This window comes from Limulus polyphemus, unplaced genomic scaffold, assembly GCF_000517525.1.
Source record: "Limulus polyphemus unplaced genomic scaffold, Limulus_polyphemus-2.1.2 Scaffold842, whole genome shotgun sequence".
Classification (NCBI taxonomy): domain Eukaryota; kingdom Metazoa; phylum Arthropoda; class Merostomata; order Xiphosura; family Limulidae; genus Limulus; species Limulus polyphemus.
The window spans coordinates 82788-137013 of NW_013666452.1; the positions used below are offsets into that span (position 1 = coordinate 82788).

Here is a 54226-nt window from a genome sequence, read left to right on the forward strand (position 1 = left end):
CGAGCATGTTTGGTGGGATGCGGATTCGAACATGGAAGTAACTAACAGGTTAACACAAATTTGGAGTTTCACCTACTCACTAAAACAGCAAGTCTGTTCAATCACAACTTAAATTCGTACAGTTTCACCATTCTTCTAATGAGTGCGAAATTAAAAACTTGCAATCTGTAATATATGTATGAATATAACATTTTTATGTAATTGTCTGAACACATTTAGGTGGTATCTTGTTACTGACCATGAGTGCACCCACATCTGCTCCTTTTTGCTTCTAAGCATTATATTTCTCAAAGGTTTGGATATGCTGTGTAAAATTCACGCTATCCTTCCGTTTCATGTAATCTGTTTCATAAACTTTTTGGAGCTTTTTTTTTTCTTTTACTGTGTGCGTGTAAAAACCAACATATAGATGATAGATGAATCGTTTACAATGGCTGCTTTAGTAAGTCTAACATATCACTGTCATATGCCTTTCTGAACATAAAATTGCCGGCAATGTACAAAAAACGTTCTTCAAACCACTACGGATAAGTCAACGCTTGCAGTTTCATCAAGACGGATATTTTGGATTTCTAAACCCTAGCTCTTTAATTTATTTCATGCTCATTTGAAAGATTTTCTTAAGTGCAGAGATTATTCTACTATCTCACTCAATCCATTTGGCAGAAAACTCGAACTATACTTTCGCTAAACAGCCTACATCAGAGATCAAGATGCAGCATATCCAACCGTAATTTAGAATTGCTGATCTAAGGGAGGGCAACCAGTAAACAACAAGCACCTAAGTAACCATTCTTAACCGAATAGCGCACTGTCAACTGTTGATGTATTATAAAAATTAGTCAGCCTTGATGTTATCAACGAGTATTTCTTTGGTGCCCCTTCTTCTTGCTGTCTTAATGGCTTTCTAAATTGATAGGTAACGATATCCAACAAGATTTTAAAGTTATGCGAGAGCCCCATTCTTTATGAATATGGCCTGTTAGTAGTTCACTGGCGATAGTGACTTTTTCGCTTAGGAAGAAAGTTGCGCTAATGTACTGCCCAAAGATTTAAAGGCTAATCCAATGAACTGACCAAATAGCCTTCGAAATTGGAATTTATTCTGTATAGGTTCTGAAATCCTCACATAAGGTATCGCTCAGGTTCAAACTCCTAAGTGCATAATTTATATTTCACAAGCCAATATTAGTTTGACTTTATTCTCTTTTGGTGGATAATCGAGCGCCTCGATTTGGATGTTTCTCAGTGGGTCAGCAGTAAGGTTACACTTATAACGACAAAATCTAGGGCTCTATTCCCGTGGTGAGCAGAACACAGACGGCCTATTGTGTAGCTTTGTATTTAAACAAACAAAACAAATCAATACTATATACCTAATCATAAAAACGATATATGAAAATTCTCAGCAGCATTCGTCTCTAACACACGACATACAATTTTAGTAAGATGGAAACTCTAGTTTGACCAGAGAATTATGAGGCCGGTTAGCATTTTTAATTTGCTGCGAAATGATTAAACAAACTTGGTAAATATCTTTCTTTGTTAAAGTTTGGATTTCTGAAGTTTATTGCAGCATTGTAGAAGTTCTGAATTCGTAACCGTTCTGGCAACAGCCTCCATGATCACGACGTACTAAGTTTGGAGAGTGAGGTTTTAATAATAAATGTACTTGTTAGAGTGCAGTCAATTCGTCCACGTTAGAGATGTTGTCACCAGATTAAGGGCGGTTAATTCCAGTTTCAAACTCGTAGTAAACGTGCTTGGGTATTTTTCGTTACTTTTATTGTAAACCTAAGTTAGTTTTCGTAAGTGACGATTCTCTTAACTTTTTTTACTGTCATAAGCACATAATAAAAGTTTGGAATTCGTACCACCATAAAGGGCATTTCCCTTCAAACGTCACAAAGTTTCAAAGAAGTAATGAAATATTAAAACGTTAATTTTGTTATTGTATATGTGAAAATAAACCTGGCAATTGAGATACAGAACTGATTATTAATAACAAATAAATGTTTGTAAAAGTTCACTTAGATTTTGTTAATACACAACACACTGAGTATCAAAGTCCTAATGCTAAAGGTATCACTGTAGGGTAAATTGATTTCTGGTTATTTTCATTCATGCTGCGCTTTGAAAAGAGTGATCCGCAGTTTTACCCGCGGCAAAACGGTTCACAGAATGGCTGAGTGTTGTTTCAAGTGCAATCTTTTAGCTCGTAGCCACATTTCTTGACCAATTTGAGATCTAATTACAATCGCGGCTATTGAGGGATCCCTCGTTTCTTCACCTGTGTCCTAAGCGCGGAATAGTTGTAGGCATATTGGGCTAGAGATCCAGGACATGTCTACCAAACAATATTCACTTTCTGCTGTGAGTGCCTTAAGTATGAAAGTGAACTTCGTGCTATTCAGTTAACTTGTGAGTAGCCTTCCCTCCGGTCCACAGTTCAATGTTAGGGACGGCTATGGCTGAGTATGGGGATCTTCGATCTTGTCATTTGTTCTACTGTATGCATCTCTATTGAAATAAAATCACGTATACATACCTATGAATACCTTGCTAATCCAGTTTATTACACTTTCAGACCACCTCACCAAGCTTCTTGCCGTACAGGCGTAATAATCGTAATAATACAACTTATTTAAAATGTGTATAATACACATTTTAACCAGTCTTAAGAATATTGAAATATAAGTATCTTCTTACGGGATGAAGAACTGTAAAAATCAGATTACAAGTTTACCTTGTATCCCAACAACAGGCACAGCATTTTATCTTGATCTTTTTATCTTAAGCCTAATTTAATAGCCACTGTTTATTAAAAATCCTGTCAAATGGTAGGAGTGAATAAGTAGAGCTTTCTCTGAGCCAATAACCACTTCCTTCCAAGTAAGATTTGTTAATAGTAATATATGTTAATGAAGTACATCCATCAAACGATAGCTTCTAGTTACCTTTCGTCTTGGCTTTAACTTCTCAATTTTTTTCCTCATGACCACTTAGATAAACATTTAGTCCAATCAATGAAGCTGAGAAATTCTAAAGTCTCACAAGCTCCTTGTTGGGTATTTTACCAATTTGTTTTGTAATAAATTGAAGACTTAAATTTATAATGTAGTTACAGTCAGTAAATGCTGCTCAACCTTTACATTTATCAAATGAAGACTGAATTATGATTTCAGTGATATGCTTGACTGTACTGACTGACTACAAGTAGAAACCATAAATTATAAAGAAACATCTGTTGGTTGATATTTTCATTGTGAACCTGGTTGCTTATATGTAACATGGAATTGGAGCAAAAAATTAGTTTTATTACTTAATATAATCTTGCATAAAATATTCTTATGATTGGACTTTTCAACAAGGGTCTTTTGTTCATAAAAGCATGAGAGTTTTATCTGTATGTCAACATCAATAACATTCTACCACAGCAATCACTAAATAACTATTTAAAGTTATTATGAACAGTTCTGACATTAGTGCCAAATCCAAATAAGTTAAACCAAAATGTCTTGCTCAGGGGTGTGGAGCCATATCTAATGATGACTATAGAATGACCCATAATATGAGTGGAAGTGTACCATAAAGTATTGCTGATGCCAAAGACAATTCTTTCAAATTTACCAAGAGAGCAAAGAAAGATTAGCTGGTTGTGTGATTGTCATTTAACTTTTTCTAGATTATAAAGTTATAGACAGCATAATTACAAAACAAATTTGGCACTTTAATATAAACCTTACAACAATACATCTATTACAGCTAAACAAACATATGTTAATGACAACTGCTAATTGTTTATTCTATTAGTTTTAATTTCTCTTTGATTACTTGTTTTCATAAATTCTTCAAGTGTAATTAAATTTGGTTAGAAAATGTCTTCATTGTTCCATACAAAAGTACAATTAAAAAGTTTGAAAATGAAGTGCTTATTTTCTCTTGTTTCTGTTGTGGGAAATTTCTTGTCATTAATGTGAGTCTCTGAATGTTATTTGCAAAGCACTACAAAGTACCACAAAGAAGACCACAACACTGAAACATGACCAATATCTTCCCAAATTAGTTACAAGAAATCACCTCTTAAGTTTTGGAAAATGATGTACAGTTTAAGTAAGCAGCAGGCACTCATGTCTATCTGAACTCCAAGAAACAGGTTTCATGAACTTTGCTTTCATGCCAAAAGCTTGTATTGTCAGTATTGATCATGGATCAGTGTAGAAAGATGTTACTCTTTGCACAAACACATCAAATGGACACCTCAACAATGGGCAATTGTTTGTTAAGTCCAATTTTATGTGTTTCAATTATGACAGAAATGTTGTGAGGTCAGCAAGACATTGTTATTGGGACTTTGCCATAACAAAACATGATTTTGGGAAGCTATAGTCTGACATTTGTTTGGAAGACCAGAAAAAAAGCTAGCATTTATTGTTGAGAGATATCCTCATCCCCATATTTAACCAGTAAGCAGAAGTGATAGTTTGTAATTTCATTTTAATGAATGATAATGTTCATCTATGTAGAGTTTGTAAATACTTACCTGATGCACTTTTTCCATTCAGTTTATTAAAAATGCTTTAGCAAGTATGATGATAATAATAATAATAAAAAATCTCCTGGAATTACAAGAAGCTGTCTTAATTATTATATTAATAATTAGAAATACAACAAAAATGTAAAATCAACTAATTTATTTTCACAAAAAATATTAGCATACTTCTCAAAGTGTTTTAGATTCTGTTTATACTCAACAACAGAAAAATTAACCTTTAATCAACAAAATGATGATAGCTAGACATAATTATACAGACACAAATGATAATTTCAAGGTAAGATTGTTAAATGTAATAAAATAAAAACACAAAGGCTCAATATTAAATAGTTCTTTAGAGATAACATTCTCTATTTTGAATTCTTTCATCAATATGCATTCAATGTAATCCAATATTGCTCTAAAAAGTCTATGAGAACGCTAACATAAATAATTATTATTGCAACTAAGTTAAATCATCTAGGCCAATTGTAATTCAAGTATGGTTAAAGAACACACTGCAAAAAAATTAACAGTGGCTAAAAAAATTCATTGGAAGTTATCTACACAATTTTTTTTCATAATTTTCCCTAGAAAATTGATAAAAATTATAATAGACCATTTCGAATAAAGATAATGTTAATGTTGAGAATTAAAAATCTTGGCAAATCTTTTTTTTAGTCTTACAGCTTCTAAAACATTGTAATATCTACACTTAGAAAATGATCTCATGAAAATGATTGCTTGATACAATTATTTGGATTGTCATGATGTAACATAGAATACTATATACAAAGTGTCTGAATAATGACTGCAAAATAAATCATCCAAAAAACTAATATTATGCTAGGCAAATTTTAGTAACCAAGTTGTATAAAAATAGTAAATGACAATTACAAGACAAATGTAAAGTTTTACACACTTCTGGAGACCCAAAATTAAGACAGAGCACAAATGTTATAAGCAGGCCTCGACAAATCCTCAACTAAATTTCAGTGTGACACACAGTATTTTCTTCCATTTTATTTGTGTGTAGGGATGTACTAAATAGAGCTCAAATCTGGAACAGGTCTGGAATCTCGGAAGTCCATAACTATTTTCACATTCTTTGAGTCAAAAATTGAACTTTGTTTCTATAATTTTAATGGCAGATTCATAACTTCATGTATTTTCAGGAATGAAACAGTACATTGCACAACACATTACTAATTTCATGTCATTTTGTTTTTCGTCTGTCTCTCAATTCAACCAATGAGTGCATGTGTTTAAACTCTGATGGGACCAGAGGCAGTTAATTCAGGCAATACTATCAAGTGGTTGTTGATATCATGTTATTAGCATGCACTCATAGCTGTGAAAGTAAATATAGCCCCCCATTTCCCAGTACAAACAGTAGTGAAATATATTCCATAACTTTTCTATATTGCAGTGCTTCCCAAACTTTTTGCAGCACACCAAATGTTTTTAAAATAATCAGCACAAATATTGCAAGAAATAACATTTATTTTTCAAACTGAAACATACTTTAATGAGAAATATTTGACCTCACTTTGACTAAACTTTCAATTTGAAATGTGAGCTTGTTTCAATGAACATAAATGTTTAATATTTGAAACCTTAAAAATTTATTAAATAGATAATAACTTAAGTAATTTTTAATTAAATTGCAAAAATTCTCTAGCACATCAGAGACCCTTCCTTGGCACAAATATACTGGATCTGGCTCCTAGATATGAATATATTTGTTGAGGCCTGCATTATAGTAAAGAAATCAACTATTCAGTTAATTGTTTTTCACAAGAAAGTTTGAATATTTCTTAGGAGAAATTCATATTTGATAAATTGTTTTTATTTAACTTATTCCACATTTTTCCAATATTTTAATGGCTATAACTTCAATGGAAGATTGGTGGAAAAATATTATGTTTGATTACTTTTAGAGATATACATATACAATACCCAGGCAAAAGCTTTTCCTAATACATCGAAGGTTTATAACATACAACTGCAGTAAACAGGTTATGTTCTAGGTTAGTTTCATAAAATGCATAAAGCTCAAAAGCTTATTAAATATGCTGCATTCTAACTTAGACTTGCAAAAAAAATTTGTAAGACAATACATGAACTAACTAAAATTAATTTAAAAAAAATGCACTAAACAAGATTTCAAAAGTCAACTTAAATAAAAAAATCCTTCAAAGGTTTAATGTTTACCTAAATATTCAACTACAAAGTTTAACATCAGACGTACGGTGGTGGATACCTGCCAGGGATACCAGGAAAACATATCCAGATTTCCCATCCACTAAGATATAAATTCAGCTTTCATAAAATCTTCAATACAATTTATCCATTCATAAACTCCATACTGAATTTATACAATACCACATACACTATTACTGTTCCCAGGTGCTGCTATTCACTATTCAGAATAATTGGGGACAAATCACACAGGTTTTACCAAACCTTCCACAAAAGCTCTTTGCCTAAAATACCATTCACACCACCCCTCTCCCTGCAATTAAGAAAGTAATATTAATTGGACACCTCCACCACATCAATAAATTGCATAATGAAGAATGCATAACAAGTTAGAGATAAACTGATTCTTCTTCTATACAATAATCCTTACTCCCAGGATTACATCCAATGCAGTTCAGCCTGGAGGTGGTACTTTACATACGTGACAATTACTATAATGCTGATAGCAAGTGTGGTTTATTCTGAGCAAAGAGAAACAAAAGTTTCTGGGTAACCTGGGTAGTGTTGCAGGCCCCACAATCTTTTTTGAGGCTTAAAAGATTTTTAAATCTAAATTCCTGCCACAATTTATTTATTTCTTTTTTCATGAAATATCCACTGGTCTCAAAAACTTTAAATAGCATAATTAATTATTAGTTTGAGTTACTTTATGTCTTCTTTCACTTGACTGATTTTTGATATGACAAACACTGAAAAACGTGTAAAGTTAACAGTTGGACAGTTTGTTAACAGACTCATTTTGGTAAAGCATGTTTCAAAGCTCACTTTCTTTAATTTTTCAACAAAAACTGTAACTGATACTTTAGAAATAGTACTTATCCTCTCAGTTGCTTCTGTTTAATTAAAACAATAACTTCAGTCATCTTTATACCAGTAGAACAATGTTTTGAAAAATCTCTGTATACCTATAAAACAATTCAACATGCAGAAGCTGTCTCTGCATAACAGCGACTGAATAATCTTTATGCATGTTTCACCCATAAAAGTTCTCAATTTTTATATATATATATACATATAACATACACTACTAAAAATAAAGTATCAAAAATATCTGTAAAAATTCCTATCTTGACACTCATTCTGCAAATCAAGGAAACTGAATTTGAAGGATAAGGTTGGCTACAGTAGGGTTACAGTTTCTAGTATGCGAGTTAGAACCAAAAAAACATAACAAAGGGTTTGATCTGTTAACCTAAATAAACCACATTTTACTGCCAAGAGAACTTGTTTTTCAATAGTGTTTAGGGGATTAGCCAGCATGTTACTCTTTTACAAAATAGCAGAAGTGTTTAAGTTCAAGACAGTACTACACTTAGCTACCTTATAGTAAGCTTTGTTGAGCCTTCCTCGGCTATGTCTATTGAAAGATCTCCCTAAAACCACAAAGAAAATGGCTCTTCTGAAGCTGAGGAACCAGATCTTGTATTTGTGCAACTACAGTGTTGTTTATGGGATCTGGGTATTTTAGAAACTTGAGGATTCAGTGAAGCTTGTGGGCAATTCAGATAAAAGATACTGTAACACTGATAGCAACTGATCTGTGGAGAAAAATGCCTCAACAAAACAAATACTGTCACACAATCTTTATACTAATGCTGACTAACTCAGGCATAATGATTTTTAAGGTAACATACATGCTACAAATGAAATTTATTTATTAAATTATCTCTGTACATAATACTTAAGTTACTTCCTATAAAATCTTAAGTATGGAGCCACTCTATGCATTTTGAAAACTAGTAGATCTAAGAAACTAACTAATGACAGAGTTTCATATACAAATTATAGATAAAACCAGCATATTAGAAACATGATTTTATTGGAAAAAATTCTCTACTTAATGTTGTATATAATTTGTTTAAACATAAGAAAGAATAAAAGTAGCAATAAAAATTAGTTCTAAATCAGTGCTATAACTTCATTTTTACATGACCCATTGTTTACTGGCCTTGGCTTTTTGTCTGGTGAATAATGACCTAAAGTCGAATTCTGAAAGAGCTAAAGCAGGAAACAAAAAAATAATCAACATCTATTTAGATATGTCAGCACGAATAACACTTAATTTTTTATAAAATGTTGTTAAACATATTTATACAATTATTTCACAATTCATTGAACATGAACAATTTTACTTGACTTCTGAACTTACCCTAGTCATCACTCATCCATGTCATGACAAAGTAAAAAATTTGTGTAGAAGAAAAGAGTATTATTAGAACTAAAATTATCTCTACTATCCATTTTCTCTTTGTTTCCTATTAGTAATTAAGCATTTTACCTCACTTTCTCCAAAATTCTTTGAAATTTTGTGATGGCTTGTGAATCTCATTCCAATTTTATATTATAAACAACATTATTTGTGCTGTCTTCTAGTTGGAATCTCCAGACAAACCATCTGTTACATTGTATTACCTATAATTGATTTCCAAATTGGACTTATCCAACCAAATACAGTTGTTTTTTTCCATGATCCCTCGGTGTGGTACATTAGATATGAGGGACTTTTTGAATATTACTTTATTTCTAAAATGTTAATTTGAATTGTGATGTTTTTTTATCTATGATATGTAGCTAAAACCCCATATTAAAATTAGAGGTGGAACTGAAAAAGCAGAGAGGTATCTTTCACCAATGGGAAGTAGTAAAGATAATTCCTCTCTAAAAATGGCAATGTCAAACTTTGAGGAATTACCTTGACAGGAACAGCATTGCAAACTTTTTTTCTGCTGAGGCGAAGATACCAGTCACATACTGATCCCAAATTAACACCATTGACCAAAAGACTTGATTTTAAAGGAAACATTCAATCTTTACATTTTCACATCTACCATAGAACACTAAAGTTGGAAGTCAAGGATAATATACAATTTCTAAAGTGCAAGGTACCTAAGAAACATGAGACCAGATTCATAACAAAGGTTAACATGTTAAGGTGCTGCAAGTAGCAATGCAACAAATTTATCAAAATAGAATAATTGCATCAAAAATGTACACTTACATTTGTACCTTGTCCTAAAGATTAGGCATATAATTAAAATGTACCCAATTTTCTAGTCTTAGTTGTAGTATTTTAATATTTTTCAAGTGCCAAGAGGGACCCAGGTATTTAATATGGAGCCATAAAGGACTCGCTAGAATTAATGAAGAAGGCACTGGGAGACAACCAAAGAAAGCACACAGAAACTTTCTTATGAGGATAATTAACCAACAAATTACTAATTTATTTGCATGCCATTCACTACTGTGGACATGTATTCTATCATATTTGTTAACTTTAAGGTTTTGTCCCAACATGCCATGTAAAGAATTAATGAAGAAACATTAGGTGAATCACTCATTTTCTACGTAAAATACAAAAGAGACTACAGCATTAGTGAAATTAACTGCAACATTACTGACAGTGAAGCAATTGAATATTTTTGAGGAATTTTACAATTGCTTCAGGATTTTTGTTAGTTGAAAAGAGTTTTAAGAATAAAGTTATAACAGTTTTTTTCGAGTTTAAGTGAACATATACATGTAGAAAAGACTTAAATGTAAAATTGCGAAATGAGGCCAAGAACTAGAAAATTTAGTTAGCAAGGTCAGTGGTATAGAAAGTTACGTAAAGGTATCACCTAGCAACGAAGTAAGTGCAAGAGCACCCGTGACAGGTGATGGATTACTAACGCTAACTTGTTAGCACTAGGAAAGCTATGAAAAAGTTGTAGTTAACAAGCAAAAGTGGTACTTTGAGGTGATATCGCTTACAAGACAAGGGTGTAGCAGTACAAGTAGATAGGCAACCGGTTAACTCAACATAACAGTAACCAATTACTTGAGAGTTTTTGGTTATGGTTTTGGGTTAGCCCGGAAATTCCCCTAGATCAACCAATAAGGTGGCAGGACTACTTGTGGGTAGTGCTGGATACTATTTGGAAAGTCGAGAGAATATTAAGATATTATGGTTTAAAAACCAGTTCCAGAGTTCTGAAGTTCCACCAGCAGTTCAGAAGTTCGTGACCATGGCTATGAAAGTTTCTAACATCTGCAAGTTTACCAGTCCAGCTCCGTTGTAAGTAAAATGGTTTCTCTCTTAATCAGTTAGTGTAATTGATCTTAAAGGGATGTTTAACTAAGAGAAATGTATCTATATGTTCTAATGGAAAGTCTAGATTAACGGTACTTGAAAGTGTATAACGATTAACGTACTTTTGACTTATATTGTCTGTTATTTAGAAATGAGTAATAAATGTTGTTATAATTGATAAATGTTGGTCTGAAATTCTGTTTCTTTATTCTAACCATAAATTACCTCAAGGTAGCAACTTGCGAGTTCCACTCGTCACGACAAAATCCTCCAATAAATAAATTTGGTGTGACTGGGAGTTTTAATTGAAACTCCAACAAATAAGCCCAAGAAGGCTCTGCCCATTACAACAGTATCTTGTGTAACTTTTACGTGGTTAATAATCCTGCAACTAACAAAGTAAAAAATCTATAAGCACTTTAGTGCATAAATAGTTTAGAAAAATGAGCTTAAAAATCTATTGTGTTCATCAGTAATTTGGAGATAAATATGGTGAAGTTTGTAGAAATGTGACCTTCAGATACCTTGATTTGGATGGTTGGAGAAAACACTCCAAGCCTACCAATGGATTTAACTGATGAAATGATATCAAAAACGTTTGTGTAAATCATTACTTATGTGTCCATGAGCATGAGAATTAAAACATGTGAACCACCTCCTCAGGAGCAGCAGGAAACTCAAAAATGAAATACACATTTGTAAGAATGAAGAAAGATCTTGTGCAAATTATACAGCAATACCCTCACTAGACAAAGAATGAAATCTGCAAGTGAAGAGGTCATTTCTAGTAAATTTATCAAAACAATGAAAAATAAAAAGACTGGCTATCCTTAATATGAAACTTTTTTTCCCCTAAAATGCTTCTTGGTTTAAGTACAATACCCCATGATAAAATAGAGTATTGAATATTGATTACATGTAAATCTGACTCTTGATAAACCAATGCAATCAATAGCAAGGTTTTTTTTTGAAGATGGAAACCTTTAATTTAAAGTTCAAACGAATCATCTTTCGAGTTTATAAGACCAATTAATTATGTAATTAAGATAGGACTATAACAAGGAGAATGCACCATACAAAAAAAACTTAATCTCTAATTTCAGTTGTCTGTAGAGGAAAATTAATATTACAGAATATAAAAGAATGACCTCAACTTTTGACAATTACACTAAGCCAGAAAATACATTAATATGTACTGGTAAAACATTGATTTTTTTTATAACAGGGTAATGAAACCCACTATTTTGCTAAAGAAAAGAATCAAGTGGTCTAGTTCTAGTAACAAATAAGAGTAAAGATTTAAAATCTAGACACTGTGATAGCAAATTAATGCTGTAAGATGACTAAACTATGTTTGGAAACCAGTGGCACTGAGACATTGAACAGATGTAGCAACATACAAGAGTAAAAATATTTGAAAAAAAAAAAATGTAATATGGTGCAAGAAAAAACATAGGTATTGTAATATATTTGATCCAACTAACAAAGGAATATGGCAACTTACACTATCAATGCATAAAATCCCCAGTTTCTGGAAAAGAAGTGAATAACAGTTCAAGTTGAATTTGAGGAGGATAAATATCCCTAAAACAATTAATTAAAGTGCAATATTGTTAAAAATGAACTTTCTTCAGACAACCCAACAGCGGGGCTGGATTAAGAATACAGGGGACACAAGGAAAATTTTGTACATGGGAACCATCAGAACTGAGCTTCATAAGTCAAATACAATTCAATACTAATTATTAAATACACTAACACAACAAAGGGATAGATAACATACTAAATAATAATTCTAATATTTATAATAACTAAAGTGATGGCAACTTATCTTTTTGTTAAATGGTCATGCAACTATTTATTAAAAAGCAATCTGTAAGAACATGTTAACAAAAAATTAATAAAATAGGTTTATATGATATGAATATAATCACTGTTATCATATTGATACAGTTGCAAAATGAGACATCCAGTTTTTGATTAAATCTTATTTTATCCTTCTCCTTGTCTAGGTACCCTTTCATCCAGGTGGGCTGGGGCAATTGCACCCATTGCACACAATACTCATCTTCATCTGGCCTCACCAAGAAAGAGTCATGACTGAAAACCACACAGTGCCATCCAAGGAACATTAGCAAGAACTACAACTTCACACACTGAACTTCATAAACAAGAAGGTCCTGTTGATCAAAAGCCTGTTTGGTGTCAATCATGAACATCACCTTATAATTTTAGAAATAGAAAGAACAGGGCCTAATTCCAAGAAATTACACTAAAAATCTTGTTTGAATAAATTGGACCCATAAAAACTAACTAAAGTATAATAATCAGGTTAGAAATGGAAAATGAACTAAGATTCATTAAGTTCAAGAAAAAGACAGTAATACAGATTGAAATAGGCTTAAAATAAAATTGTTATAGCACCAAGTCAGAGGATGATTGTATGAAGTGTTAATAGAGAACTGTGACCATACAAGATTAGGTTGACAGAATATAGTAAAATGTGGTAGGTAGTGACAGGTTCAGAGATTCTTAAAACAGAAGGTAGAAGTAGCATGATATATAGTATAATAATTTTCACAGGAATATGATTTTTAAGCCTACAAAATTGTATGCATTGCTGGAAAGTATAGCATTTAAAAAAAGCAACAACAATGTAAAATTACATGGAAAGACCTATGTCTATTATAAGCCATTATCTTAATTGCAAACTATAGCTAAGAAAAGTGTAACATCAAAATTAATAACTGTAGAACTGGCTTCACAAGCAATAAGGATAACAGTCACTGATTCTTCTCAAGTCAGATACATATTATAAAGCAAGATAAGTCAATGTAAAACATTTTGATGATCAGCTACAAAAACACAGTTCAAATATAAAATATTTGTTTTTTGTACTCATTGTAATGTTATGCCACATTATTAAAATCTTACCATTGCATGCTAGTGGTTTAATTTCAGAATTCCTAGTTGCAAAATATCTGAGAAATTCCCAATTCCATAGCTTATACACCCACTTTATGCTTCTTATCAAATTTATGTTCTAACTAAAGACAGTAGGTAAGAAGTCATGGGACAGACACCTTATGACATGCAAGTGTCATACAACACTAGATTGTATTGTTTATTACAATTTTCAATTTATTTTTGTCAATAATGAAATTACATGTTACAAATTCTGTAGTAAATACAAGTTCACTTGAACACAACTTTTTTTTGCATCAGATAAAATGCTTAAGTATGGTCCAAAATAATATTTAAACCCATTAATAGTCATCATACAGAAATAGAAACAGGTTCTTACCTCAAGAAGTCTGGAGATTTAGATATGACATGTTCAAATTCTGCATAAGCCAGAAAATGGTCTTCATCCAGGTCTGCTTCTGCCATTACCTGCAAATGTAGTAATAGAGCTGTTCTTTTAAAAAATCAACGTCACCTCATTTACCCAAACTATAAGCAAAATAATCTTATAATTACCATGTCTTAATCCCTTAGCAAACAGTAACAAAGAGGTTGACAGAGAAAAAAGCAAAAAGTTATCAAATATGTGAACACTTTTTAATGTAAGAACAAGTACTTAACTTTATTTTTCTACCAACAACCTATTGAGCATTACACACTCAAGTAACTGTCTTTGTAATATTCCTTTCAACATTGTCTTTACTTACTAATTTTGTTTGTGAAGGCATTCTTATATTTATATACTGTGTTACTTAGTCATAAGCGTACATATTTATTTTGTATTTGACACTGTACCTAATGCAGTTATTTTCTACTCAATGAATATTAATGAGTATTGAGTTTGTGTATATATTAAATTAAAGAAAATGTATTGTATTCTATAAATATATATATATATATATATATATATATATAAGAGTTTGATTCATCTCCCTTTGAAAGGGTGGGTGTTTGTAAGCCTTAGAATGTGAAGGAGTGACTGATTTGTTGGACATAGAAGAAACGAAGGAGTTTGTGTGTGCGATGTGATTAGCCATGCATGGTGTCTTTTTTTTGTGCAGACCCAACATGATACAGCTGATAGGGCTGCTATTGTAAACTGTGAACTAAACGAGTTATTGATAAACTGTAATGTAAGTTTAACTACCAGTTCCTAATTTATTTGGGAATGTCTCACTTTTCAACATAACCTGTAGATTTAGAGAAGTAAAACAAGAAATGGGATGTCATATTAATGAATTACTTGGTAAACCACCATAATTATTTTTATTTTGACAATAATCACATCTACAAACATTTAAAATGTATAATATAGCATCAATACGTAATAAATTTATTTCAAAATACAAATAAAAGTCTTCAAAAGTGACAACCACTACTTCTTTTTCCATGATTACTTTATGATCCAAGAAAAATAGAATATATTTATGGTAAAATTTTAGAGCACTAACAATCATTTGCCATTGCAAAAGTTACTTAAAGTACAACTGGATTAATCCTAAGAAATATCTTCAACAATTTTTGGCTATTTAGTCAATATTTTTTTTTGTTAATTGAACTATCCAGAAGTAAGTTTTGTGAAACTCAATTGTACTAAGAAATATTCCTAAAAACTATTAAACTGAAATACAGTATTTTTTAATACCCCACAAATGTTTCTAATTTTTAGTCTCCGTTTACTACTTCTAAAGAAATAATTCTAGTTTGATAAGGCAACCTACAATACCTGAAGTTCAAATTATACAAGAATAATATATATATATTGAATCAACTCCTCCTTTATATACTTTTTGGGTCCAGCGTCTTACAATGAAGATGATCCATTCTGTGTGTGTTAGTATTCATCACCCAAAACAGACTGGCTCAATTACTGGAAGTTTTTTTTGTATGCTGTGTACAAGGCTAATTTGTTTTAGGATTTTTACACCAAAAGGTGGAATGAAAAAAAAAAAAAAGAGACCCTGATATAAGGTACATTTTCACTTTTTTATAGAAAATGTCTACCTATAGTAACAGATGTAGTAATACAGAAATAACTTCACTGAAAACAAACATAGATAGTACCTTTAACACTATGTGCACAGATTTCAACTTCAACAGTTCTACTGAATACAATTTGCAATTATCACTTAAAACACAGGTTCCCAAACTGTGGTCTTTGAATATCTAGGGGCCCACATGGCAGTTCCTAGGGTCTACAAAGTTAACATGTTCTTAAACCAAAAATGTATTTCCTTACCACCACTCATACTTATAGCTATTACTCGACTGCCAGGGTTTCTTCCTTGCATGTCTAAGCATTGGTCTGATTTTTTCTCACTTGCTCCAGTTTTTTTATACCCTATTTAATTGCCCTTGGCGATATTTATCTCATGACACTCTCCACCTACATCAATGCACCCTCTATCCTAGTACTGTATATAAGCCCCTCATTCAGATAATGTTATCACTTTTTTGAGACTCACTCAATCCCAGTCTCCAACACCAGCTCTTAGTAGGGAGGAAGGACAGGAGAGTGTGAAATGAGGTAAGTATTATTGGAAATACATTTTCGATTTAAGAAAATCTTAACTTCCAAAACATACCTCTATTCACATTTATAGCTAGAATCCCACATTAATATGGTGGAGGGGCCAGTGAGGGCACTATTCGTACGGAAAGCATCTGCATAGATCATGGGTGTGTCAATAGCAGATTGGAACCCTAGTGGGGGAACCACACTACATCCAGAACAAGTATGCTCTTCACCTGAAGCTTAATTCCTGTATTGTGGGTGGAATTTTACATGATTTGTCATCACAATAGGCCATACCCCAACTATATAACCAAGGTTCCACTACTCAGGGTTGGAATTAGAGATCTTGGTCACTATATCCCATGTTGGTTTGCTAGGGCAGTTGGACCTCAAACTACATGAGTGGATTCCAACCTATAGCCATAGAGTGATGCATTTCGAGCCACTGGAATCATGACGAGAAAGTAAGCAATGCCGAAGTGGACAAACTTCCTCCTCAACCTTAAGAAGGCAACAACCCAGGCTCAGAATGACAGGATCATGTATGCCTTACTCAACCTGAGGAAACAGAACTCATCCAGTCTGGAATTATGAACATTCATCCTCCCTCCCCAACCATGTGGGCAAGGTAAATTCCACTTGCTCTCGGAATTATGGGGAGGATGTGGAACCGTGCTCAACCAAGGACCCAGGATGGGACCACTCTGCCTTTGGAATTATGCAGAGATAGTGGACTCTCTTCTATGTACAATGTACTGAACCAATACTTATAAAAAAAAAGGGCTACGCTCAATCCAACCGGATGGCCAAACATCAAATCTGAACTGGTATTGCGAGTAGAAAAAACACCCAGGAACTTGGGTAAGAGGGCCCCCAACTTCACCCTCTTCTCCTAGAGTGGAGGAATTCACTCTAACACTCTGGAGGAAAAGCCTCTGTCCACCACCCCAATGATTGGAAACCGGGTGTGGTAAGGACTCCCTAGCTCCACTAGTTGAATCTGGGAGGTAATGTGCATTGGGGAGCTCTCAGGAACAGTGCAATAGGTGAACCAAGTTCTGTAAATGTTTAAAAGCAAACTGACACCAATTTATTCAATCTAATGATGGGCAGGATCCCCTTATGCTTTACTCATGAGTGGTGGTCCAGCATAGTCCAATTATACCACCTGGTTAGCCTCTAGGTGGTCTTATGGAACATCTAATTTCTAAAGAGCCTGTTGCAACCTGTTTAAAATATATTGAATTAGTGGTTGCTAGTACAGAATTGCTTTGATAAAATCACACCTGCTTTGACAACACTTGCCACAGAGTGTGATCCTGTGAAGAAAAGATGAGGTAGAGGATCCTCAAAGGGAGCAATGAAAAATTATACCCCTCTGTATAATCTAGCAGAAGTGGTAGGATAGCTACAGGGGGTAGGCAAAAACCCCCATATGAAGATACTGCCAGATCAGGCAAATAACACGAAATAAAAGTATAGGGGGAGGTCCAAATACCAGTCCACACGATGTCCTCCAGTGGGCAAGTCAACCTGGCTGCTAAGGATATAGAAATGTGACAAATCTGTCTTGGGTAAGAAGAACCGGTCTGAAAATGTAGATAGAAAGAGAAAGCGGTCTGTGGGTAAACAGAGCAAACCACTCCCACCGGCAATGTCTGTAGGTCAGCAGCAATGAAAAATTAACTTTCAGGTAAAGGGGATACACAACATATCAGAATCAGGTCACAAACAGCTGTTGAGAAAGGGCATGTAGGTAGGCAACTGGAATGGTCGTTTGGGACAAAGGACCCATAGTGACTTGAGGAATATGGAGAGTGCTATGGACTCAAAGAATATTTATTTGTGAGTATCAACTGGTAATTAATAAGCCCACCTTATACAGGGAAATTGTGGAAAATGCAAAATCCCTTGACAAAAAGCCAGGTCAAAAATACGAGTGGGTTCAACCTCCTCTTAATACACCATTGCCGATATGCATGTCATTTCTGTTGATAAATGTTCATCTCGGGACTAAGCAAAGACTGAGACAGACACATGGCAACCTTAGAAATCAAACCCCAATGCAGTGCGAAAGACTGCAAAACTTTATGCCTGAAGCTCGAGCTTCTGGATAGCTAGGTGTACCACGTCAGATCATGGCTGCCTGCATAGAGATGGCCTAAGGAGAAGTGGTAGAGGTGGACACACATGAAGGTACTGCTAAAGCAACAACCAGGGTGTAGCTGCCAATCTGGTGCTATCAACAGGACCTGACAATGGGTTGGAACAAATCATAGTTAGTACCCTGGGTAACATATGAATTGGAGGGAAGGCCTAGAGTTGTAATCTCATCCTGTTCCGACGGAATGCATCCAGAAGATGAGGTACTGGAGGCCAAATTACCAGTAGTTGGATGTTCCAATGAGAGGCCAACCCACCAATCAGAGTCAATCCAACAGAACCTTGCAGTGCAGCATCTATTGAGAATCTGTTTGGGTTGAGACAATTCACATGCTCCTGCAGGAATCACCTATGAAACATGGAAAGCTAGTAGGGTGATATGATAGGAGTGGTCCCAAGAAAGGAGGTCCGAGATTCAAAAACAAGGAGCCCTGGACCAAGTGCCTCCTTGATGAGAAACACAAAACACCACCATGAAATTGTGAAGACTGACAATTTTCCCCTTAATAAACCCAGACCATGCCTTTTGAATAGTCAGAAGGATTAAAACAGTGTGTGTAGACCATGGAATTTCTGACTGTTGGCATATGCACCCCATACCTGAAGCAAGGCATTCATGAAGGAATGGAACTTTGGATGAGGTGAGAGTAAAGGAACCCCTATCTTAGTAGTGTCCCGACTAAACAACCCCTCGAGATCGAAGAATGATCCAGACTAAGGAAACTGGGAAATCCAGTGTACATGCTAACAATGGTTCCAGCTCGTTATCAGTGAAGTTGGTGATCCTGAGAGTCTTTCAACAAAGTGAAGTGAAAGGAAAACAAAATGTTGGATTTAAAGTTGTAAGACCATAGACTTACCCTGTCCCATTAGGGGACATTAATCTATTTAGGTTAACTACAAACTCTGCCTTAGAACCCCAAAATTTGAGGAGCAGATATATTATTTGAGAGTTGGAAAATGCTTCTACCTGGTGGTGGTAGGCTAAATCACAAAGTTCCATCAACTGTGTCAGATAAGGTACAACTGTCCCTCCATGTAACTGAAAAGTAAAACCTACCTGCATAAACCACAATGTGTGTGTGGATGCAGAGAAAATTAAAAATTCACTCCCAGGCCTTTCAGTTATCAAGTAAGGTTCAGGCTCAAAAGCAACTGGGGGAAAGACCCAAAACATCACACTCTCAATGAACCAACTGAAGAAAACAAATTAAAGGCAGCTTATCCCAAAGTGGCCTCTCTTTTGTTTTCATATGTCATTTAAAGACTGTGTTAAATCCTGTTTATTGGAACAACATTTGGTCAACCATTCCCAGTTTGCCACTGAAGAAGAAAGGTCCACCTTTCCAAAGCACTTGGGTTATAGGGTTTTTATTCATTTTATTTGGTCATGTAAGTATGTTTTGTTAAAGTAAAGCAATGTTGGGGTTATCTGTTATATCTGCTATGGGGAAATTGAACCCCAGATTCCAGCGTTTCAAGACCGTAAACTCACCACTGTCCCACAGGGGGAATGAAAAGCCAACAGACTAAAAGAAACCGCAGGAAAAGGCGAATGTAAATTCTCTCCAGACTATTGAGGATCACCCTTAATTGTAGCCTCAGAGATCCCTGGAGGAACACCACAGAGTCATCTCACTATGAATAAGATCATTCACATTCTCAACTGAGAGTGACTCTTCCATATGAGGCATGATAGTGAGTAAGAGAGGTACAAGTCTTACTACCATGCAGATAAAGACCAACAGCAAAAAGTTTTAGAATGTTAAAATTGTGATAACTGAAACATTTAAAGGGATTTGAAATGTATGGGTAATAAGTGAATCTTCCCAAGAGCATTTGAAATCAGAATCAGACAATGTCCTGAAGCTTAAATATATCATCCTTTAGTTTCCCTGACTGTAAGTTTTTTTTTTTTTTTTTTAACAGACCTAGGATAGCCAACAAGTTCCTCTAAGCACTTCTAGGTAAATCTAGGGGATATTTTACCCAGAGATTTGTAAGCCTGATTTAGGGCCTTTTCAAGGTCCTGTTTGAGAGCTTGAATTTAAATGAGCTATAAGAATAAAATAATATTTAGCTCTCAGTAACCCAACCCACCCATCATGATCTCCTTTACAGATCTCATCTTCCTTGTCATTATAAACTGCTGAAAATCCAGCAAATATTGGTAGAATATAAGAATATCACTTGTAGGAAAACAGAAGTAGGCTGATAAAAGTCTACTTTTAACATACATGTTATACAGCTTATCCTTGATCTTCATATTTCCACTCAATTTTACACTAAGATAGTGCCAGAGCCTGCAATATAATGTTCAGAAACTAGCAACCCTGTGGGATTATGGCCTACATTTACAGGGTCACTGTAATACAAATTTAATGTTGAACTACTAATTTGGCCCTTTTTCAATTTAATGATCATTACTGCTACAATGCAAATTTAATTTCTTTAACCAAATATAAAAATGGTAATTAGTAAGCCTACTTATTTACATGTTCTAATGTAAACCAGTGCCAAATGTGGGTCCCCATAAAAGCGTTTTTGCAAAATACTCATATTCCCTAAGGGGTTGGGTGAAAAGTTTTTACTTTATAATAACCTCAGGGCTGAGATGATTTGTTTGGCATCACTTAGAAGTTGTTGAGTCCAGCAGTTTATCAGAAGGGTTTTTGGAAAACCTTCTAGTTCCCCAATTGGTGGAGTGAATAATTCTACCTTTGTGCAAACCTCACGACTGAAATGTTTTGTTTGGTACCATTTAGAAGTTAAGTGACATATAGACAGTGAATATTGTTATATAGATGCTTTATTTACCAATATTTTAAAATTCCTGGATAGTAGTGTTTTGAAAAAAGGCATTTTAATTTCCAGGCTTACAATGTTATCTTTCAGGCCTGGAAATTAAGCTTACAAATTTTCAAAATGTTTAATATAACACACAGGTTGTTAACACCCAAACATTAATACATTTTTCAGAACTGGCCTCTCTACTGTTTCAAGACTAGTAGCTAAATAAATTTCCGAGAAACAGTTCACAGCTTGTCATGGGTGTAACTCAATTACCTTTTTTTCCTGAATTATCCTGATGTTAAAAGAAAACACTGCAATCAACAATAACCAAGAAGTTTTTGCATCTCTTCAGTAAATTTACTCAGTTTAAAGAAAACATCTTATATAACAGTTCTTTTAAAAAAGGGCTATAGAAAAAAAAGACAAGTAAGCCTTCAAATATATTATAAATGTAAAATACATTTTGGAATATTTGTTACTGGAGATATGTTGTTGACTTTAAATATAATTATTGCTCAGAAAAGAGAAAAGGTAGAAATTTTGAAAGGTGGAACAGATGAGTTTCATATATTTTTTTCTATATAAAATAACATCATCAATACAAAAAATATTAGTAACTGAAAAACAAAACATTTGTTTTTGCTTGGTAAAAAACAGATTAACTACAAAATTATAAAAGTAATGCTAACAGGTATAAATAAAGGAATCCCAATTAAGAAAAAGCATGAATAAAATAAACTTGAGGTACACATATTTTAAGATAATCTGTGATTGTTACTAAGTGTATTTATATGTGCAAAAAATCCACGATGTATCACTTGATTATATCAATAGCAAATCTATTGACATACGTGTTCTTCTGAAACAATTTTTAGCTACATGTTGTAGTAAAATGAGCTTATTAAATGAAGAGTACATATGTTGTATTTATTTACTGAAAGACTGTTTTGTTTGTTGGATTTTGTGGAAAGTATACAAGACCTATCTAAGCTGGCCATCCTTAATTTTGAAGTGATAAACTAGAAAGAAGGCATCAAGTTAACATCACCCAAATCAATCCTTCAGATACTCATCAGACTGAATAGTTGGATTTGACTGTCTCTCTTATAATGCAGTCACAACTCCAAAGTGTGGTGTACAATTTTTTTTTCCATTTTGGAGGTAATAGGACATTAAATGTGGAATCTCAACTCCATTGTCTGGCATGTTAATGACTGAGCAACATTTAGCCCTTAGGCAAAAGAAGCTTTTTTCAGATCTAATTACATAAATTCAGTATTCTGAAGGTTTAAACCATTAATATTAAAAGAGCTTTTGTACATCAAGAAATCATACATTGTCAATGAGTTCCTCAATGTCCTCTTCATTTAATTTTTTTTTCCCTGGTCCAAGCAGACGATTGAGAACTTCTCGCAAATCTTCAACTGAAATCATGTCATCTTCATCAAAGTCTAATGAGAATAAAAAATGCAGGTATCAATAGCCAAAGCTTATTTAACTTAACATAATGTACGATAGTCAAATCTGTGAAATTTTAAAATTATGGAAAACTATTTCTATATTTAAACATTGAGAATTTTAGTTTGAAATGAAATTCAAATATTTACCTCTACCACCATTACTAATGGCAAAATCTTGACTATTTGCCAAGATATGGACCTTATAGTTGTTTTGGTTAATCTCTTTGCTCCATTCTCCTTCCATTTACTTATCTATAGTTGCCAAGTATACAAAATCTTGTACATGTGATAGCATGATTCATTACATGTTACTTCCATATTAGTGAGAATGATGACCTAATGGCAACTACCACATATAAAATTTCTGTCTGAATCAGACAGTTTATTTCTAACCTAACAAACCTTATTTGTTCACCTTTACTCTTCAAATCTTGGTGATGGAGATTCTTATGATTGAGTAAGTATATACAGTAATGGACATAATTATGTAAACAAATACAAGTGATACATGTACAGGAGTCACAAACTCCTAATGACAACTAGATGGTCACTTCATTAATGGTATAAAATATAATTACAGAAAATAAAAAAGTTAAGTAGTATAATGCACTACATAGTATTTTATACGTGAGCTCTTTGCTTTATAAAGAGCATTATACCTTGTTTTCATGCTGCCATACAACTTATCAACGTATGATTCTAGGATATTGTTCCAAGTATTCTGTATTAGTCCTCACAATTCAGTCAAGTTGATTGGTCTTGTTTTAACCTTCTCACTCTTTACATTAGCCTACAAAGCCTCAAGAATGTTCAAATTGGGACTTTTTCCATACGTGGGAAAATGTTCATGTGAATGCTTCATCCTGACTGAAGTTTATACAGAAAATGAGAAGTACAAGGTATGTAGCATACTTCCTCATGATGCTAATTTTATACATACAAGCAGGGATTTATTCTTTTCTTTTCTTTTTTTTTAAGAGAGTAAAAATTCTAGTTTTCTTCTCTTTATTGAGTTTCAGTATTAACTCTTTCACTGAAACATTTATGGAAAAACAACCCTGCCATTCACACGCATGACATTAGGAGTAATATAAAGCAGTCCATAATTTCTGGTGTTGTATCCTACTGTTTAGGAAGTCTGGAAACAACCAAATTCAGTATTGAGAATGATAATCAAAGCTATAGTATTCTAGTGAATTTGATGACTGGAATTGAGCTATTGGCTGGGCTAGTGAAACATTTATAGTATAATACACATGTAATAACAGCAGATCCTATGTTTATTATGAATAATATACAAATTCTTGATTCTCTGAGTGAAAGTTTTTATTATAGGATTTTATGATGTTTTATTTATAGAACTAAGCTCAGTTTTGCAGTTGAAACATTCTCTAATTCAAGTTGTTTACCTAGAGAAGTTAGAATTTGTGTATTATTCAAAGTTAACATTCTCCTTACCTAAAAATGTATTTCAGATAGTTAGTTACATCTCTGCTCATACCACAAGCCTTGATCAAATTCCCACCCCTACAAGTGTCCATATGTAATATGCCCAACTATGATGTAGTCCTCTAGGCCCGGCATGGCCAGGTGGTTAAGGCACTCGACTCGTAAGCTGAGGGTCGTGGGTTCGAATCCCCATCACACCAAATATGCCAACCTCCGCCTTTGCCTGGTCCCAAGTCCAGGATGAGAAAAGGGGAGGGTTGGGTGCGGGGCTAGCAACTCCACCCTGTAAAAACCAACCTGCTACAAGTAACTGCAACAACACCTTCCGTTGGCGAGGTGTTGTTGCGGCCCTATGCTCCAATGGGAGTTTACAGGAATAAAAACAAAAAAAAATGATGTAGTCCTCATAATGTTGTAGCCCTCCACTGATAGGAGTGCAACACAACCTCCATGTGCAGTAATCCCTGTGAGCACTAGCACAAGCTTGTTCTTGATGAGGCAAACAAAATGCACCAGAAGTGTGAAGGAAAGGTGGGAAGTGGTGTATGAAGGAAAGATAAAAAAAAAATTCAACTTCAGAAACTTTACTTATTTCTATGCACCACATTGAAGATAGTGAATGGGTGGGTATCGACCTATTACAAAGATGGGCTCTTATCTGAAATAGCAACAGAAATGGAAAGAACATAGAGTGTGACTTCCATGAGACTGGGAGTCATCTAATAGAGCAGTGCCCAGTGGGAAAACATACTTCTCAATTATGGAATACTCTTTGTCCAACAGTTTCTCTTATGTAACATATCTTAAATATGTGTTGCTGTTTTTTCATTGATAAGAAAGCCCAGGATAGCAGAATAAAGAATCAAATGACATCAAACACAAGTTTAGTGATTGGTAGTTCCATGTTTTTTCTTGACAATGTGCACCAAATGATCTGTATACATTTCATGGACATGGAGATCATACAAGATCAGGAATGGAGCTGGAATGGAGCTGATAAATTAACATGTAAAACACACCTTCTGATAGTCTTGGGATATTGGAGAATGGAGACCAGAGGGAGATTAAAACCAAAGGTACAAGAAACCACCAAGAGATGTAAGTAATTTGAGAATAATGTTTTAAGAATAGGCTACATAACATACCAGCCTCCGATATCTCTTCCAACAGTTGGCACTGAAAGGAGGGAGGGGGCCATGATATGCTGAATCAGATGGAAGGTAACAGTAAATGGCTTTCAGTAAGACTCACATGGATGAGTTTACAAATCCAACCAGTTAAAGTAAAATGAAATAAGTCTCTATAGAAGGAGATAAGTCATGGTAAGAATAGGTGATAGAAGTATCCACAAAAGGGGAGATTCCAAGCCAGATAGCAATAGACAACCAACACTGGACATAAAAGGCAATCAGGATTGGAACAGTCATATAAGGAGAAAATAGAAAGGAGAGATAAAAAATCTGATTAACCCTCCAGACAGCTCAAGTCTTCAAAAGAAAGAAGCAGCCAGGGAACAAATCAACCAGTCCTTATTACAGAGTCCAGGAGGCATCTAAGGAGTGAATGTCCAAACAGTAACAACCAAAAGTGAGCAGAAGAAGAAACTATGTCTATGGGGATAAAAGATACAATGCACAGGAGGTCAATAGTACAAATGAGTGGACAGATAAGAGTCCAAAGAACCACACAGAGAAACCAGACAGGAAGAGGGGCTGGGTGAGAGAGACAATGGAGAAAAAAGGTGAAAACGGGTGAAAGAAAAAGATTAAGGACAGACAAGAAGTGAATAATTTCAAATTTGATGCCAATGAACCCACTTTGAGACTAATAATGCTTAGAGGTGAATGCTTTGGACAACAGTGCTTGGTAACAAGCAACAGACAAAACAGGTAGGCCTTTGCCAAAAACCAGGTAAGGTATATGTTCCAGAGAGCAGGTGCCAAGTGGGTGGTTGATGTAAGAAACAACTAGAAGTTGATGAAGAGGGAGTGGAGTACCTTGAAGAGAGTAGAGAAGTAAAGAACCACTCTCCCCTCCTCACTGGAAAGGAATTATTGGTATAAAGTTGCAAGTTGAGTGGAAGAGGGGAATTGAAATGTCAGAGCGATTGAATCACCACAACCAAGAGGGATGTAAAAATGAATGGTGAGGCACAAGGACAGATAAGGGATGACAGGATATGTGCCCTCAGCTTATACAGTTGTCAGTTGTCAAGGTGAGCTGCAACTGATGCTCATGATCTCACAAATAATGTACTGTTACAGTTCCTCCCCATTCCTAATTCATACCTATTGAAGGAAAGCTTGCATTTCCATGTCACTCAGGTTATTAGATTATTTTGAAAATATGTTATAGAAAACATTTAACCTATAAATTTAACAGACCGCAAAATAACTTATAATATTCAAAGCCAACAAATAATAATGAACTACATATGTTTGGTTGAAATTAAAAAAAAAAAGTTTAAATACTCACCATAAATTCTGAAAGCATATTCTGTTTTCACAGACCTTGGAGCAGCATCGCTGAACACGGACATCATATCCAAGAAATCTTCAAATGTCATTGTACCATCGCCAGCAGAAGAAAATACTTTACAGATCCGGTCACGAAAAGGGTTGACCTTCACAACAATGTTTTAGTTAGTGGTGACATACACAATAACTAAATATATTTTACAGAAGGTTTAACTGTTACGTGGATTTACCTATTCAATTTTCTTTTGTTAATATCAAAGAAAATAAATAACAATAAAGTAAGTATATATATATATACACACACAAACACACCTTCAAGATTAAGGTCCTATATATGTGTGTGTGTGTGCATGCGCTACCGATAGCTAGAGTATCCACATAAATTATGTCTAATTTTTTGCACTATCGCTGATATGCTAAAACATGAATTGGTGTGCCTACTGGTTGCACACTATGAAAAGAGCTATTTTTCTACATAAGTGCTTGGATCATGCTTAAAAATAAAGCAAATAACAACTAGGAGTCTAACAACACATCATACTAATAGTAGATTGTGATTATGATCATCCTGATAGCAATGTATCGATGATAAATTTTAGAATTGATAACAACCACCAATAATACCCTCATTTATCAATGTTTTTAATAGTTTGTAAACTTCATTATTTCCCCCATTCTGTTTCTAATTTAACTTTGTTTTAGACTGGTTTTACTGTTGTTATTCAACTGTAAGCCTAAAAGTGCTTGTATCATATGTACCATCAGCAGTGTTGCTCATGCAATAAACTGAGTCCATATTGGAGAATTAACAATTACTATAATTCCAAATTTACTATCTGTATCTTCACAAAAATTGGTAATATTTCAGTAAACATAAAAAGCATGCCGTAAACAAAAAGTCAGATTTTTAAAAATAAAGTATCTGTAGGAAATGTGAATTTCATGACAGGGATAACGTGTACTTATTTTTATTTTAAAGTTTTCATATGTTATTTGCATAACCTCTAGAGCCTTCTAAGTAAGCTTCTGAAGTTTTTTTCAGTAATATTGTATATTTTATCTGTAGATTTCTCTTAACAAACAACACATATTTGTCTTCTATTTTTGATGAAGATCTAGGAGATGGGGCTATTACTTATCTTGGAGATTTTTATGGAACCAATACACTCACCAATAGTATACGAGTTATTAAACTGCATGCTGATCAATTTCCCAACATGTAAAAGTTGTGTCAAAGAGTTTTATGCTTTTGTGTAACAATCACTGATTGTGAAAGAGCCTTTTCTTTACCAAATAAGTTCAAGATAAAATTCAGATACTCAATGAAGGCTGAAAAAATACTGTTTAATGAGGATTGTAATGTTTAGCCCAGGAATTTGGTTATATGAACCCAGTCATGCAATATAAAATATGAGAGAGTACTAAGAACAGAAGAATGGCAAGGCTTTCACCGCCATACAAACAGAGAATTAAGAAAAAATATATATATAAATGTATAAACTGTGTGTTTTTGTAGTACTTTCTTGAGGCCAAATACACAATAAGATAATACTGACTCATTCAAATTCTTATAAATGATTCAATTGCTACATAAACCAGCTTGTCAATAGATTATGCATCTTTCATCCTAGAATGACAACAAATTATAACACAAAAACATAAATGTTTAGACTAAATAGCTCAAATCTCATAACATTATACATTTATTATTTTTATTATATTGACCTTTCAGCCATGCCTGGCTAACAATACAGAAGTTACAATGATACAGCATACATGAACTCATGTTACCGTATCCAATAATATAAAACTGACGTTTTACAAACCAGCTTTACATACAAATGCTTGTCCGTGATATTGAATTAATTATCACCTTTGGCAGATACTGAGAGACAAAATTTGATCAATACTCCACTAACCATGGGAAAAATTATCTGGAGCACTGTATGTAAAATTTAAGATTTAAGGAAAATCTTATTTACTTACGATACATTATAACTTTTCAAAAGCACTGTGCCATGCAGTACACATGTGTAAGAATTTAAACTTAAAGGGATCATTAATAAATGAATGCCAATTTCCTGACATTTAAAATTTTAATTTTTGTTAATGAACACAAACAGCAACAGAGCTTAAAGATCAATAGCAATAGCAGTACTAAGCTTTCTAGATAGCTACTTTTTAAATTATTAAGCATAAAGAACACTACTGTTTGAAGAGAAAAATTAATAATTCATCATTATTTATTTATTTATTTTTGACAATTTCCAAAAGAAATCTTAAGAAAATTATCTGAAAGTGAATAAAATCATCCAAGTTTAATAACATGTTTAATAAAACAGTGCTAATTTTTATATCAAAATTAAATAGTTAAAACAAAATGTCTCCATCTATGATTTTGTAATTATCTACATTCAGTAAAGAGTATTAACAGAAAAAACTAGTGTGTGCATAAAATTATGAAAATGTCTGTTGGAAAATGACATTTTTAATAATTAATGCTAATGTAAAGTTCAATATAAGCTCAACTGAATACAAGTTCATTTTTAAAAAAATTACTGTGCAAAATTATTTTATTTTTTGCATATATTTATATTTTTTATTTCCCATCTTCTCTATTCTGACTTTAGCAAAGTCATGTACATCATATGTAAAGCTGAACACAAACTTCTGTTCAATGAAGTGCAAGAACACTGCATATCACATAACAAAAGTGTTGGAACTTAATAATAAAATTATTGTTCCTACACTGCAAATGAAGTAGTTCATGTTTTAAACTTTTTTTTAATGAAAAGTTCAAAGGAATATAGCTAATACAAGCTTTATAAAGCTAACAGGTTATAAAAAGTGCATATTTGTATTATTAACTAATTTACTTTCAAAACACATTAAAAACAATATGCTTTGCCATAATTTATGAGACTTTACTTTTGAAGACATAAGTTACACCACTAGGCTATATGAAGCACATTCACCTTAGTTAATATGGAAATTTGAGAAAGCTATGTAACGGAAGAGCATTACTCTCTCAAGCACATATATATACTGTAAAAATTGTAAAACTTATGCCAAAAATTTTCTTATGACTGTATAACAATTAACAGCCTCTTAGATTTACAGAATAAAGTTTGTGTTTTGTCACACCTGCACATAAAATTTTGTTGTTTTCAAAATGAAATAAGCCTTGTCAAACAAAAAGTGTTACAAAGAAGTAGATCAACTGTAGGTACTTAAAAGGCTTTTTTGATCAGTAGTTATATCTAAACACTAACTTAGCACCTGTCATCAAAAGCAATGGTGTGATTTGTGATCATCATCAAAGGTGAAGATAGCTACTTATTATAAACTCTCCAAACACTCAATTATTAGCACTTGTTATATAATAGTAGTGACAAAAGCAATGTTTTACACTTTATGAATTCTGATCATCACCTAAAGGTAAGAAAAAGTTACTTATTGCAAACCATATTCACATCCATGTCTTTCGGGTGTTTCACAACTGGACATCATTAACAAGTTTTAAAGCAAATGCAACTATATATCAGTGTGTCTTCAGCTTGCACATAATCAGCTGTACATCAAAGCCCATATTTACTGCCCCACATCCTTTTTGCACATACTAAAGAAACTAATAACATCATTTAATGTTCTGGAAAGTTAGTAATATCATCAGAGGTTCTGGATACATCCACAAACAGCATAAATATATAACAAAATCAAAGAAAGAAAATCCACACACCTAACCAGAAGTTTTTGATACATCTACATAAAAAAAAGAATCAATGTATTAACAAAGTTAAGAAGCAAGAACAAATTAAATTAGCCAATGTTCTGGAAATTTAAAGAGAAAGTTTCAATAGTTTAATAATAACTAAGGCTGGAATGCAAATGACTATATCTGGAATTATGGAAAGCCCACAAACAGCACTATTATACAGAAATTAGTGTTTATGATCCAGAAAAAAATCACAAACAATGTCAATAGTTATGCAGCATTATGACATGAGATCCAATAAAAACAGCTCTGATTTTTACAGGTTTTTAACATTCATAGCTTAATAATTACCAATGCATAGTTTTGGGTATGTAAAAAAACAGCAACAATGACTAGAGGAATTAAGCTGTGATAAACAGTGAGGTTCTGAAAAGTTATTGAGCACCATCAATCTTTAAATATTGATATAATGTAAAAATGAATAATCTCAGTGTTCCAGAAATTTTTCAGTGAAATCATGATATCTGCTCCAATAATCTCACCTGGAGTTCTGGAAGTGTCAAGACTGTAGCCATTGGTAATCTAACATTTCTGTTCTTGGATACAGCTTCAGGTGCCAACATTTCAAAGCGTTTATAGCAACTAAGAAACAAAATATTTTTCAGAATTGTTAATATAACATTAACTAACACACAGCTTTGTAGCATAAAAAAATATTAAAATTTACTATTAACCATCATACTAACCTTACATTCAGCCTTTATACAGCCATATATCTTCAAGTGCACCATCTTGGACACACACCCTTTCTAGAACCATATCAACACCCAAATACATAATTATATTAAAACATGTCTTACCCACATAGCCAAATGAAAGCATATCACACAACAAATCCAAATTGTATACACACAGATTAAACTGAAACTGTTTTAAATACATGCTACTATATTAGAAAACAGATTGCCCCAAAATCCATTGTAAAACATATCTCCCCTAAACAACCATATGAAAATAAACCTTAGCTACATGATCATTTCAAAATGCATTGCAATTATATAGCCATATGAAAATATACCCCTTCACATAGTCTTATTTCACCGAAAAAACTACATAAATTACAATCACAACTACAGTCATATATGAAAAAGAAAAAAGATTCCACTCATATAACTTTATTAACAAATATCCTTGCTTAACCCTAAAACCTACTAAATACATTTCAAATGTTTTTTATCATGAAAACATATCTTGCCTGTTATTTTCTCTACTCTAACTACATGGAGTCTGTCAATTTGACCGACCTCGTAACCTCCATAAAAAAATAGGAAATAAATATAAATTATGCTTTTTTTGTTCTAGAATGAGTACAAATTATAACATGAAAACACAAATGTTTAGTCTAAATAGCTTAAATCTCATAACGTTATATTTATATACATTATTATTTTTATTACATTGACCTTCCAATCATGCCTGGCTAACAATACAAAAGTTACAACGATGCAGTGAACATGTACTCATATTAACGTATCCAATAATATAAAAGTGACCTGTCTTGGCTGTGTTTTAGTATACTAGTATTTTGTAAAATACAGTCACATTTCAATTATTATACATTACATATGTATATAGATTATTGATATTTAGAAATAAGTTCTTCAACTTATTTTTAACACATAGAACAGTAAATAAAGAAGTAAAGCAAACAATTATCTCTTCTAGTTACGACCTTTGTACTCGTTTGCTGCTTGACATAGTTTATTAAGCCTTTGGAAATTTTGCATGTGGAGGATATGAAATGAAATAATTTTTTTAGGTTTTATATATACAGTTGAATACCAAAAAATCATAAATTACTATATCAATGCCACAGAATTCCACTATAATTTATCAAGCTTAGTAACTAAACTGTATTTCAGTCTTAACAAGTATGAAATTTTGAGCAGACTAAAGACACAATCTACCTCCTTGAAATCTTTGTTTGAAAGAAAGATTGTGTCCATACATGTTAAAATGGCTGAGAAAGCCACTAAGGGGACATTCTGAGTTTCCAATTGGTTATTCATGTCATATATAGAAGTGTATATAAGGGACCGTTTCCAAAAATGGAAAGAGGTGAGTGGGAGGTCATTATTTTATATTCTAGCTTGTTAATATCGGTAACTTGAGTTCCTAATTCATACAAAACTGTAGACTTTGTATTTGGACATCACAAACATCTAATTTGAACCAGTGCTTCATTCAACATACCACGTGACAAATAAAAATTGATGTTTAACTACTTTTAAATTAAGAAATTGAATAATTATAATACCATAATTTGAATTATAATCTACAGTTTGATACCAAACTTATTGACATAAATCCATAAAATAGTAGTTCAATAAAATTTTGAATGCAAGTCAACAAACACAATGACATGGCCTTTGACCCATGACAATAGGGTTAAGTGAAAGTATAACATTCTGAGCTATACCCAGGACATCAAAGCATAATACAGCAATTCAAAAACATTCCACTTACAGAGCCATATCAAAATATATTCCTTCCATGAAGTGATATCAAAACATATTCCATTTTAAAACATCCATATAAAAATTCTTTCAGTAATGTCATATCATAAGCTTATTCCACCCACCCAGTCATATCATCATACAATCTTCCATCAACTCTTATAAAAACACACTTCCCACAAACCATACCAACACATTCACATAAAAAACAAATCCATTCACACATTCATATCACAAAACATCCTTCAAAATTGTGATATCAAAAAATAAAAACATATTCCATTCAGCAAATCATATCACAATACATCCTACTAACAAGTATATAAACACATTCTCCACAAACCATGCTGTAACAAACCTTACCACACAGTCACATAAAAATTACATTAAAACTATCATAGAATCATATCAAAATATATCACAACTACTAAGAAATACCCAACACATCTCATCTGCACAGTAATAAAAAAAAATCTCACCCACACAGCCACATAACACATTATACCTACACATACAAAGCCATATCAAAACACAATTCTATCCAAAACCCTATAAAAAAAAATATATTCCAGCTTTAGCAATGCACCTACAACCTGTATAACATCAAGACACATCCAAACTTTAAATAATTTAAAATACATGCGAGACCCCAATACTTAGCAATTTTAAAACACATTTTACCCACTCATGCATATCATAATACATCCCACTAATATTTCAATATTAAAACAATCCCATCCACACAGCTATAGCAAAATGGCATCCAATTAATGTAATCATACAAAAACTTTCCACTAGCACAGATGGAGAAAAAGTTCATCCCACTAGCACACCTATAGGTCACATGACCAGGTAAAGTGCCTTTAAACTTTTCTTTCAAAAATTCAACTTTGCTTTTTGTTTTCTGTAATGAGAAATTTGAGTCATCTTTATATTTTTCAGCTCAGTCAGTCACCAACCATGTTAAAGGCAACAAACAGTATCATCACACTTGGTTTATAAACCTCAGACCTAAACCAGTAAAGTCATGGAAACATTATATGCTTATCCATATTATTCCAACTTGGAATGCATAATATAGGCATAAGCTAATCAGCATGCTCAGTTCAATCTCTCCAACGTGAGTATGTCAATACCAATCACACTCATCAGAAGTAATTGAAAGATTGTGTTAAAATAAAGATGAAAAATTAGCTGTTTAGTGTATTGGTAAACATAATTGGATTAATTATTATTACTATCAGTGTATTATGGAAGGGTGTTAATGATGATTGGGAAAAGTATCACATGTCATTTCCATCATTCGTATTGCTGTATTTTTTATCAAGAGACATAATCATTAATCAAGCAATGTATGTAACATAAAATGTTATCATTTTAAATAGACTTTAAAAACTAACTTAGATATAATTGTATTTTAAGCATGCAATCAAATCAGACTTACATACTGCTGCCTACAATAGTATTCTTCATTTGATTAGAATGTTTCTAGCAAAATGGTTAGGTGTAAAATCTATTAATAACTATTAATAATCAACTATAGTTTCAAGTAGCACAAGCAGATGAGAATGGTGACAAAGTTCCTCTGGACAGGATGCCAGTCCAGGTATGAGTGGGGTAAAGTGTATTGTTCAAGGACACAACAGCATTATGTGGTCCAGTCTCAAACTTGCAACCATCCAACTTTGAGTCCAAAGCATGAAGCCATGATGTCCCACATGCAGAAAACCATATCAAAAAACATCTTATGCACAAAATCATACTGTTTTTCATTCAAAAAAGCCATACTGAAATGCATCCCATCAATACATCCTAGCCTTGAGCAACAATGTACATCTCACTTTTGATACAAAGACAAATTAAACTCTTACTTTACTATCATATCAAAACACATCCAAACCAAACTGACATGTCAAAGCATGCCATCTATACAATCGTATAAAAACAAGTGACCCATGCATATATATCAAAACAAACCTTACTCATAAAGACATAAACAACCCACCATAGATATATATCAAAGCAGACCCTACCCACAGAGAAATTAAAATATACTCCATCTACATACCAAGGTCAAAGGCTTTCAACTAATTTCATTGTGTCAAAAAATATTGCTCCAATACTATAATCTTTAAGTATTTCAAATGTGTTTAAAAAGTTACTACAACTTATTGTAATAGTATTGCTTGATTATGTTATCTAATGTATGGTAAAAAATGTAACTTACTGCAAAATTTCCTTCTTCAAGAAAAATGTCAGTTCCTATATAACAAAAATAAAAATATCAGCTTTCACTAAACAAATACAATAAAATGTTCAACATTTCTTAACACATGTAAAAAAAGGAAAGTATATTCATGTAGGTAACAGTGTCATGTCTAACAACCAAAAGAAATTCAGGATCTTCATGGCAAACACACAGATATTTTTTGTATTAACTACCTGTACATGAGAAACAAAACAATATAATGTCAGCTTATATGTAACAAATACTAGAAACGTGTTGTATCTAACTTTAAATATGTCAGCTCCTGTATAACAAAACAAAAACATCAGTTCTTTTACAGCAAATACAAGTGTCTGTATGTGTTTTCATTTTACTGGTAACGGATTCACTCAGTTTATCAAGTAATCAAATAAATAGATATACAAAAGAAAAAAAACTACACTGATAAAATGTTAAAGTTCAATGGTTAAGTTACTAACTGACAAAAATAAAAATGATAAAAAATAAACAATTTACTTTTAGCAAGGTGTCAAAGATAAAGTTTGATGATCGGATTAAAAGGGGGCATAAGAAATTATTTACAGGAGAAATGGGCCTTTTAGTGAGAAGAGCCACATATGTGCAGTGATTCACGTGCACAAATGATGGTTAAAGTAATGCTTTCTGACAGTGAAATAGCAAAACACTTACAAGTAGTTGTACTATACTAGCAGAGTTATTGGCTTTATCAAAATATCAATGAAAGCTTATGCAGATGTCTTGATGCTTCCTATTATCATTGGATTTCTTAGTATGGCATCCATGTTTCTAGCATCAGGCTTTACACCACATGAAGTTTGTGTATGTTCTCCCTCCTTCTGTGGTTTTGTATTCAATAACCTCCAATTTCCCATAACTTTGGAATGTTTCCAATTCAATTTTATTGCCTTTACGTGCCACCTTCTATATTTGGTTTACAAACTACCACAATGAATTAAAGATCTATTACTATGCTGCTCAACACATTTTCATTGATAACACGTTTCTGCTTTCCTCGGGAATATTTGAAATTGTAATATGATGTGTGACTGAATATGGCTTTTCATGCATGCAAAAAACAGTATGTGTAATTAGATTTGTGCATATGCCTAGGAAATGAGAACACATTAAAGATAAGGCAAACTTATGGTAAAAGCAGGTTTTCACAACCTAAACCTGAAAAATATTTCAATAGAATTTAAGCAGTTACCACAAAGATATATTATGTAATGAAAGATGGGTGAAGAACAGAAATATATATGTAAAAAGCCAAGTACATGTAAAAAAAAACATCACCAATATTTTTATTTTCTGCAAGTATGAAGTTTAAGCCAACATAAACCTACATATGACAAATGAATGTCTGGAATAATAACACCCAATCAAATGGAAGCAGCTGCTAGATACCATAAGCACAGGGTATAAATTAAAACAAACAGGTTGGAGACTATCATCAACTGAAACTTTAAATCAAGGGCGATTAGACAAACTCTGAAGCTTCAGAGTGAAGATGAGGAGAAGAGAGAGAGGCAACTATCAATGAAAGAAAAAAAAGAACTGAAAAGGGGTAAAATAAAGAAAAAAGTCAAATGATATTGAGGGAAACAAACCCTGGAATAAAACCAACTAGTGTTGTGAAAACTTACATATATATATATATATATATCTGAAGCAAACAAGAGCTTTTCATGGACTAATAACCAAGAATTAAATAGCTTTTCTTTACTAAATCTTCAGTATTAATCTAGTAGTGTCATACATAGCACTGGAATCTCAGTATTGTACAAGTGGAATATAAGGTTGATGCCTGAGATTTGATTTAGAAAGCTACCTCTAATTCTATGATTTCAACAAAAAATATCTTATCAACAAAAAAATCTAATGTTAAGTTTGTTTGTTGGTTTTTACTTTGGCAAAGAAGATTGCCCTGTACCCTGCTCATTTATTAAGTGTCTAAGTGGAAGAATCTCATCATAATAGATTTGCAGTGGTGTTATCCTGATTTACCCTATGGCTACCAGCAAAAACATTTAGTAGGTAAAGTTGCTTTCATCATATTTCATTCCAAAATAAAACTGGTGGATGAAATTGTTTGAAATTTGACAAGAACTTTTGTAAAAGATGTGGTTTCAGAAAAATGAAATATTTTATTTTGATTTCTTCAACTATTTCTAATAAAATTTCGTTATTTAATATAGTTATTTGCACTTGGACTCTGAATAGCTCACCTGAAAGGTGATTTTCACGTTAAGTATAAAAATACTTTTTTTTAATCTTAAAGTTTTTACATTTCACTTGCATAATTTCTGGAGCCTCCTAAATGAATACCAAAAGTTTTTTAAGGTACACGTTTATATTTTATTTTCCGTGTTCCCTACCATATCAGTAACTCTAACTATTATCATCACCATATAGTGCAATGACTGTTTAAAATTAAGAACTTTAAATACATACATACCTTTTACCTCTTTGTTGAATAATCTTAAAATAGCTTCTCTGGGTCATATGTGAAATTTCAAGCATTTACCTTGTTACAAATTTTTTATTTTTAATGTTAATTTTCCTCTCCAATTGTTTATCTTTTATTATTTGTCGTTACACTTCAATGGGTGTCCCGGGGATGATATAATGTTATCATCAGCAGAGACAGTTTAACCTCCAGCAAAATATAGCTTGCATTCACCATTTTAGGAAAAACTTTTTGATTCAGGCAAGGCATAAAATAATATTAAAAAATCATTAAACCTTTCAAATATGAGCTTTAAAACACAAATGATTCATAATTACCTAAAACATAAAAGTAAGACATAAATACAAATTAAGTGGCTTTCAAACTAACGTGTATAAGGCAAGAACATTCCTAAGCACCATGGACACTGACCTCAACAATGGACTTAGCGGCAGTTCACTTTTCTTTTCACTTATGTTTCCTGGTAAGCTTGAGATTAGACCGAGAAATCTGCTCTTTCTCTTGGTTAAAAGCATGCAATAAAAGTCAAGAAAAGACTGTTGCTTAGCAACAGATTACTTTGGAATGTGAGCATGTCATCTATTAGAGGGGAGAAAGAAATCTCCTTCTTAGAATGTTAGTCCATTTTAATGTGAAATTTAAGTTTAGAACTCGATCTTGCACAGCTCGTCTAGACTGCTGTAGATGTACTAAGACTAAGTTGAATAGAAACAGAAGAAACCAAAGCTCAGATATTTTAACTCAACACACGTCACATGACAACAAAACTGCAGATTTAATCGTTTGTTTCAGAGGTTTCTTTCAAAATAAAGGGATAATAACTTGGATAATATAAAACTTTGAATGTAACTCGGTAACACTTTTTGTGACATGCATACAAAGGAATTTAAAGTGTGTACAGGAAGTCAAAGGGTTAATACACTCACAACAGATTTTTTAATTTTTTTTTGCTGTGGATTTAATTTTCTAATTTCAAGGACTGTGATTTGTGTAAACTGAATTTATAGTCATGTAACATATATAAACAGGTTAAAAAGCATACTGCTTAGCAGTACAGCCAGAAAAAAAGTATAAGCAAACAAAACTAACTGAGACAGCTGATTGCTATGGTTAGGGTTTCCAGTCTAAGCAGTAAATAGCATTGGATCTTTGTGTGTACCAGTATGACAATGTTAATTAGTAAGTTGATAGAGAATCTAGAACTATTTTACTTGTTTATTTATTTGTCAGTGTACGTGTCTTAAAATGAGTAAGCTGGCAACAATGATGGCATTCTTCCAGATAATAAGAAAACAGAAATTAAAATTGCCAGATATATTCAATAACTGGTCTCTTATCAAAAACTAAAGATTATTCATTTATATTAGTCAACTGCTCACTGGGGGAAAGGAAATATACTTCATAAAGTAAAGTTTTGAAAAAAATATACAACTCATTTACAGTTTTTTCATGTTTTTAATGTTACATAGATTCTCTTACAAGTTCTACTAAATTTGATATTGTTCACAAGTAGCAATACATATACACGAAGTATTTCAAGAAATTAGAATTATAATAATTAAAAAATGAGTATTTCAACAATTAAAATGAATGCTACCATAGAAAATTTACAAATAATTAGTATGCAAGATTTATTTATTATTGTTGGAACTAAGTTGTGGCTCAAGAGAACCCAGTCCACACTATGAACTACTAGACTACAAATTAGAAATACTAAGTGCTGTATATGGTGGTGGAGTATCAGGAAATTTGTTTATATAATCACATATTTACAATATAAGATAAGGTATAACTTATCATAACATTTATAGGAATGCAACAGCATTTTGACTGAAACCTTAGACTGTAAACAAAATGAAAAAATTACACGTGTGATTTATTTTAAAGAAAGCTTATATGTACATGTATATGCATTCTAAAATAAATTAAAGAGCTACTTTTAAACAATCTCCCAAATAAAACAAAATTTTTTACATGAGTACAGTCCAGAACCACTTACCGGTCAACACGATATAGCAATCAACCCTTAATTACAGCCATTTTGGCTTGGTCATATTGCAGTCAATTTGGCTTGTGATCACCTGTTTCCTAGTCCCAAGTGGTCTCTCTGAACTCAGTATTGCAGCCACCCATGCCAGCTCTCACCTGCTGCTGTTCAATTGAGACCTGTCAATCAAAGTGAGGCCACTACCATATATTGAATGCTAGTGGCCACGTCTTGTAGGTGACCACTGATGTTCCCTATTAATGGCATGCTAATCCTACCTGATGTTTCACTGTACTGATGATCACACATACACGATTAATCAAACAGTATGTTTTCACACTCCTTTAAACTTTGACTTTTACAATAAATATAGCTCTGCTTTCTCAGCCAAATCAATTGTTTCTGTTCTATTGGTGGAAATGGGAGAAAGTTGTTGTTTCATGATTTGAGTATCATTACCGCCAGGTGTCACCACATGTGCACATAAACAACAGTGCCATGCCTTGGCCTCTGATACTGTCCTTCCTATTAGAGTTACTGACTTGATTATGTATTCGCAGTCACAAAGCTGCTTGTTCTAGGTAGGGGTGATTACAAGTTCACCAAAAGCACATTGAGAACCATAAGTGTTATTTACGAAAGTTAGGACTTTGAAGAGGGTGTTTCAAGGTCATATTACATTGCATACCTAAAATCACTTTGTTGGTTATCTAGCACTCCTTTTATTTCTCTTCTTTCTTCCCCATTTCCCACAATAAGATGATTTGAATACAATACATTTTCATGTGAAAGTTACTGCAAGAATCAATTAACACTAACCAGATATTATTGCACTACTGTAGTTTATAAGGATAGGCTTGATGTGATGGCTGAGAATGAAAGAAAGCATACTGAACAACTACTACAACAGTTTTTGAAATCCCTGATGTAAAGTCCAAATAAAACATTTAAGATTATCAATGTATACATCTGGGTAAATTTTACTCCCCTAGGGCAGTGGCTCCCAAACTATTTTAGTCTGAACCTTGATGTGAATAAAAAAGTCTAAGCCCCCCCCAAAAAAACCTATAATTTTAGCATTGTGATTGAAAAACAGTGCCGTAGTAAAAGCAATAACATCTTCTTTTGACATACTCTATCATTTAATTAATTAAATGTAGTTTTTTATCAACTTATTGTTTATTCAGAATTAAAATTAATTCAGGATCTTTGTTTTTGGCCCACTTTTTGGCAGCCCCCCAGAAAAGCGTTCATGGCCCCCAGGGGTGCCACAGCTCCCACTTTGGGAATCACTGCCTTAGGACTCATAGTTTTTAAGATACAACATTTTATAAATAAAGTTTTCTCTATCATTACCCTTTATTTTCCATAATTAAACTACAGAAGAGTAAACAAGTCAGTTTAGAAGAAAACTTGTGAATTAGTAGGGAATTATAAAATACATTTTCCCAAGATACTCTTGTCTTAATTATACTTCCTTTTCATTTAAAAAGAATCACGGAATTTTAAATTTTCTATCAGTCTACTTAAGATGGGAGAAAAAAGTGAAAATCTGTTATTTTTCTTCTTAATTACAAATAACACACAAAGAAAATATTAAAAATTTACAGAAGCTACAAACCTGATAATCTTCAAGTTCTTCTTCAGTAAACACACTTTCCTGCTGTCCCATGATGATGCTAGTGGGAAACAAGACACATGAGTAACTGAAGATAAAAGAAAAAAAAATCTAGATCATGAAACACAAGCTTTAAACACACATTTATTGATAAGAAATATAAAGAACTATAAAGAAAATTGCCCTATCATACAACAGGTAGTTTGGCCAACATAATCAAAATCTAAAGTAAAATCCAGGTAATACATTTTAAGTATTATTGGGATATATTTTTATGTTCTAGGTGATAGTCATCTGCATGTATAGGTTATTCCTACATTACATACTCACTTGCAAAGCAAAACCTAAAAATCTCAACAACAACAAAAAAACCAAAACAAGAAAAAACATTGTAAATTTGCTTTACATAAAACTTGTATTTTGGGCAATATTTTGTCATATAGGGTAATAAAGAATTCCTTTATAGAATCTGAAGCATATCACCTTTTACATAGCATTCATAGACTTCACATTTCTTTAACCAAACACATTTATTAAAGGATATCAAGTCTTATATATGGTCTATGATGTCAGTTCTTACTGAAATGTAATGATGCTCCTATATGAGAAAAAAAAAGTTACCAGTTAAGAAGTGATAGTTAAAATTTTGCCAATATAATGTCAGCCTCAATTTCAATTTGTTACATTTTCACAAATCTGCAACTACTCCTAATTCTCAGCTTGACTTACTGTCACAAAGTTATCATTAAAGCTAGTTATGTTACACTTGGCTAAATCATGTCATGAAGTACATATTGAAGTCTCATATTTTCAAAGAACATATGAGTAGACAGCCATCTAGTGGATGAGTCCACACATTCCTTGGTGTAACAATGACATCCATTTGTAGATGACAAACAATTTTTATTTTTAGGTATGTCATTAAAATAAAATAAAAAAGTTATTCTCACAACAGACTTGATTATGCATATAATTTCTATCTTTGAATAGGATTATGCTCAAATTTTAATTAATATATAAATAAAAAAGTTATACAAGGAGAACAGTACAATGTTATGGCAAAGAACTAACCAGTTTTCTGTAGTTGAACAGTTTTTTTTTCACCAGCCTAATGTCCAGAAAATACTTGAAGGCCCAGAATTTTTATTTATAATTTCCATTTACAGCTATATATATATATAAAAGTTTCTTATGTAAAAACTTCAGGGAAAATATTTTGTACTTTCCTAAAACTTAAGACACATAAGGAGTAAGTATGTTTAAATGTATTTAAAAACTGTTTTATCAATGGAGCTCAGAAAAAATACTGTAAAAAATTAGTCACCCAGCAATTTAAAATTCTATATGACAGCCAAACATGAAAAAAATGTTAAATTTTATAATACACATTTTGGCTTTGCAATCTCCAATCTCATCTTTTAGATGGAGGTTGTGCATGTATGGAAAAGCCTTTAGCAGCAATATTTATAATTGAAAAGTTTTTAAAGAATTTTGAATTGGGATCCAGCATTCCCAAGCTTCAGAATTTCTTTGCAATGGTTGATAAATATTCAATAGTCTTGCTATAACCTTCTTTGTTTTAAGGATATCACAATACCAGTTGCCATAGTTTTAGTAATTACTTGTTCTTCAAAGAGTGTGTGTGAATCTTATCTGAAAATCATTTGTAATCTTGATTATTATTACATTACAAAATAAAAAACAGTAGACAAAATTTTTATAAACATTTTTTTAGGTATCAAATAAAGTAGGAAAAATAATGTGGCTCCACTGTTCTGTTTTGGAAACACTATTTTTATACAAAAATAACAAATAAGCAATGTGAAAGAAGGTCATGTGGCCAATCACGATTTTGCATTATTCACTACAACAGCCAACTAAAGCATATAAACTAAATCAAATGAAGTTCTACATATCCATATACTAAAGCAATAAAATTTTAACAAAATAATTCAAACTAAAAGCATACACCGTACCAGTAGGATAAACCATTCCACAACTTTATATCCCTAACCAAAATAACTAAGAACAAGTCTGCATCTCTCTCAGGTTTAATTAATTGTTAGTTGTACTATCACACCTTTTACTTGAAACTTGTTCAACATTCAGTAACTATCATATTCCAACCCATTAAATTTATCACAACTGGTAACACTAACCAAAGGTTAGTCATTCAGAGATTTTCTTGTAATACCATATCTTAAAACCCACAAATAAATCTTTCAAAGTTCCAACACCTGCCAACATAACCTACTAAAACAGTTTTTGTTAATTTGTTGCTTTAACATTCTTCGATAATCATCACATTTCTGGTTGTTTAACAATTAATAAAACAGACAAGTACATCAACTGCTGAACTTTATCTTGGGTTGCTTCATCTCAAAATATTCCAAGTTATATGTGAATAAATACATTTAACCAAATGGTTTCTTTTCAATCATACTTTTATTTCTCCTTTTTAGCTTTCCATTCTTTTGAATAGAATCATTTGATTCTATTATCAAAAGTTATTTAAAAGATGGATATTTAAGAAATGAAACATTAAAAGTCACTGAAACTTCTTGTTAAAGCTTTTTTTTTTTGGTTGATGTCACTACAACTGATTTAACATGCATACATACATTATATATGCAGACACACACACACACATACATTACATTATGGTTGTATTTAAATAGTTAATTAACAAATTGGATACATGTGGATTCTGTGGTAAAGTTCTGGGAGAACATAAATAGTGTGGACCATAAGGATAGGATTTTAGGACCCTAATTGTTTACAAGTTACATTATGTCAGTGATTTAGATACATATAGTTTCTTAAGCATTATTATCTTATATTTGTAGACAATACTAAGATTCTATTAAGGGCTGGAACAATTTAGAACAAGTCTTTTATTCAGAAGAATCTGAACAGTATTAATTACAGGAGAATAACCTACAAAACAAGTTTCAGTACCAACAAATATAAAAAGATATACCTGAGGTATAGATATTTAGAAAGGAACAACTGAAATTATAACAACATGATAAGTGTCCTTGTGTTACTTTAAAAGAGTATACTGCTAGGGCCTTATCATTAATAGAAGAAAACTGTATGAATTCATTTGAAATACTGGAAACAAGTATACTAATATGGCTTAAAAACTTTAACTATGAATAGCTTAAAAAAATTTACTTGTGTTCTTTGAACCTGGAGCTTTAAAGAACTACACATACAGTGATGCAATTACTTAAATTTTATACCATTATAAGTTAAGTAATCTATTTAGCTAGAAGTGGTCTTGTGAAATCAGGACAGTGCTTGAAGTTTTATTACTGTAATTCAGATAATTCTTTAAAATGAGGAAAGTTAAGAACATTCAAAACTTTTTCATCCAAGTCAAGCTCACAAAGATAGTGTATTTTTATATCGGAAAATGAAATTCAAATATGCTATTGACTCTGTCTCACTTTGTATTAAGACCCAATGCATTACTATTTAGTATTAACTGTGAAGTTGTTTGACAAATTCTTGGAATCCTTTAAAATTACATATACAACTACACATTTTATTTTGAGTTTACATTTCAGAAAAAAAAAATTACTGTTTTCTATCAAACCCATAAATAATAAAGGAATGTGTAAACACATTTCATACCATACAATAGAGGATTTTAATATAATGGGAATAACTGAAACATGTTGAAATGTAGATGATTTAGAAGACAGAAATTTCTTTGAAATACAAGGTTATAGATTACTTAATAGGGATAGAGTACTAAAGAGCTATGGCTTTATATGTAAAAGGTTAGTTATATCCTATTGAAGTTGAGGATATCAAAGATAATAGCAAGAGGATTGAATCCATTTGGGTTTTTATTAACAGATAAAAAGAGAAAAGGCTTTTAGTGGGAATTTGTTACAGACCACCAGATGATACTGATGACATTATTCAGAATCTTTACAATAAGATTAAGATTTCAGATGTAATGAGGACATAATTATAGACAATTTTAATTTCAAACATAGAGATTGGAAAATACTAGAATCAAACCATGAGGAAGAAAGGTTTTTGGGAGCTGTTCAAAATGATTTTCTTCACCAATCGGTCAAGGAACCCATTAAAAACAATGCTATTTTAGATTTATTAACTTCTAATATAGAAATTGTTAGGAGGGCAGAAATTTGGGAACATCTGAGTCAAAGTTATCATTGCTCTATTAGGTTTGATGTTTTGCTACATATGAAGATTAGAAATAATGATATTTTGGTTACAAGTTTCAAAAAAACTAATTTTGAAGGAATGTGACAGGAATTATTTGTTGTGAATTAGGCAGCTGAGTTATTTGGAGACATTGATCAAATGTGAAAAATTTTTAAGGATAAATTTTTAATATTCAAGATAAACATTTACTATGGGTGGCTGCAAGAAAAAAACAGGTTGACTTACAAAGGGTATAAAAGATAACATTAAAGAAAAGCATCACAAGATTAAAAAATTTAAATTGACTGGTATGACAGGAAATTTAGAATATTATAGAAGATCAAGAAAGTTGGTCAAACAAGACATTATGACATAAAAAGGATGTATGAAAATGGGTTGGCTGAAAATGTAAAAATTAAGAACAGTGCAGATAAAAGAAGGCTTTTATCTGATGATTATGAGATGGCTGGGTTATCAAATTCAGCTTCTTCTTCAATTTTTACAAATAAAGACTTAAGAAGTATTCCTCATCTTGAACAGATAATAGATGGAAACAAAGTTGGACAATATGATTGCATTAATAATGAGCTTGTTAAGAAATTATTGGGAAGTTTAAAAAATGATAAGGCTTCTGGACCAGATCATATTTCCTCGAGCATTTTAAAGCTAATAAAAATTATCCCAGTAATTATAGGCCTATTAGTCTTAAATCAGTGGTGGGAAATGTTTTGGAAAATCTGATAAAAGATACTTTGCAAAGTCATTGAACAAAGTTTAGAATATTATTGGATAGTCAACATGTTTCACTAAGGGAAAATCTTGCCTTATAAATCTTTTAACATTCTTTGAAAAGGTTACTGCTTATGTAGTTGAGGGTAAGGGTGTAGATTTGGTATATCTGGACTTTCAGAAAGCCTTTGAAAAGGTGCCAAGTGGAGTGGCTAAATGTATCAAAGAGAACTCATTTAGAGTACTGTGTACAGTTTTGGGCTTCCTTCCTCAAGAAGGACATTGATTGTTGGAGAAGAATTAGAGAAGAACCACTAGGATGATACATGGAATGGTGAGATTTTTCTATGAGAAGAGACCAAAATCTCTAAACTTGTTTCCTCTGAAGTGTCAGAGGGGATTTGATTCAGGTGTTTAAGGTTATTGATAATATAGACCCATCAAATGTTTTTGTGTTTAGCAATGAAAACAATAGGACAAGGGGTCATAAATTCAAATTTTGGCAGCACAGGAGTCGTCTGCAATTTAGACAGTATTACTTTTCAAACAGGGTGGTTGGTTATTGGAATGAGCTGTCTTCAAGGGTGGTGGAGGCAGTATATTTAACTGAGTTCAAGAAAAGGTTGGATGAATACACAAGTAGTTGGGAGCTGAAAGAAACATCCTTGATGGGCTAATAAGCTCCTTTTTGTCCCTTTAAAATTTCATGAAATGTATGAAAAAGATTTAGATCATTTAGTGAGTTGGGAAAATAAATGGCTGATGAGTTTTAATTATAATATATGGAAGATAATGCATATGGGTTATCATAATTCAAATTATAAGTATAATTTGGATGGGAATAACCTTAACAGTGTCATGAAAGAAAGGGATCTTGGTGTTATGGTTGATCAGTCTCTTACACCATCCAAGCAGTGTGCTGTTGTTAGTGGTAGGGCAAATAGGATTTTAGGTTGTATCTAAAAAAATACAAGTCTAAAGAGGTTATAATTTAATTGTATAGGTCACTGATTAGACCACATTTGGAATAGTGTTCAGTCTTGGGCTCCTTACCTTAGGAAGGACATTGAATTGTTGGAAAGGGTTCAGAGTAGAATTACTAAAATGGTGCCTTGGATGGAGGGGTTGTCATATGAGAGATTAAGATCTCTGAAACTGTTTTCTCTTGAAAAAAGAAGAGTTAGAGGGGATCTGATTGAGGTACTTAAAATTGTAAAGGTAACTGATAGTGTTGATGCATCATCGTTTTTATACCTAACAGTGAGAATAGTAGGACTAGGGGACACAAATATAAATTTTGGCAAGGTAGGAGTTATCTTTAGCTAAGACAGTTTTAGTTTTATAACAAGGTGGTTGGCCTTTGGAATGGGTTGCCTTCAGATACTGTGGAGGCAGTAAATTTAAGTGAGTTTAAGAGAAAGCTTGATAAGTATATGAATGATAAGGGCTGGCTTTAAGATTTCTGATTTTATTTTATGTATTTTTCAAATTTATTTATTTGATAGTTTTAGTTTAGTTTAAAGGATGGGACAGCCAAGATGGATCAATAGGTCCCTTGTTGTCCCTGAACATCATGTTAATTAGTAATACTAATAGTATTAGTATAGAGTTTGAATTTTAATACAAACTGCACAGTACTAGTGTACTATCGCTATAAGTATCAGTGCTGTACCAATCACTAAAAATCAAGCTCCAAGTCCAAAGAGAAAAAAAAAAGGAAGAAAGGTCCACCTTTTGAAGGTTATACTTATACGGTTGTTATCATTTTGTATCAAGACTTATTGAACTACGTGTTTTTCTGACATCATGACAAAAAAAAAGTAAACCTGTCAGTTGTCTTGTGTAAGATTGCAAATTTATTAAACAGTGCTACTACTAGTATTGTCAACAAACTGAATAATGTATTAGTTATTCAATAACTTCATGAATTCGTCCTACTCCTACATTTCTGTAAATTAGAGTAGTAGTAGAAGTAGAACAATGTAGTTAACTTACAGTTACACTAAAAGTAAACACTAAAACGTGTAAACAAAAGTAAAAAGTATACACATATCTTTACCTTATTCTCCAATTTAAGCTCTGATATTCTTTTCTTAGATTTTTCTTTTATACGCGAGCATTCCTAATTATGGTTTTCTTTTCGTTTTTTCGGACGTCTAATACAGGACACGTTATTCTTCAATTAACATACCATCACAGTTTTATTACCTCTTGAAAACGAACTCCAAAAGCTCCACCTCAGATGACGCAAAATACTATTTTAGATAGTGTTATCTAATTTATGATAGTGAAGTACATAAATCATAAATGACTTATGCAAAAAAAAAGAGTAAATTGGAAAATTATTTCAGAATTTAATGTTTTAAATTTATGATTTTTATTATTGGTTATTCTTAATAAAGTTAGTAACATTTGTACTTAAGTTAGAAGGTAAAAAAAAAAAACTCGTTGTAGACTAAGAAGCTAATATTCTTTGGATATTGCCAAAACACACCCTGGACGATAACATAAGTGACATCATGTAAAGCCGCATTTTTTAACATATAACCAATAGACAACAAATTCCTATCACACATGCGCGTAAGCAAGAAAGTAGGGCGGATGCGATATTAACTCCTAAATTGCAACCATATGTGTACAAAAATATTCAAAAAGTTATTAAAACAACCGCATCTTCCATCAAAACGCACACTTTTCAGTAAAAATTGCATATATTTCCTGAGGGGGACATTTCTTTTTTATTCCAAAAAAAAAAAGCACCTCGGTTATACGTTTCTGTTTATACCACTGCTACAGTGTTATATAATTTTTATGGGAAAATAAATTTTAGACTAAAACTCTAAAAAAGCGTAAGACCGTGTTTTTGTTTTGTCGAAAACCTAGATGATATCAGGTTTCGATATATACGTTCAGAGAATTTTAAACATCATGTAACTAACATAAATTGTGCCCAATAAATTGATGTGTGGTAACGTTATGTAGTTTATTAGTGCGTGGTAGTTTATATATATATTTGCATATAATAAACATCAGTATATGATTTTTGTTTCATTACCACAACAGGAGTAACAGTAATTTGTTTTAATCATTAAGCAACATTTTACAATTAAATTCATAAGGGAGAAAACGACGTGTACTAATGATCTTATGATGACAACGGCGATGGTTTGAAAACAAACATTTTATTTATATGAGTCGAGCTATTTCAAAAACAACATTTAAACTAAATTCTGAGAGTACCTAATGTCACTCAGCAGTTAGATCACATAGAGAAACCAGAGGACACAAAATGTCAAGAAAGACTTTACCATCATTATAACTGGATCTCCATTTCTCGAACTCCAAAGTCTTCTAATCACGAAAGACTATCTGATTTAAATAATCTATTGGACTCTTTCCAATAAAAGCTGTTCTACTTTCTAGAATGGCACATAATTATCAAATAGTATTTCATGTATCCTAAGTTACGACACATATATTAGTATTTTATTTTCCGTTTGTATTATTTTATGTATAAACTGGTTTGTCTTATTGTTAATTTTATTGTAAGATAAATTATTTGATTGTATACTCTCATTTATATCACGTTTTAAAGATACATTTTTCTACTGCTCGTTTCTTTTTATTTCACAATGTTTTCTAAGTGTTATTTTCTCAAAATATCAGTCAAATTTTACTTCAGTTGAACTAGTATTTCTTAACACACACCTTGCTGTAAAATTTGCTTTTGATGAAATATTTATAGTCAAGAAAATTCGACTCACTTAAATGTTATTGTCCTAAAAACTGTCTTTGTCTTCATTAAAAGATTTTACTGAAGCTTCAAGAAGAAAAAGATAGATTAATATCCACCAAACCTAGTACAAGAAGCTAGTGAGAACGCATAGAAATGCTTAGAAATTCATGTGGTAATCATGCATAAAAGATATATAGTATTTCTATAACTCTTTTTATGAGTAAATATTCAAAATTATAGTTTTTGCGATGAACCATAATATATATATATATATTGTCCCAGTGTTATGGCCACTGATAAAGCTAGAAGAATTTATATAGCTGACAAAGGCCTGAGATTTTCACACTTAGATATCTATGGTGATAACATTTGAGTGGTATGATAACATGCTTATAAGCATGATTTGTCTGATGCGAAGTACGACCTTGAATGTTGTGTACATTATCGCGCGAAAGACAAAGACACCCATTACAGTTACCAACTGCCTACATAACACCTCGTTTTTTCTTTTCTTTCAGGAATAACCAAAACACATGGTTCGAGCTTTTTAATTAGAGTAGATCTGAAAACAAAGCTTTCCAAAGTTCATATTGCAAGTATGTATGAGTATATCAGGAATTTATCCGGAAATATGTACAGAAATACCAGGAGAGATTTGCACGTTTGAGTATAAATTAACGCCAACTTTTCGTAAACATCACTGGTTATTTATTATATGAGCAGTAATAAAGCAGTAATAATTTGCCTGGAGAAGAAAAATTTCAATATTTCTCGCATGATCCTTTCCGGTACTAATAAAAGCTCTCACCAGTTCCTCGGTAGTTCAACGGTAAGTACGTAGACCTATAATGCTAAAAATCGGATTTCGATACCCGGCAGTGGACAGATCACATATAGCTCATTGTGTAACTTTGTTTGTGCTTAACAAAAAACAAACGAAGTATCAGTAAAAGGTTATGTGGTTATCGGCAAAGCTACATTGGGCTATCTGCTGTGTCCAAATTGGATCAAAATATCATTTCTTATCTATCTGCTGTGTTCACAGCGGGAAATCGAACCCCGGATTTTAGCGTTGTGAGTCCATAAACCTACTGCTGTTCTACCGGGGGACTAGTAAAAAGGTAACGAAATACAGTATATAAAAATTATAGTAGATGCAATAAGTAATGTTTTTCGCTACATATACGTATAAAAGTACTGAGAAAACCACGCACGTACACAGGGGGTTCGGCCGAACCCCCTATTTTTGTGATGTAAAAAAATTATGCTTATTTTGTTACAGCATTTTTTTGCCTGAAATAGTCGCATGCAATGGCTTCTGTTGACACCTTGTAATTGGAAGCCGAAGCCGTGTTGCTACTTTCAGGTTTTATAGGCTGGATTATTTACAGTAAGCATCTATGACTTGTTGGCGATAAATTTCAACAATAAACAAACAGCAACACAGTCCGCTTGTTTTATAATAATAAAAAAAGAAGTCAAACGCATGTACAAATTTTCTTGACACTATTAGTTCTCACAGTTGTATTCAGAGCTTTAAATAATTGTTTGTTTTTCGTCAAAATCCACACAGGCTGGTTCCGTTACATTAGAACACAACTGACAAGACGAATTATCATTCTCTGCTCCATTATTACAGTGCAGTCTGGGAGATAACATCACTTTAATAATCTAGCTTTTATACATGATGTATGTCAGTTATTTATGGAAAACACCCCAGAAGAATAAAGCATGCTAACATGTTATTTCAGCAGTGCATACATGTATGCATATGACAGCCAATGATTGAAATAGCTAATATACTATTGTTGTACAGAGTTGTTTAAATTAGTAATATAATTTAACAATTAATAACTACTCTGCATGTAGATAGTACAGTACTTTACTATAATAAAACATACATATTTATGTTAATTTAAGTCTAGCTCCCCATGTAGTATCACAACAAAATGATGATTTGCTGACTTTTCATTGGATGTTTGTAGATTTTATGCGAACAGCCATGTAATTGTTTAAGCTATATTTCGAGCAAAATTGCTTCCAGATTTAATCTCATAGCACCTACTTTTACAAATTTTATTGGGACATGCCCCAAGATTCCTCGTAGCATTAGCAGGCTTTGCACGCTGATTGTACTTCGCACAATATGTTTTGCCTTTTGATCTTACAAATTAGAACCCCCTTTGAACATTTGGGCTCACCACCGAGCAAATGCATAATAGTGTAAGATATTACAAATACAAATACGTACACAGTCAGAAAAGGAGCTGTATTACATATATAAAAAATATATATATATACAAATACCCTAAGAAAAAGCGTAGGTATGGCTTAGTGGTCAGCGTGCTCGGACTATGAGTCCGAAGATTCTTGACTCATCTCCCGCTGGCGAAAAAAAAATGCATTGCACCTTGGGGCCGTAGGTGCAACATAATTGTGACAGTAAAATCTCACTATTCGATCTAGAGTAGCGTGGCGCTGCGTGTTGTTGACTAGCAGCCTTTCCTCTAGCCTATTAGTACAAAATGATAGACGACTAGCGCAGTTCACTGTTGTGTAGTTTGCGTGAATGCCCAAGACAATCAAATTTTCGTCATCTTACATCAAAACGCTAATTAATGCTTCTGTCGGGATAGGAAAATGAAGTTAAAATTTACTTAATGGTTGCTTGTATGAATTTCACTTACATTTGCAGTTACAATATTATATTAATCAATATGTTTTATGTACATTAGGGGCATTATAATAACAAGTAGACTATATAATTCTCAGTGATGTAATATCTATATAAAATAATAATTAAATTCAAATGATTCATATTTTAAAGGCTTCAAATGTTTAAGTAATCATGTCGATTATTTTCTAAAATAACCTACTTTGCGATCTTTTCATAAAACGGATTGGCCAGATTCTCTCAGGGTATTGCGTCAAGAAAAGAAATAAAACGATGCATATAATATTTGGTTAAAGAAATGATATTCAATACCCCTTGTGAACAGGCTCGCCAACAAGGGGCAAACTGCCCAGGGGCCCTGGTGAATGAAACCTAGTTATGCCGTAAAGCTCGAAAAACACCTTTAGGCTATATCTTCATTTAATCATAAAAAGCATAGTTTTAACTTTTCTTTGCACAAAGACGCTTGATACATTGAGAATGATTGAAATAATAATTTGAATAATAATTAATATATATTTGTTACTTTATAGATTTAATAGATAATTGTTGTTACGTTATTAACGTTTTTACGTTTATACTATGAGCTAAAAACGGCTGCTTCTATATTTATTAATTGTTTATGAGCTCGTTGTTGTCCTAATTTAGGATATTTTTAATAAGTTCTTAAAAATGTTAAAAAAGAGAGAGAAAGGGGGCCTTGGCGAGGATGTCTGCCCCGGGGCCTGTGCTGGCTCTCGATGTTCCTGCTTGTGAACTGATTGCAAGACCTTTGTTAGGTCAATCAAGTTCAATGTAGGTTGAAGGCCAAAATATATATTAAAATTGTTCATTAATGACATCATTTCAAGTCGTTGTTTAGAGGCTTTTGCATGCATAAACTAATATATCCTCCAAATGCCAAAATATACTAATTATTGGTAATTGCAGCTCCTACTGATGATTTGCAACATGACATCATTTCAAGTCGTTGTTTAGAGGCTTTTGCATGCATAAACTAACATATCCTCCAAATGCCAAAATGCACTAATTATTGGTAATTGCAGCTCCTACTGATGATTTGTAACATGACATCATTTCAAGTCGTTGTTTAGAGGCTTTTGCATGCATAAACTAACATATCCTCCAAATGCCAAAATGCACTAATTATTGGTAATTGCAGCTCGGTACTTTTTTTTTTTCGACCAACTCATTTCTTTTTAACTTAATTATCTAGGTATTTCAGTTATCTGGCAACGGTTATGTAAGTAATCAGTTAAATTAAACAATAAATTGTGGAACTTTGTTTCTTTAGTAAGTGCAAAGTTGAAAATGTGGTATCCGTACAGTGTTTACCTTTGGGATCAAACCTTTGGTGTTGTAAGCTCTCAAATGTAGGTAAAAATTAAGGAAGTGACGAGTTGGGTATCAAGTGTGAGTTTTTATTTAATGACGGATAATTGCGCACTCTGAACAATTGGACAGTAACTGTCAGTTTATCACTCTCTATTCCCAAAGGCCCGGCCTGGCCAGGTGGTTAGGGCGCTCGACTCGCAATCTGAAGGTCGCGGGTTCGAATCCCCGTCACACCAAATATGCTCGCCCTTTCAGCCGTGTGGTCGTTACAATGTGATGGTCAATCTCACTATTCGTTGGTAAAAGAGTGACCCAAGAGTTACAGTGGGT

The 54226-nt window shown here is 32.6% G+C and overlaps 1 protein-coding gene across 2 annotated transcripts; it reads right to left on the reverse strand.

Moving 5' to 3' along the window:
• Positions 1 to 8758: 8758 nt before the first annotated feature.
• On the reverse strand, positions 8759 to 48584 carry LOC106460820 (calcium and integrin-binding family member 2-like). Of its 2 annotated transcripts, none has more exons than XM_013920565.2 (8): positions 48211 to 48584; positions 41241 to 41298; positions 35145 to 35179; positions 30944 to 31043; positions 26685 to 26832; positions 22636 to 22751; positions 14170 to 14258; positions 8759 to 8794 (listed from the first exon to the last, which is right to left on the reverse strand). In XM_013920565.2, the coding sequence occupies exons 2-8, from the start codon at positions 41289 to 41291 to the stop codon at positions 8773 to 8775; spliced, it is 561 nt and encodes a 186-aa protein (XP_013776019.1). In that variant the 5' UTR covers positions 41292 to 41298; positions 48211 to 48584; the 3' UTR covers positions 8759 to 8772. The 2 variants fall into 2 exon arrangements, with proteins under 2 accessions (XP_013776019.1, XP_022243325.1); XM_022387617.1 differs by having other exon boundaries at positions 41241 to 41325; positions 48211 to 48541.
• Between the last annotated feature and the right edge of the window lie 5642 nt (positions 48585 to 54226).

Excerpts from the sequence above, each read along its gene's own strand:
- LOC106460820 (XM_013920565.2), bottom strand. The coding sequence starts at position 41,291 with ATGGGACAGCAGGAAAGTGTGTTTACTGAAGAAGAACTTGAAGATTAT. Across the intron at positions 35,180-41,240 it reads AAGAACTTGAAGATTATCAG|GAACTGACATTTTTCTTGAA; the intron begins GTTTGTAGCTTC and ends TTTGTTATATAG. Across the intron at positions 14,259-22,635 it reads TTGAGGAACTCATTGACAAT|GTAATGGCAGAAGCAGACCT; the intron begins GTATGATTTCTT and ends CTACATTTGCAG.